Source organism: Polistes dominula, unplaced genomic scaffold (genome assembly GCF_049000335.1).
Source record: "Polistes dominula isolate Pdom_NZ unplaced genomic scaffold, Pdom_raw_medaka contig_18, whole genome shotgun sequence".
In the NCBI taxonomy this organism is placed as follows: Eukaryota; Metazoa; Arthropoda; class Insecta; order Hymenoptera; family Vespidae; genus Polistes; species Polistes dominula.
Genome location: NW_028301164.1, coordinates 673,030 through 745,118, shown reverse-complemented (window position 1 = coordinate 745,118; position 72,089 = coordinate 673,030). Strand labels below are relative to the sequence as shown.

Below are 72,089 nucleotides of genomic sequence, written 5' to 3'. Positions count from 1 at the left end.
GAGAGAGAGAGAGAGAGAGAGAGAGAGGCCGCGAAAAAGAGTCTCGGAGTGGCGTCGACTCGAAACGCAGATCTGATTGGCTCATGAATATTAAGTTCGGCCCGCAATTATTATCTGCGTTATAAATCGGACGACCTGCCTCCTCGCCTTCCAGCCAGCCAGCCAGCTAGCCAGCCAACCGGCCCGGTCCCTCTCTCGAACGTTATTATCCGCGTGCTCGCGCACCCACACGAATATACTTTAAACGCGTGAGCACACCTTCGTCCTATTACCTTATAACACACGCATACAAGTGCACCTCGTAATGCACCTCTTCGCGCAACGTTCACGGTTACCCCCAAGTGTTAATTACTAATCTCGCCTCTGCTAATTATAATTAACGCCTTTCGGTCCCGGCTCTGGCCGCACTCGATCGTGTCCGGTACTTCGCAGAAAGCAAAAGAAACGATTGGTACCGATCGAACTAACTTTGTGACTACATTCTAACTAACTTTCTCTTACTTTCTCTCTCTTTCTCTTTCTCGTTCTCACATCGAAACGAACCCTCCAGGATTTTGTAAATTCGATCGAAACTTTGACTAACTTTCTTCCACGTTGCTTCTTCGTTTTATCCTGTCGTAATTATTCGAATTTTCTTTTCTCATTTTTTTTTCGCGTCGGACACTTCTCGATAATATTCCCTATTTCTCTCTTTCTCTCTCTTTAAAGTTATAACCGACGACGGTGTCGTTATTTGTATAATCTCGTAGATATTCCATTAATAAAAAATACGTAGATATACATATAAATCGTTGGCTACATAACCGGATAAACCATCGTATCAAATTTAGTTTAAAAGCATTACACGAGGCAAACATTTATCGAGAGTACTACTTCGTGAAATGAAAAAATATACTTTATTAGTAATTATTTTCCTAATCACACATGCACAATGTGAAAGATATTAATTCGATCGAATTCCTTATATGTATGAATATACATACTTATACGAAAATATCGTTTCGCATATTCTCGTACTATTAACTTAACTTGGTATTTCTAAAAAAAAAAAAAACCTAATGAACGAACGATCAGTTTTATTCGAAAATCTAACGATAAGTCAATCCTTGGATTATATCCTTATCGGTAAAGATAGGATATTAAAAGAAAGTAGTTTTACCATCAGTTATAAGAAGTCAAAGACATTAGGTAGAAGCTTTGTCACATTATCATCGGCATTTGGAGCTGACGTTGGTTAAGACCTGGGGCTACCTAAGTACCAACCAAGACCAGAAGCAAGCGAAGTTTGCGAAGGAAACTCAAGGTAGGATCGGACAAGCAGGCAGGCAAGTAGCAAGCAAGCAAACAGGCACAGTCACCAGTGTGCCAGCATCGTGCCACACTATACGCCTGCCTGGTGCCTCATTAAAATATGCAAATACGAACTGGGCTCGTCCGTTTCCTTTCGTTCCTTTTCTTTCCCTTCTCCCGAACTACCCCATCTCTCAGTCCTTTTCTATCTCTCTCTCTCTCTCTCTCTCTCTCTCTCTCTCTCTCTCTCTCTCTCTCTCTTCCCTTACGCTCTTTGTTGCGCGCGTGCACGCCGTGCGTGCGTCGAAATGTTTACGATCACGGCGAAATTAAAAGTACCGCTAAAATATTGCCTCTAATACGTATGTGCTGGCTGCTCCTGCTGCTGCTGCTCTTGCTGTTGCTGATGCTGGCCTTCTCCGACTCCAAGCTACTTCTGCCAACTTCTACTAATATTTTTCTTTTTTTTTCTACTCACTCACCTCTTAATACCAACACACACTTTATCTTTGTCGTTCTCTTTCACATTTTTCAGATCCATTTCTGACACCTTCGAAGGACTACTTACGTACAGGAACAAGGAATTTTTCATGTGGATCTAATAAATTTTAGATTAAATTTAATTTCAGTCAAAATGTTGCACCGTTTACTTACCATCGTCAAATATTGTTTTCCTATTCAATAGGAAATTGTACATATCTTAATTGGAATACCCTTAAACTATACGAAATGATATTAAAAGAGACGATATAAGTATCGCGCATACTTGAAACGCGAAAGATTTACCTTAGCTATGGTCAACATTGGTCATTTCTTATTCCTATGAGAAGTCTTTATTTCGATGTTTGCGTTCATAGTTTGAAATTCAATGACCTACGTGTGCGATTGCAAACGTGACTACACTTAGAAATTGCTGTTAGCGTAAAGGTCTCTATATTCAAGGATAAATGATTGTTTTCTTTTGTTGTATCTCTGTTATTCTTACGAGGAAACTGAGTCAGTGTATCTTAGGACTTTGTAAATAACAGTTCGACTAGTCAAAAGTAATCGATGATATTATAATCTATCCAACGTTTAAAATATATTGCAAGGATTGTATTAATTTTTATTGGAGTAATATTATATCGTGTCTTTTAATATCATTTCGTATAGTTTAAGGATATTTCAATTAAAATACATACAATTTGCTCCTAAAATTATTCGAAACTCTCTAATAATATTTTAAACAATTGAATCAAAATTCTCATCTAATTATAGAATAAGATATTATAATTCTTAGGACAAATTTTATTTCATACAAAATTCGATTTAACAGTCAATTTATCTATATGCAGGTACAAATTCAGTACAGCAGGTCAAAATTATTCATAGATTATGGAAAAGAGAGTAGTTTTAATGAATCATATTTGATCTCTAGTAAATTTTAAAAATAGTAAATTTCAAGGAATATGACATAAATTGAGGAAGCAAACACCTGTTAGATTATTATAATTTTTCAATAACTTTCGCATTTATCTCCGCGTTTCTTACAGGATTTTCATAAATTGTCTGCGATTATGTGAAAATTGTTATAGGATCGTCGTTTTAAATGAAAATTTTTGCGATAATCGATAAATTAGGTACCTTTATTCCTGTCTGATTATCAGGCAAACGATATGAGGAGAAGTTTCTACAAATGGGATGGTACGTGGTGCAAATGTGAAAGAGCCTTTAAAACGCCGACGGAAAATGGCGCGAACGTGCGAGACGTGCCACCTACGAGAGTTCACCCCGAGGCACTTACAATACACTCCCCTATTCACTTGCCATCTCGCTTCCACCCTCTTTCTTCTTCTCTTTGCTTTCTCATTCATCGTCCAGTATCCTGCACGCCTCTCTTCGTGTAACTTTATCGCCCTTTCCTTTACTTCCAATAATTCCCTGTATGCCCTTAATCCGTTCTTGCACTGTCTTGCCTTCTTTCAAAAACTTTTATTCTTTTTCTTTTGCTTTCTTTTTTTTTTTTTAAAGAACAAAATGAAAACAAGTATTAAATATCTTTTTTTTTTTATTTCTAACGTTTCCACGTATTCCCTCTTAGACACATTATATTCTGGTCACGAAACTTTTTTCTTTACTTTTTTTTCTTTTCTTTCTTTTACGATTAACCCGTGCCTTTACTCCGTTGTTTATTTCGTTATTGAAATTGTATCGATGTTTTAATTTAATTTGTTTTCCGTTCCTATTCTGTATTTTATATAACGAATGAATATTTCTGATTCTGACAAAATAGCCCGAGGCGAGATGTAAATAAGGTACGAAACAATTTTAATTTTGAAACTCTATACGTATGCTAATGTTATTTGCAGAAACAGATCACACGAGTTAGAAGTGAAGCCTTCAAAAATCGAAATTTCGAGAGAATGAGACGAATGCACAGTTTCAAGAGTAAGATATTTGTAGGATTTATTTATTATAATATTATTACCATATATAATAAAGGTTACCGGTATGGTCTTTGGGTGGAATAGCTGATAAAAAGTACACTTTTCCAAATTCAAGCAATAATAATGGAATGCTGAATGCGATAGTTATAAATAGATACCAAAATCGAAGGATGTTTATCAAAAGAAATATAATTCATTGTTTCAAATTTCAGCCCCGTGGTAAGATCCACCGATTCACGCTGGACGTTCAACATCTTTTCAAAATGTTTTTATTTTATTGAAAAATTAGTATACGTTTATTAAATACGCAAATATTACAATTAATAATATAATTTTCTTATATGCATGGGTCAGTACATGTCTTTGGATATTTTTTATAAAAACATATAAAAATCAAATTTAATAGACATATTTTGTCTTCATGAATCAAATATAATTTATAAAGAAGCAAAATAAAAATGTGACAGTAATTTACTTGCTTTTGAATGGAATTTGTCCAACCTCTCCGTTGCCTAGCCGCAATCACTCCCTATTTTAAAGAAGTTTTCACTTAAAAAAAAAAAAAATTAGTTCATCCTTGGAGTATAACAAAATACTTTATCTATTTCTCATTCTCTTTCTTCTTCTTTATCTTTTTCTTTTTCTTGTTCTTTTTCATTGACCGATGCGACGAGGGATTTAACCCAGCACGAACATCCGTTGCTTTCGCAACAGCATCAGAATGATTTTTACGATCCCGATCCGCTAACGAGTAGTCCCGCGCCTCTATTTCCAACAGCCTTACGCAGCGATAATTCTTCATTATCGTACATTGTTGCTTGCGAGCACGGATGTGCTCTAAGCCGTAAGCAAGCCGATAGTCCTTCGAGAGAATTTTTTACGAGGCGGCATCGAGAAGAGTAATCAGGGACGCCCTTTTAATTGCTACCGTTTTTGCCACGTCGAAATTCGACGTTTACGAGCGTACACAGATGAAATAGGAAGAAAATGAATAAGTGAGAGAGAGAGAGAGAGAGAGAGAGAGAGAGAAAAGAGACAAGGAGAGAGAGATAGCTGAAGAATCTCTTGGAATAATCAGCCACACAAAGTTGCTCGAAATTTGTGTTCAACGATCTTTACTTTCATGAAATTTTTCTTTTTCATTTTTTCTTTTATGTAGCCTTTTTAGATTTTTATTTCTAAAAACCTTAACCTCGAAGAAAATTATTTTGATAGAACAAACTTTAACAACAGGGTTATTTATTCAAGATTTCCATTGAAAATAAGAGACATTTTATTATATCTTTTCGTAATGAGATATTACGTTTGCCTTGTGGAACCTTGATACTTCTCATTAGCATTTGACGGTAAAGAGAAGAAGCTGTGTAGTGTCGAGTGGATGAACAAAGTGGCTTTAGCGTGTCGATGTGCTAATTATGCCGGAGTCAAGGTCTACGATCTTGAAACTCGCTGACACCAACGTCTACCTTGAAAGAAGAAATCCCAATTGCAGGCTATTCAAGTCGAGAGATGATTGATGATAGTTCTTTGTTTTAATACATTATTTTTGTTTGAATTTTTATTATGAATACTGGTCTTATACACCACTTGTCATTAATATATAAAATAAAAATTACACTAATTTCGTTAAAGGATAAAATATAGTATTAGTTATATATATTTATCGAGAAAGACCGTCGTCGAAGTATAGAAATTGAGGAGAAACGATAAATTTCCTGTTGTAGGCCACTCTAGCAGTCTCTGCCGTCGCTCGTCGAATAACATCGAAAGCACTTCATCACGCTTTACCCTTATTAAGCTCGCGGATTTCTCCACGCCCAGTAGCGGATACCGTCGTGGCCGTCGTTCTTCTATCGCGTCGGACCGAACGATTACCCCGTAGAAGGGCTAACGATAAAACGCCAGAAGGCACTTCATTATGCGTTCCTCGTAACGTATTCAAATAACTCGTAATAGCAAGGCAAGTCCTTTTTCCTTTCTCTCTTTACACTCTTATCCTCCTTTCGTTAGGGAGAATTATAGCACTCTCGTTCGAACGAGAGAACCCAACTTCTTCAGCACTTTGAATCTTACCGCCAGAAACTGCAAGAGATCCGGGTGATCTCCTTAAAACAAGAAGAAGAAGAAGAAGAAGAAGAGGGAGTAAGGGAGGAAGGGTTGAAAGTGCTCGAGATAAGAAGCCGATCGATTCGGCGTTAATCGTCAGCTATAAGGTGATTCCCGTTAATGTACGAAACGAATTAACTAAACGTGTCCCTCTTTGCAGGATTGTATCTGGGCTATATAGATTTGGCGCGGACGATAACCTTGGAAAGGCGTGGACGAACGGCGTCGATGGCGATGCCGTTAGTGGTCGGTTCGATTCAATTCCCATTTATAACACCGTCACATCGAAAGTGCCGGCGTAAGTACCTCGGCAGAGCAGCTCCCTGGAACTCTAAATACACACGTGTCCAGCCCCGGAACCCGCGAATACTACACACGACGTACACGGGCACGCGGTAAAATTCAATCAACTTCTTGCTTTTTTTCTCCCCCGGGACAACTCCAGATCCCTCGTCAAATACGCGCGGATACCTGCTCCCTCTTTCTCACCCTCCATCTACCTTTCCTTCTCTTATGCCTTCTTCGTTCGTTGTTCATCAGCCCCACTCTCTGTCTCTTCCTCTCTCTCTCTCTCTCTCTCTCTCATTCTTTTTCTCTCTTTCCCCATTTTATATCTATCCCTTCCTCTCCCGTTCCATCCCCTTTCCGTTTCTTTCCTTTCCTTTCCTTTTCTTTCCTTGTTCAACATGTAGAAAAAACTCACGTCATGCGATCACGCCTCGTCTGCAGCGATGCTTGATAGCTCATTAATATTCCTCGTGTAATTGATACGTATCGATGCTGATCGCATCAACGTGCTGCTGTTACAACGTAGACGTGACAAAAGTCAATAACCATATCCCCGGGGCCTCCTTCTTCTCTGGCTCGTTAATTCGCCCGACTTGTTCACCGTAATGAGCGTACGAGACCCCGTGATTCTCGTGCTTATGGATCCAGAATTCTCTTCCGTATCCGAGAGAGAAACCTACATGTGGAACGATTAGCTGATAAAAATTTGGCAGGTGTCTGCTGCCTATACGAGCTGATTCTTTCTCCATCTTCTACCTACCTATCTCTCTTTATTTTTTTTTTTTTTTACTATCTCGCTATCTTTATTTTTCTTTAGCCGAAATCGACCAGTCACCTTGACGTTATTAATTCTTTTATGATCTCTGGGTGGTATTCGATAATTAGACTCAACATTTCGATTTTATTCGGAGATTAAACCTACCGAAAACACCTTTTAATTTATGGATACCGTTTAAATAAATATATTCATTGAGTAATCCGATGGAAAAATATTGCGAAAAATTATGTTGATTTTTTGTTGTTGTTGTATTTGTTTCTTTGATAATAAACACTTTTAGTTTCTCTTTATTTCTTTCTTTTTTTTTTCGAGTAAGATCCGAAAAAACGTTGTTGAGAAAATTTATCGATATATTTTACATCTTTAAATAGAGAAGAAGAAAAAATTAGACTTATTTAGACATAACCCTTCCTTCCTTCCTTCCTTCCTTCCTTCCTTCATGAGATATAGACACAACTAGTTACAGAATAAATTATACAGCAGACAACTTCTAAATCGACGTAGAAACTTGAACGAATGAATCAAGAACTTCATCTTAACGTTAATAGATATGCGTATTTACAATAGTAATTTGTTTAATTTCTAAACAAACGAACACTCCATTTTTAAACATTTTTCATGGTTTTTGTTTTATTTTAAAGCTTTAAAGATCTTTTTGTAAAGGTACGTTTATCGAGAACTTATCTCACAGTTTTGAGATAAGGGACACGTCTATGTAAATTTGTCGTGTCGACACCCTTTCAAAACTCACACCCCTCGTATACATTCCAAAACAATAGTAAGATCGTTAGAAATGTAGATTTCACTTGGGAACAATCACGATCGCTCAGTGTTGTTATTTCTCCGTCGTAGGATCGAAGGGGAGTTCTCACTTTGCTGCAAGAGGGTGAATCGTTCGTCGTTCATCGGTTGATAAAAAGGAAAATAAAAAAAAAAAAAAGAAAAGAAAAAAAAAGAGGGTGTCGGAGAAAGCAAAAGGAATGACGTATAATCCATTGAAAGAATCCATTAAAATGAGTATGGGGAAATGTTAGTAGGGTAGTATTTGTAGATGATTATCATAGAAAGTGAAAATATTTTGTTAGGATAATCATGAAACGGATGAATTTACAACGACGATTCGAACAAATCGTTGACCTGTGGTGATCCGAGACGTGTCGAAGTAGGTCCAGCGTGCTAACAGCAATGGACATCTGACATGCTGGTGTACTACTTCAAGCCAACGCCTCTGATTGTCACTTAACGAGGTAACAACCCTCCGGGCAAATTGTTAGAACGGATCGTACGAAGCAACCGAACGCGTTTCTTCTTCCTCTTCGTCTTCTTACTTACTTCTCTTTCACCTCCTTCTCCTTTTCCTCATCCTCCTCCAACTTTCCCTTCTTCTCCACGTCTTTACAAATGCCCCTAAGACCGTTCGTACGCGTGGGCTGGACTTACACGAATGTTAATTGTTTACCGATGATATTTTATGATAGTCGTGATTCAGTCGAGTCATACATTGTAAGAGTACGCGTTCGAACAGCGATTGGACATTTTCTAACGAGTACCTACCACGAAGTAAAGTCGATTCGATGCTACCCTCCTGGTCGTGCAAGCCCTTAGGGCAAAAACCGATACTTTGGATGAACGTATCGCTGGTGACAACGGCCGAGAAAATTATTCTCATTGCACATTACGATTTCTACGTCCTTCGCAACATTGATAATATCGATAAGCGTATTTTATTCTTTTCAAATATTCAAGGAATGTATTCTGAGCCACAGAAATTATTCGCACCCCCGTTATCAATTTAAAACAATCAATATTTTAAGATTTTTATATGGAGAAACATATTTTAAAAGTATAATAATTCTAAAATAAGTTTCTATGCATACAAATTTATAGTGGGAAGCTAGTAAGAATACTCCAGTGACTTACTTTACGTACGATCAAAATCGAGGAAGGATGGCTGACGTGTACGATACTTCCCGTTTATACGTTGGATGAAAGATGTATTTATTTCACTTACAAAGTACCACGGAACGGGAAAAAGTCGATTCAAGGGAGCTTTATTTAAATTTATGTCTTTACGTTTTTGTCGTTTGTCAGTCTTTCCGGCGATTCATATGGGGCGTGATAAAAAAAAAACTCGGGATATTCAAAGTTATCTTCTTTGTTTCTTTCACTTTCTTTCTTTCGTTATTTCTCTTTTTATACGGCGAGAAACAATAGCAAAATATAGATGGAAATAATGTTAGTATTTTTATCTGTCTTCTTGTTTCGAAGCTTCTTATTCTATAACGCTTAAATCATATATATTTTTATAGTTTCGTTTATTTAAAACTTGAATTATTAATTAACACATTCGCGACCGCTGACGTGAATTTACGTCTTTTCGAGTTCTATTCCTAATTACCGTTGACGTAAGATTCACGTCATTTTTAATTTTAAAAATTTAATATCAATAAATTGGTATAATATTTAAATATTATATTTTATTATTTAAATATAAATTTAAATAATTCATCATTTTTGCCGGTACTCAGTATTAAAAAAGGAAAAAATATGCCGGTCGCGAATGTGTTAATTGTAGTCGCATTATTATATAATATTTGTTATTTAGAATACTAGAATAGAATAGATATAAATTCGATAGAGTAACGTTGTTTAGAAGTAAGAAGATTTTGCTGAGAAACAGTAAACGGAATATCCTACTAGGACAGAGACTTATCGCGAGACGATTGCAGGAAGGAGAAAGACTCAGTTGTTCGTTGCTAGGAGTATCAGGCGATTTACCGTCGGGCATCACCAAGACATATCGAAGTTCTAAATTTACAATTTGCGCAGAAAGTTCGACACTGTTTGTGCAGCATACGCCACGGTTAGTTTACCGGCGGTCACGTGAGAGCAGGTCTCACGTCTTGTACCGAGCTAGTAGATACTATAGCTCGCATTCTGTTGGCTGGACACTTGGCGACGACCTATCCCTCATCCCTGTCGAGCTAGCTGTCCTGGGCTTTTCCTAGGCGGTACCCAGTCACTGAACTCTCCGACACAACTTCTGTTATTATAAGTTAACCTCAGACCCGAACACCCTAGATCCCCCTTCCACCATTGCCACCTGCATCTCTCTCTCTCTCTCTCTCTCTCTCTCTCTCTCTCTCTTTTGGTCCTTGTCACCGGTACCGTCTCTGCTCAGATTATGGACATCAGCCAGAGAGACCTGAGAGATCTCGCTGACCCCGCGACTTTAACTTCTCTCCGTTTGTGTAAGGAAGTGTCTCAGGCTCATTCGAAGAATAACACGTTCTAGCTCCTCTCTTACCTTCCGACGAATCGACCAATGAGAATCTCACTGTACTCGATCATATAAACGATTCTAGAACATTCGATTAGTATCCATCTAAATATATAAGACTTAATCGTCTTCCATCTACGATTATTCGATTAAATAACTAAATGAAAAGAAATAAATAAATTAAATGAACCGAATAAAATAAGAGTTAATTTCTAATCGTAAGAGAAAAAGAGGATTTTCTGTTAGGGTCAAAGGTTTCATGACTTAGGTTGAAAGTAAAAGAGTAAACATCGACTTGGGGATCCGATTAAAGTCCGTGGAGGTTAAAAACCGCGTACGTATTCGAGTTAAAAGGACGATACTCTTTCGAAGACGACGCGAATGCAAAGAGGAGAATACGAAGGCAAGCAGGCAGGCAGGCAGGCAGGCAGGCAGGAAGGCAAGCAAGCAGGCAGGCAGGCAGGCTTTACGAGAGCGGAAAGTTGCGGTTGGAGAGATATAAAGCAAGCGCGTCGCATATAACTTACAATCAGCCAGCTTCGCTCGGTTGCCTCTCTCCATTTCACTCTCTTCTCATTCCTTCTCTTTATTTTTCTTTCTTTCATTCTCTCTTTCTCTCCATCCTTCCATCTCCGGATGCAAGAGAAAGAAAGAATGAAAGAAAGAAAGAAGGAAAGAGAGCTTGAGCTACCGCTTCTCGAAGCTTACCTTGAACTCAACTGCGACGTTCGATTTAAGGAGAGAAATTTGCGATAATGGCTGCACCATTAACGCTCGACGATCTACTATCGATCGAGGATGCACGCGAAGATCCAACACACCAACCAAAGAGAATTTTTTTTTTCTTAAGCTACGAAATTTTCTCGGATTATTCATTGACATGCGTATTTAATAAAGTATACCTACTCTTACCAGTAACTCCCGATTGTCGTTCGTATATCGTCGACGTAACGCGTTCTCTGTTCATTCAAGATTTATACGAGATGGTATAGGATTGATTGGACATTTACGAGAAATCGTTACCGTGTCTCTACCGCTTTTCAAACTATGAAATTTAACGAGGGGTAGAGGGGACGGAGAAATAATACAAGATCAAACTTACAAATGTTAGTTGTTAGTTGGATGGGAAAATCTCGTAGAATTAAGATAGTTTCTATTTGGATACACATCATTACTATTATTTATACATTGATAATAGTTAATAGGTTAAATTGAGAATCTTAATACTCGATATACACCACTCTGATACTATTATTTTTTTCTTAGCTAAGAAATAAGTACGAACCGGTGAAGTAGGATATCATGGAATATATTGAAGAGGAAAGAGAAAGAAATGAAGAAAGAGAGAGAGAGAGAGAGAGATATCCAAGTTGAACGTGACGAGTCACATTAATGCTTACTTAAGCCAAGTAAAAAAGGGGGTCGGAGAAGTGTTTTACGATGAAGATCGAGGAATTGTGAAGCGTGAAAGGAGGACTTTCGAAGGATATAGAAAATAAATCGATAACTTAATTAAAGCCAGTCGGTCCATCGAGTATCGCGCGACTAATCAATTTATATCGAATCGTCATTTATATATCGTGTACACGTAAGAATCTCGTAACACACCTTTTGCCACACACTCAGAATTTCATTAACTTATCTCTCCTTTTGACCGTATTCGCACGTATGCGTGACTCGAAGAAGTAACGCCGATACCAATTATATATTCCTTTCCCGATGGCAAAAGCATCTTCGACTTATAGCATCCTTTATCTCTCTGTTTCTTTCTTCTTTATTTTTTTCCTTTGTTTCTTCTTCTTTCTCATCCGATTTACTACTCTCACACCTTATATCCAATTTCATTATCAAAGATTTTCCCATCATGAATTAACATTTTCTAAGATATAATTTTCATCAAGTATAAATCTGATTAATAAAATTTGCAATATTTTTACAATTAGTTAAGAAGGATTTAAATTAAAATAATGATTATCTTTTTGTACGAGTTTTCATAACATCGTCTCTATTTGATTCTAACGTGTGTACATGTACGTATGTATCTACAAAAAATGATTTCTACTCTCGATCATGTATGCGCGGTACGTCTGTAAGAATGAAAAAAAAAAAATAAAAAAAAAAGAAAAAAGGGAAGTAAGGAAGAGAATATCTGAAAGAAATTAGACAGAAGCGAGCGGATAACCGTCGGGATATATCCACGACAATAGATATGCGGCGGACAGTACAATGGTCATAGTAAATCAGGGCATTTTAAAAATCTGACAGGATATATGTTGACTCGGCCTCGTATATCGTGTCACACACGGCCCGCAGTGCTGCCCATTAAATACAGCATTATGCTATCCGAACGACGAGCAGGCCAACTTCAGGCACGTAATGGTAATTGCCGGGATATATTCCCAACGCCATTTTCGGCAAGTTGCCATTCAGGGATCGTTCCGTCTCCTCCTACGTTAGTCGTCTTCGTTTACGGTCACCCTTTTTTATTATCTTCTTTTTTTTCCCTTTTATTATTTCAACTTTTTTCTTTTTATTTATTTCCTTCCGTCGGAGGATTGACGATTCGATTAAATTCTCTAGGGAATTGATAAAATCGTATTAGAACTATCAAGGATTATATTACACACTTAACCTTTTTCTAAAATGTTCATTTAATTTGTTTACTATTATATAAATAAGATTTCTGTAAACACAGCTGGTGGTTGTGAAAGAAAATGTCGAAAAAAAGAGGGAGAGTAATTGAGGAAGGTTAGAAAAGGTGTCCAAGAATTGGCCAGAATGAAGATCTTGGTTAGGTCAATGTTGCACGACTAGTATTCGTTTTACTGCTATTAGACACGCGACAGACTCGCACCAAACCAAAGAGGGGAACGTTTTCTTAAGAATATGAAACGCGGAATTGCTTGGTTATAAGTCCGTTAAGAAGAACGGAATACCTTTCAGCGCCTTCGTTTTTCCTTCTCGGTTCGCATACTTCAACCCTTTTCTCGGCCTTTCATCGGCGCACGTTTCTCTTATGGCGTGAATTAAAACGATTCTTAGTCTCCTTTTTCTTCTTACCCTTAAAAGGAAAGAAAACTCCTTTTAAAACGTTACTACTTGACGATTGGTTCTCAGTCGATTTCGATCTATCGAATTATTTTTTCTTTTCAATTATTTATACCACACAAGTTATATATTTTTGTTCTTATTAGTTAAATATACAATGTTTAAGAAATAATATTGTGAGAATGTAATTGAATCGTTATTAAATGAAATTTGAAACCATGGGAAAGTTTGATAGCATGTAGGTCTGCCAAAGGAGGAGGTTTTGATCATAAATGCACGAGAAACCGTAAATTTGTGCGTCGACGGGTCTGATTAACCTATGTCGCGATCATAAGGACGTTAATTAACGGAGGACTAATACATCGATTACTTACTCTGATTGCGATTACCCTCTAATACGAAATTATGGCTTCGCCCTTCGCGGGTTATTCCCTTCTCTAAGGCTAGCGAGGTGATTCGTGCCGATCGAGCGTTAAGATTTATTGACGTTCCTACATCAAGTCTTATCTGGCTGACTTAACGAATCGTTCGATCGAAATTCTATAACAACATGTTTAACCTTTCTTTTTTATTCCATTTTTCATTATTTCATATTTTATTCTTTTTTTTTCTTTTCTTTTCTTTTCTTTTATATCCTTTCGATCAGGGACTATACTCGATTGGAAAAAGTTGTTGAACGTGAGAACCCCTGCGTTCTGCAAGCTAGAAATCCAAACGGTAACAAGAGGTTACGTTTAGGGGTAGTAAGCGGTAATGTATTCCGTCGGAGAGAAGTGAAGCATGCATATTCTAGATATATTATAAATAATTACTCAATTATATCTTTGGAAAGGCAATGAATAAAGATGTCCGAGTAGACGCTAGGGCGAGGAAGGAGGAGAGTGGAAGGGTGGGAGGGAGGTAGGTAGCAAGCTAATAAAAAAAAGGAGCAGGAGGAGGAGGAGGAGGCGGGGAATGAGAGAAGGAGGAGTGTAGGAGGTAGAAGAGAGGGGGCATATAAAAAAGGAGAAAACTTGTTCGCTTGAATATTCAAACGCAACAAACTAGGTGCACGAGTGAGAGAAAGCGAAAGAGAGAAAGAGAGAGAATGAGGTAGGGGTGCTAGAAGACCGGGGGAAAAGCTTATTTCAAATGGAGATCCATATTATACCCCTCCTCTTACCATCTTTACCATCCACCACTCCTCCTATCTCCTCACAACGAACGTACTTTTGTTTCCAGATTTCGTGATCTTCGCTCCTATACTCGAGTACGCTAAACGATGGGAAGACACTTGAATTTTGATACGAAAACTTTCTACCTTTCCACCATCCAACCGTTTCTCCATCGACCTTCGTTGCAAGCGAGAAACGATCTCGGGCTTTTCCGACGATGACTAATTACGTTTCTTCAAACACGCATCGTCTTTCTGTCTCTTTGTAACGTTAAGATCGTTCCAACCAACACGCGCGCTAACTTTTCTTCTTTTCTTTCAAAAGAGAAATCAAATGGATAACTTCACTCTTTATTCAAATGAAGTCCGTTAAAGACTTCAACAACTAATGTAAAATTACATTAATTGTCAGTGACAATAAGTAATTCACAATGATATTTGTGTAATCATCATCGATGATACTTTTAATCGTTTGTTTTCTTTTTTTATTCTAACGTCGGACTTTGTAGGAAAAGTTTGAAATATGTTATTAACACATAAATCCCGAGACATAGGAGTTGACGAGATAACTTATAAAATATTACGGAAATGAAAAGCTTTCGTCGGGATGTAGCAGTCCAAACGCTTGGTGGTACCATCTTTTCCGCGAAAGATAATTCGAGTACGTGGATTTACGGTATACTGTCTCGTTAAGTGTATTTTTCTGGGTACGGTTTAAAGATAGTGGGAATTTAAAGCCAGTTAAGAGTAGTCGTTCCTGTTGGTACCGACATTTCCTGCAAGTATGGGGACTCGTTCAGGATGGAAGGATTCGAAAGAAAAGGAAATGGTGAAAAAAGGTGAAAGAAAAAGGAAGAAAATCTATCAAGAAAAATTGGCCAATATTTTCCTAAGATATCCGTGAACTCTCTCTCTCTCTCTCTCTCTCTCTCTCTCTCTCTCTCTCTCTCTCTCTCTCTCTCTCCTTCTTTCTCTATGAATATATCTACCTTTCTCTCCAACGAATTTCTTCCACAAGGCATACACAAGCAGCGACAACCCTCAGCCGGACGTGATTGGCTTCTGATAGAATTACGAAGGGTGGACACGGGGACAACTCTTGGACGTCGTCGTCAAGTCTCTGTGTATATTGAACGCAGACAGCAAAATCACAAGCAAAGGACAACTCTTCTCCCCCCTTGTCGTTTAAAACAAAGGACCGCATCTTCGTGAGTTTAGGATCACGTTAAGTTTATTTTTGTCCCTTCGTACGGAAAAATAGGGGAGAGGTTGAGTCGTTGGTTGGAACGCGAAGAGGGTTGTTTCCTTTTCTTTTCTTTTTTTCTTTGCAATGAACTTTACGAGCAAAATCTTTTCAATCGTTTATTCATTTAAATTACTCGAAAGAAATGAAAGATCCGGTCATCCACAGATTTGTCAATTAATTTTTTTTAATTTTGATTACGTCAATCTCTATTGAAATGATATTAATCACTATAACGTATTACAATCGATCGCGAAGGAGAATTTCGCGTCCTTCGGAGCTTCTTCCGGATACGCAGGGTAATGCAAAGGGTGCTGCTGCTGCATGAACGAGGGTTCCTCGTGATTGAAAGACACGAACGATATTTGCGTCAATTTCCTGTCGCCCACGATTTCAAAATTTTATTGCCAATTTGTTGCTCCATCTACCGTGTTCTCATCGTTCTCTAGAACAGCTGCCAAATATTCCGAGACAAGAGAAGACGCTAAGAGAAGCAGGTTAGTAGAGAAGAGCTGGCGATCTTTCTCCTTGCGTGTTCATTTCCAAATTAATATTTAGGGTTGCCATTCGAAACGTAATAGAAGCAAATTTAAACGCAGGACGTTACGTCATGTTCTGGTAAGGGCTTGCCGAGGGTTGACTCGCCTGATTAAGCGCCCGAAGCGAGAATGAATTCTCTTTTCGTATCCGGATTATTCTTTGAAAGAGACTACTTGAAAGTGATTTCAAATTTATGTACTGATATGTAATTCCTTCAAACAAAAAGTCTCTCTCAAAAAGATAAAATCAAGAAAATATGTAAGTAATTTTATTCAACGATATTTCTTGCATCCAGCGAATGAATTTTAGATAACTCAGCTAAGTCCCTTAGTCAACTAAGATTATTTTCTATTCCAATGAGTAGTTACCTTTCTAAACTACCACTCACCACGTGGGAGGAGCATAACCTTTGTTTTACAATTACAACATCTCCATAAAATAATTCATTACATATTCTAACCAAAAGAAAGGAGAGAGAGAGAGAGAGAGAGAGAGATTACTCAAAGTTTTATATTATCTTTGGAGAAATATTATCTCTTATCGTGATAAATATTACATTCTCAAGCATTATCCTTTTCTAATGGTGCAATCTCGATAGGGCAAAAGTCCTAAAGTTTCCGCGCGGACTGTACTCGCATGCCAACAGCGTCGGTCGCCTGAAAGTCGAGCACATCATTTTATCTCCATGATAAATACGCTACATTTTATGCGCATTATTTTGCGCCCCCTCCGAAAGAGATGAAGAGAGCAAGCGAGAACAAGAGAAAGAAAAGGGAGAAAGAGAAAGAGAGAAGAGAACTGGCCAAAGCCTCCCTGTCGTCCCGACAGGATCGCGTCCTCCGCCAACCTCCGCCAACCTCCGCCAACCTCCGCCAACCTCAACCCCTACCCCTTAGCTCTCTCGCACGCGTTCTTCACCACGCGTTCCTCACCCTACGCGACACATACATACGTTGCAACGACGCGCTTGTATCTCCGTGCTGTGCCGCTCGTCGTTCGAAACGCGAGCTCCCTCTCTACCGTCGCACATCCCAGTACCTCCTCCTCACAGTCACCATATCTCTGCGTTCTCCTCCTCCACCTCCTCCACCTCTTCCTCTTCCTCTTCCTCTTCCTCTTCCTCTTCCTCTTCCTACGCGACCACTGCCGCCTCTACCTACGTTGCAAGCCTCACTCCACCCTACGTGGTCCTGTCCACCACCACCATCACCACCACCATCACCACCACCATCACCGCCACCGCCACCACCACCATCGGCAGCACCGGCAACGCCACCCACCATACACAGCCCATCTTTTTTAATGTTAGGCAGTTATAGCCGATGCGCAACGCCCGCGCGCAACAACCCTCTCTCTATCTATCTATCTATCTATCTATCTATCTTTCTCTCTCTCTCTCTCTCTCTCTCTTTCTCTTTTACCCCTGCGCGCTTTCGGTTCGAAAAAATAAAAAGAAGAGAACTTAGGTCAATTTTTATCACACAAACCGGCCGACCGAGCGGCGCCCATAAAAAATGCCTCTTTACGTATGGCGATTGGTCCGCAACGGGCTTCGGGGGTAATGCCGACCTCTCTCTCTTTCTTTCTTTTATCTTTTTTTTTCCCCACGTCTCTCTCTCTCTCTCTCTCTCTCTCTCTCTCTCTCTTTGGTCCACTCTTCCTCATCTCTCTCCATCTCTTTTTCTATTCCTCCTCCGCCACCTCCACTTCTATTTTAGCCAGCTTTTTTTTCGGCGCCGGGAAAAAATGCGCGCCGCCCGTCGATTGGTCGAGGGGACAGATGACGTAGTGAGCGACGTGCCACCCCCTTTCGGTGGTAGTGCCGTTGCCGGTGGTGGTGCCGCTAACTCGAGAGGTGGGGATGCATACGAGTTAGACGAAGAAAGATAGATACTGTTGAACGAGCATGAGCGCGAACGCTACGCCAAACGGGGCTCGTCGCGTATTGAAGGGGCGGTTTTTGGGGATGGCAAAGGTGCCGCCGATGCTGCTGTCGTAGTTGCCGACGGAGCACGAAAAAAAGAACTCCAAACCTAACGGAAATATTTCTCCTACTTGTTTTACCCAATGCATACACAACCAAGTACTAACTCTAGATTGTCCTATTGGAAAAAGGAATGCAGGACCTCGGAAGGGGTCACTGTCACATCCTACAAATACTTTATCAAGATTTATCGACACTACAACACAATATTCCTACTCGATTTTTTTCTTTTTTTCTTCTTTCTCCATTCCTCCAAACCACTTACTAAACTCGGTCAAACTCTTCCTGAAATTTCTTTTTTCTTGTACTATTTAAATTTCTTGTTCGAAAATTTTATATTTTTTTTTTTTTTTTTTTTTAATATTCAAGATATATATACGTAATACTTTGTTTTTGAGATTTGTTAGGTCTTGGCTTTTGGGTTTTTTTTGGGTTTTTGGGATTTGGGATTTAGGATTTGGTTTTGTAACAGAATTATGTGCGAGAAAGTGGCACAATATCTAGTAATTCCTGGAAATGAGGTTCCTCTAAAATTCAAAAATCAATGAAAATGAAGTCATTGTGGTTTTGAGAACGAAAATTTTCTAGAATATCCTTGAGTTACCCCCAAATGCAATGGTGCTTGCTATCCATGAGTTACCTTCGATATAATAGTGCATTCTATCCTTGAGTTACACCATATAAGCAATGGTACCTTGTATCCCGGAGTTATATCATACGAGTCATGGTGCCTTCTATCCCTGAGTTAAACAATATAGGCCATGGTACCTTCTATTTTGTAGAAAAAAAAAATAAATGTTTCCTAACATAAGAATAAGACATCCCAGGGGGTGACAAATTATTTTTCGTGGCCTCACCTTTATTCGTACAGTAAGGGTTGATCACTTCATCGTTGCAACTTTTTACGCTCACCCCTTGCACTAGGTTATCTTGCGTCATCCATCGGTAAATTGAATTAAATTAAAATGTATTTTATTTTTCGCGACTGGCAGGATTCAAACTTGCGACACCGCGGTTACGTTCTGTTGACTCAAGCTTCGAGCCACATCTGTTGTTTGCATGTGAATAAAACTTTTATTTATTTTGCAAAATTTAAAAATACTTATAAGATAATATTTCCTACCTTGAGATTGCACAACTCTGCAATTACTGTTTTGTAGGGATGTTGGAATTTTTTGTTTAGAAATTAATAGAATACTCAAGGTTTCTTTTACAATACTTCAATGGTTAGAAAGGATGTAAAAGGAGGGAAAATCTGAGAATCATAAAAGGAAGAGTACGAACGAGGCATTATTAGTTGGCAACTTCGGAAGTTTCGCGATGGTGTCCACGGTGTTGGTGGGGATCGTGCTGCGTTCAGAGAGTGAAAAAGAGAAAGAAAAAGAGAAAAATAGAGAGAGGAAAAAAAAGAAGAAAAAAAAATAGAGGGACGCCCGGTCCAATCTGTATGCTTCTCTTTTTCTCCCTCTTTCTCTCTTTTTCTCTCTTTCTATCGATGCCTCGAACGTGCGCTGAGGCTTCTATCTATGCATGTGTATTGGTTGTGAACGTGTGCACGCAAACACATACGGGACACATAGGGGCAGGGGTCTACGAATCGATAAAAACGCATCCCAGGCAGGCGCCAGGCAGAAGAGGACAGCGCGGATGGAAAAATGCGAGCAGGGTTAATGCGCTGATCATGTCGTCTCGAGGTACCAACGTAAACAAATACTGTTTCGCCACCCTCCGTTCGCGAGAGAACTGCTGGACGTCCTCGGAAACACGTCGACGAGAGACTTTTTTCTCTCTTTCCAACACCATCTCCACCTCACACTCTATATCTCTATCTCTATCACTCCCTTTCCCTATCTCACACTCTTCAAATCTGCTAGCTTGATCGTCGGAAGGGTGGATTTTACAGGACGGCCGACCAGACTTCGCGTTTTGTTTCTTGTCTCCATTTTCTCTCTATTTTTAATCGACCCCCCCCCTCTCTCTCTCTCTTCTTGTCCAACATTTTCTTATCGGACTTTGTTTAATTAACAAGAGTTTTTCCTTTTTTTTTCCTTTTATCTTCTTTTTTACTTTCTCATTTGATTATTTCACGATTTCAAATAGGAGTCGTATTTTTTTTTTAATCTTACTTTCTTTTGTCTCAAATTATAAGGAGATTATTCTTTTCCTTTTTCTTGTTCTTTTTCTTTTCTTTTTTCTATTTTATATCATCGACAAAAGTTTGTTACGCGATATGTAAAAAGAGACCGGTGGCGGAATCTCCATTGGCGCGAATTTTTTAAAAACCAATTTAAATTTACCACCGTGCCGTAAAAGGCGGATAATAAGTTTTATGAGCCATGCCCATCGGCCATCTGCGATCCGTCATAGAGCCGATATCGGAGCGAAGCTTTACGCACGTTTTTGGTTCGGGCCAATGTAACATCCGTTGATACAAAAATCTATGACCGTTACAACATCGTCCTCCCGCTCATTTCTACGTTTCCGTTGATATTTTGCGGAGAATTCAATGTCGTTATGCGTTGCGCGTTATGAACGTCCCGCTAAATTCTATAATCTCCTCGATTTTATTTTTGAAGAAAAACGAACAAAGAAAAGAAATCAAAACGATCCGATAACGACTAAAATAGAAAAAGAAAAAGAACAAGAAAAAACAAACAAACAAAACGAAAAAAGAAAAGATGAAATAAAAAATAAAAAGCAGACCAAAAAAGAGAAGGAAAGGTCAAACATAGGTATAACGTATGTAGGTAAGCATGTGAAAGAAAACAGAAAAAATATATACGAGGAAAAGGTAAATAACGAAAGAGAGAAAGGGTAGAGGGAGAGAGAGAAAGATGAAGGGTTGAAGGGAAAAAGAGAGAGAGAGAAAAGTTCGCAGCAGGATCACTCGTGTCGGACGGCTCGAAAAGACGGGAGAGAAAAGTGGAGGAGAGAAAAAGAGAAAGAGAGAGTGAGTGAGTGAGTGAGTGAGAAAGAGGATGGGAGGGAGGTGGTGGAAGAGCGGTCGAGATGGAGCCCGGGCTTTTATCGCTTACGGAAGTGCCAAACACCTGTGGAATAACGGCGCGTCCCAAGTACATCGTTGCCGAAGGAAAACGAAAGTATTTAACGCCCGAGTACCACAAGATGAAGTTTTATTGCACACTACTCGCATGCGTTGCAGCTGGCCCGTGAAGGAGGTACAGGAGGAATAGGTGGTGGTGGAGGAGAAAGAGCAAGAGGTAGAGGAAAAGGAGGAGGAGGTGGTAGTATAGAATATCTCCCTCTTACTCACTCAATCTCCCTCTTCTTCTTTTTCTCACACATCCACTCTCAGATCGATACGTCTCAATTCATGCGAGTCATCCATACAAAAGCTACGAAAGAATTGACTTTACTTTTACTTTGTTACTTTTTTATTTTACTTTCTTTCTTTTTCTTTTTCTTTTTCTTTTTTTTTCTTTCTATTTTATTATTCTCATCTCCTCTCGTTAATCGGTAGATATCATCAAGAAGAAACGAGCACAATGTGTATTTGAACGTAGAAAGCGTAGGACGCGAGGGAAAAAGCGTGTATTTCTGTAACGACATTAAAAATTAATTTTATATCTGTTCAACGAAAAATTCATAATGAAGATGTATCGTTCGAAAAGGGTAACTTTATTACCGTTGCATTTAATCAAATAAAATCGCGATGATAAACGCTATTACGATATGCCGAAATCCGTATTTTCCAGTAGCCGACACCGCCGTCACTGTCCGATGCTTCGCAGAACGATTCACGATTTCATTTAATTATAACGAATTACTAATTGCACTAAATGGATACGACATTTAATTACTTTATACAAAAGTTCGTTCCCGTATTAAGACAGAAATTATATTGGACTTGAATACGTAACGTTTACGTCGGATTGAATTTTATTATTCGATCGGTTTGTCGTTTTTAAGCCGATGTTTTATTTAAACGTAAAAAAATAAACGAAACAATTAACACAGATAGTTCTTCAGCAATGAATCTATGGTTTTGTTTTTCTTTTTCTTTTTCTCTCTCTCTCTCTCCCACGTATACCGACAAATCATTAAAATTCGTTAAGATAAAGTTATTCGTTATATCCTGAAATTGATCTATTAAAACATGAGGATACGTTGAAAAAATTCGAAGTAGATATTTAAAGAAAAAGAAAGAAAAAAGGAAAAAAGAAATAAAAGAATTAAAGAAAAATTAAGATATAAAAATCTTGAAAATACGGAATAAAAATAACGAAGCATAAGAATCGTTTGAAATCGGTTGTAAAGTCAAATGCTATACTTGCTTGACCGTAACGCATTGAGGCGGTTTTCCCCCTTGGTACTTTCGGATCGGTGGTGGTCGGTTGGTAACCATGGTAACTCAAGCTCATAATGATCTTCTAGCAGGCGGTCCAGAGGTCCGGCACCCTTCTCACTTACCGACACACTCGAAAACCGCCAGCCTAAACCATACTCTCTCTCTCTCCCCCTAGAATACTTGACACGTCCCTCACAGCTCACGTCCCTCATTCAACGACATTGTTAATGTCCTCGCTCGTGTGTTCTTCTCTCCTTCTCTTACCGTTGACGACTCATCTCATTACAATAAAGTTATCGCAAACTTCGTTTTCGTAAAGCTTCCTCATCAGCTCGACGCTTCTCCTTCATATCGTTGATCTAGGTCAGTAAAGTTGTCCCTCCCCTTTGCATCGATTAACCAACAAAATCATTTCCAAACTTGTTCACGATTCATATTTTTCTTTTTTTTTTTTTTAATAAAGAAAGAAAGAGAAAAATTGACTCTTGAATTTGCAACCTTGTGAGAGTTGAAAAGACGTCAATATGATTCTTCTCTCTCTCTTTTTCTCTTTTTCGTTGTTATTTATTAACAACTTTTGAAAAATAAAACATGCTCATAACTTGCTTCGCTACGTTAGGTACGAGCACCAAAAGAAGACATTTCTCTTTAGAAATTCACATTCGGATTAAGGTTAGCTCTAAGCGAGTTATTTTCGTACTACAGTCGCCCTCGCGTAGTAGACTCTTTCGAAAATAATAATAAAAAAGGAAGTAAAGGAAAGGAGATAAACAAGGTAGAAAAATAGAACAAAAAGGGTGGTGAAGCTTAACTCAATCTGTAGCAGAACCGCGGCTCACCGAGCACGCCGAGCCGCGGCTTGGCCCTATCAATTTTTCAACAGCAATTCTCATTTCGTCGAAAAATTTTGTGCCATAAAAAAATAGGAGCTTTCTCACAACAACTCACCCTACTCGTTCTAGCTGCAACCCCCCTGGCCCCTTCACCCCTGCCACCTCTCGCTCTTCTACCAGCAACTACAAGCTCTCGTCGACATTACACATCGGCCTCGTTGCCTACAAGCGAGCTTCCTCGCTGTAATGCAAAACGCATTTCATTTCGACGAAAACTGCATTCGTAATGTCCGCCGGTCCGGTATTTTAATCAGTCTCCTAACTATAAGAGTTACGCGGATCTCACCCAGGAACGCGAGATATTAAATAAGGAGTCCGAGACTTGTATATAAAATCCACTCTCTTTTGGGATAGAATGCGGTCGCGATGTGTATATATGTATTCAAAGATATTTTCATCCCTTTTTCTTTTCCTCTCGATGTTTCGTTAGTTTACTTATATATATATTTACAACTCATTTCTCTTTTAAAACGATGATGATGGTAAATAACGTTTGGAGTGAAAGGATGATAATAATAAATGGATTTTCTACTTTGATTATCGATATCATAAGATTAATGAATTAGGTTGTTGAATTGTAATGATTACAAGCTTTCTCAAAATCATGCTCGATTAGATTGCGAGGTTATAGGATAGGATAGGATAGGAAAATAAAGTATAAGTGATTTAATATAAAAGATGGGAATTATATTTCTTGTTTCCTAGAATCGCGCATGCGTTTGACCCGATGTTGCGATATCTACTAATTAAGACGATATTGCGAGCGATATCTCCAACGGACAATTTTATCTTCTTAATCACTCGACATTCATCGCATGAAAGAGTCTTGATTTTAAGTGAGCCCTATAATAATTTCTAATAACGGTACTGGCTCTTGCTTTTCGCGGTCCTGTTATTATTTCTGATGAGTTGTACTCATCTCTCCTTTAATTCTAATTCAATCGTCTACTTATACTTATGCAAATTATTCCACGATTTAATAAAAGTTTATTAACGCGTTTCAGCGAAGTGGGAGGGCCTCCGTAATCGGGACTAAAGTTAAGAATTTATTGTTTATTATTATTATGTTATTTAAAATGTTAGCTTAAACTTGGTGATTTTATTTTTGAATAAATTTGTCAGAAGGGGTATTAACACTGTTTGACTATGTTTCAAGTTGGTTTGACGCCTGTAAGCTTTTAACCTAACTTCACCCTTATTTCATTTTTGTTTTTGTTTTCGTTTTCGTTAAAAGAGACACACGTTAGAAATGAAACTTTAAAAATTAGCGGCGCTAAACACGCTCTCAAAGCCAAAATTCAATTTAGAGTATGACAGGAGCTATTAGATTTTAAAGTCCATTGTCCCTTTTTTATTTTTCCTTTATAGATTTATAGATATAGATGCTTTGATACAACTGCATTTTTTTAAAGTGAAAATTAATTTACAATGGGGGTGATTATAACAAGCCTCACCTTATAACAAATGACCGTATAACAACGCATAAAGAGGAGACCAAGAATAGGAAAAACTGTTTAGCTATATTCTGTCTCATTCTCTCGCAGGCTCAATCTTATATGTTCCTCTTTTTCTCTTCTTACTTTGTATCGTGGCCATTTCATCTTCGCGTTTTCGTTCACTTTTTTCAAATCACCCGCATTCTAAAGAAGCTTTCACTTCAAAAAAATGCAGTTGTGTCAAAACGTTTTCTACAGAGGAGAAATGAAAAATAAAAAATGGACTTTAAAATCGAATAGCTTCTGTCATATTATAAATTGAATTTTGGCTTTGTGAGCGTGTTCACCACCGCTGATTTTTTTGTCCTCTCCTTTCAGGCACGTTGCATTCTCTTTTCAATCGCCTTCACGCTATTCCCAGGTTGAAGCCCTCTACCTTTGCTTACAGCATCTAGTGTTTTCTGAACGTCGATCGAGATCAACGTCGAATATTTTTGACGAGTTAATAGTAAAAGTTTAACAAAAGTGCACAAATATATTTACACGTATAGATAAAGATAACCGAGTGATTTAACCTACTACTTTTAAGGAAGTTCTAACGAAAAAATGAAACATTATTTTTATCACAGATATTTTTTTCCCCAATCATAATTCTTTGTTTTTTTATTTTCTTTTTTTTTTCCTTATATGTTTTTCATCCATCAATCCGAACGAATCCAATCAATATTTTCCATTTTGCTGAATATTCGAAAATTCTTTCTCTTCTTATAATATGAACAATCTAATTCTTTTCAAATGCAATTACTCACGATTAACTATTTACGTAGAAAGGAGGTTGGATCGGTTCGTGTCTGCAACCAATTCCTCCTTCCCTTTTTACAATCACGTAATCAAATACTTCCATTTCCAGGTCGGCATTATCCGACGTCGTCCGTTCTCATTATGCTAAGCACCAAGAATCGATAGTATTAGAACGGAGAGAACGATAGCGGTTTCCCTCTTGTCTCCCTCGTTACTTCGCTCCCTTTCTATTCTCTCTCTCTCTCTCTCTCTTTTTATTTCACTCATACCAACAAGTAGCGACAACCCCTCTACGTGGCAACGACCTTCACCATCGTCCGATTTGGCGCGCAGTAACCCTTTCTCGTTTCTCCGCAATCACATTGGAATAATCAGTATGCAAAGTCCGGCGGGACGACCGCGACGTTTCGACGATTCGATGGAGTGCCGATCTCGCGAAATCCGTTTTGGAAGCTTCAACCTTCGCTCGATTTCTTCGATTTTTTTGTCCGACGAAATCGATAGCGCAAGAGAAAGATAGTAAAACAAATGAGGAAAAGAGAGAGAGAGAGAGAGAGAGAGAAAGAGAGAAAGAGTATTCGGACATCCTGTAAAACACGATGGAATAACCGAGGAATGACCGATTTATCATTCTCCTGTTTCGCGAGCGTACGAAAAGCGGGGCTGTAACCGATGCGCATAAATTGCGCGAAACGTCGAGCTTTAACAGCATGCACGTCGAGTCAGGACCGGAGCGAAACCGTACGGCTACGGGCAAGGGTACTTCGCCGATACCCACAGACCCGAAGGAAAATGGCTGAATGTGTATATCATAATGGAATTTTAATGGCATTTTTACAATCTTCCATGGCAGAGAAAAAAGGAAATCGTTCCCACGTGAATTTCACTGGCCGTGAACGTTTTCATCTTTTCTATGCTAGTACTTGATATTACTTGAACTTTTGTTAACTCTTACCTGAAAAGAATTTTTTCACTTTAATTCTTCAAAATGCAACCTGTTTTTCTTTGTTAATTGTTTATTTTATTAAGGGCAGATTGAAAATAATAGAAACAAGTTGCAGTTGAGTATGAAAGCATCGATCGTAGAGAAATTTTCTTAGGAAGATTTTCCCCGTTAAAATGTGATAGCCTAGGTGTAGTCAACTTCGGCTGAGAGAACAACGCGTCATTTTAGGAGTCATTTGCATCCAAGTACTGGTCTGTTAGCAATCCTGGCCCAATAATCCCAGTTGCAACGTTCTCGTCCATCGGCAGACGCTATCGACTAATGACAAAACTACAGGCTCCAGACCGTTTCGACGTGGCTAGCAACATCGGGGGGTTGGTGGGTTCGTCGACGGTGCTTGCAATGGTGCTTGCAATGGTGCTTGCGTTGACGGTGGCAAGCATCGCTGGATGTCGGTATCAAGTTGTTGCCGGTCCAGTTCAGTTGGACCCCATTCCTCGTCGACCAAATGATAATTTGCAGACCCTCTCTTCTTCCCTCTTCTTCCCTCTCTCTTCTCTCTCTCTTTATCTCTACACATCCTCCGCACCTACCTCTTATTCGGCTCTTCCTACACCTACACACAAGCTTACCCTACGTACCCTCTCCACTCTCGTGTCCACCCTTTGATTACGTCATACCCCTCACGTCCCCTGCCTCCAATCCTTTAATTATATTCACTCGGCGCTCCGACTCTCCGGCTCCAGGGGGTCCAATTCCGTTCACCTTTCATTACGAACTCGCTACGATTCCAGCGATCGAACCAGCTGCGTTTTTCTCTCTCTCTCTATCCATGTCTCTTTCCTTTCCCTCCTCCTCCTCCTCCTCCTCGTATTCCTCTTCCTCACGTCCTACTCCTCTCATCACCATAGACTTCTCCCTCCCCTTTCACCCTATACTCGATCCTATACGAATCTGTCGATCATACGATCTTTTTATCTTCCTCCTCGTTTTTACTTTACCGTGGTTATGTTAATAAGCTAGCTTTTTTTTTCTTTTTTTCTCGAATAATTGACTACTTTCTTTCTATTCGTTTTTTTTTTTTTTTTCGTTTAAGTTAATCCGTGACATGTGCAGCCTACCAAACGTTATTACCAAATTCTCATTCCTCCGTTTTCCGTTACGGTACCTCAAAATTTCCGCATGCGTGTTGGATGCAACCCACGTAATCTTCTCGGATAGAGGAGGATTAAATGCCATCTCGATTATCGAGACTTCCATGCGAGTTTGACTTAAACGTTCGCTGATCCCGTTTATTATCCTTTTCACTATTACTTTTCTTACTCCTGTCACGTCTTGTTTTATTATTAATTTTCCTTGACATACACGTATAGAATTTGATACATTGAAAAACAAAGAAATGATAAAAGATCAATTATTTCATCCTTATTTGAGAAAGATTATTATTATTATTATTATTATTATTGTAACGATGTGAGAAGACGCATAGCTATCGTAAAAGGGGAAGTTTAAGTGAATCGGTCGAAGAATTTTCAAAGTTCTAAATTATCGACGTCTAAAATCGCTAAGAATTCACGCATAATTTTCGTCGACGAACAGGAGCGAAACTATGTCCGACGGATCGCCATTAATTCATAGCTCGAGATGATTAGATCGGATATCGGAGAACGATTTAAATGCGAAAAGATAATTCACCCTCGTAAATGTCGTTCGTTCGTTCGTTCATACGTTCGTACGTTCATACGTTCGTACGTTCATACGTTCGTTCGTATGTACATTCGCTTGTTCTCGTTCACTCGTTCGATAGAAAACCTTGTCCATGTTACCATGGGAACATCTTCGTCAATTTTTATTTATATTTATTATTACATTTATATATATATATATATATATATTTATTTCTTGTTTAAAATTTTTGTAAAAATATTTTTCACCAACCATTTGCACTCTCGTCGGAGAAATATATATTTTTTTTGTTTTGTTTTGAGGACTAGGGACGCGGAGATAGACGTCAAGTGTACTTTGCGCTAATGCGGCTAGCGATTATCGTTGAATTCGAATAGATATACTATACTATGGAACAACAACAACAACACAACAACAACAACAACGACAACGACAACGACAACGACAACGACAACGACAACGACAACGACAACGACAACACAACAACGGCAACGTTTTATCGCGCGTTATCCGGCGCCCTACCTCCAAAGTACATACGTAGTAGTAGTATCTCGTCAAAAAGTCGATCCCCACGGTAGGTACGCGCGTCATCGTAAAACCGATCGACCAAGCTCGGCTCAACCGTGCGCATTAATGAGTGATTAACAGCGATCGTCGGGACGATTTTAACGAAATTTATGATCGTAAACTGATACAGGTAAATTGCATTCGAGCCGATGGATAAAACGAGATAAATAAATTATTTACGAAGGCCGATCGTTTTAGTTTGGAAAAAATTTACAACCTATCTCTTTACTTTTCTTTTCTTTTCCTTTTCTTTTCTTTTCTTATACTTGTTCTTTCCTTTTACTTATTATCTTTTATTTATTTTTTTTTACTTCTCCTTATATTTATATCTCATTATTTTTATTTTATTTCATTTTATCATATTTCTTCGTACGGATTGTACTTACGTATGTACATTAAGGTTTTTCAAGTAATTTCCATATAAACGTCGCCGTTTTCATAGCAGCGCGATCAAGCCACCAACGTATAACGTGTATTTAATATTCTACGTGCACGCGAGATGGTCAAATATTTTAATTATGGCTAATTGGCGAGTAATAATGGAGTTCCCAACGATGTTGGGATTATAAGCGGGAACGTTGCTTCGAGTTCCTTCGTGGAAACGAGAATTGTTGATGAGAAACCACGAGAAAGACACAACACGGTCATTTTAAATTAGAATTCGACAAGAAAACATTGATCATTATTCGTTTAGTAGTATATGTATAATGTGTCGATTTCTAATCTATTTTGATTCTTCATTGTAATACAATTTTATATTCAACCTCTGACTTTGAAAGATTTTAATAAACATTTATACCAGCGTGTCTATATCGGTTACTGTTTCTTCTCTCTGTCCCCCTTATTTCTTTCCACAATGTTTTCCTTGCCATTCGTAGTTGGATCGCGTGATCGAGCGGAGTTTAACAGGTAACATTTAACATTTCCTTCTGTTTATTTTAGAATATTTTATTCGTATCTATAATCGTACAATTATATACTTATTGTTAGAACAATTTCGTTTCGAATGAAATTAATTCGAGATTACTTTTATATCTAAAACATTTCTGTTAGATAATAGATGAAGTTTTAATGTTTCGTTTTTTAATTTTTATTAAATAGTACAACCCGATCAGTCGTATCTCTTGGCACGAAAGGAAATAAAATAAAAAGAAAAAAGGGATATAAAAAAAAAAAAAAAAAACAAAAAGAAAAAAAGAAAAGAGAAGAAAACAAACGGAGACAGAGATCTAGAATTAAAATGGGCCATCGCATTCGTACGCTAACACTGTATACAACACGAAACTCGAATAGGGTTTAGCCGTCCATGCGTGTTCAACGTCCGAAAGCTCTTATGCATAAAGTGGCTTACACGGCACCCGGTATTCCTCCTAAATCTTCGCGGAGATAACACGGCTAACCTTTCTTACGCGAGAGCAGACAGCCGCTTCCTTCCTTAATAATTTTCGCAAAATTACCAAGTAATAACCACCCGCCGTGGCGTATAATATCTCTATATTTCAAAGTCCATTAGTTTATAATCAACGCGTCTTATCCATTCTATGTCTTTTACTTTTCTTACTTTCTTTCCTTTCTTTTTTTCTCCATTCTTTCTCTTTGTGATTTTAAACTTCTCTGATAGGCACAAGTACGTTTATAATAGATAAAATAGGTAATAGTCATAGATAATTAATAATTGAAAAGATTCTTCCCACTTTGTTTTGTTTACTTTGATAAATAATTTTAAACTGGTCAAATTTGATTTCTTAATTTTCAAAAGTTTATCTTCATTTCGTGGAATAATTTCGCGTTGTCAAATATTTACTTTTGCTTCGCCACAAGGTCAATATATTCGTGTATATTTGTGTATATATACATATATGTGTCCATACGTGAGATGTATAAACGCACGGATAATTTAAATTTTGTTGAAAAAGATAAGCAAAAAATGGTGAACGACGGGAGTAAAGCAAGGAAAATACTTCGCTTTTCGACGTATTCATGCAATTTTAATCATGAGCTTAATGAACGTTATAATTCCATGTTGCGTTTATACATCTCACCGACGATAAATCGGCATTGAATGCCAAAATCCTGTCGTCTATAAACGTTCAAAGAAAACAACAAATCTCCGAGTTTTGTAATCCGACATATGGACTGCCATATAGCAGGTTCATTAGAAATAATCCTACGGTTTTCAAAAGCTAATCATTTACCGACTACCCTCCTTAATTGCACAAAATATTGAAAAATATTAAATACATGTGCATTTAGTATTAAACAGACATTAAATCTCTTTTTAATATTAAATATACATGTATTTAATATTTTTCAATATTTTGTGCTACTAATGTTTATTCTTTCTTTTACATAATTTTTATTTAAAAAATAATTCACATATAGTAAGATTATAAATATCAATCGACGAATGGAAACACATATTTAACAATTTGTGTGTGCACGTTTCTTTTCCTTTACCCTTGGTAAAAATATTTACAATTTATTTATTTCTAAGATTTTAATAAGATTTCGATTAAATTACATCTATCCTTTGAGAGATCCTTTTAAGCAAAGGTTGAGGAAAATAAGACGATGGAGAAGAATTGGTATCTCCGAAATAACGGTTTTACCTTACGCAATAGTATCATGTTCGCGGTCCGAGGTCAAGTCCGATGTTTGTAATGGAAGTTCAGTGGTCGAATTTAATGCGAATGCGCTATAGCGAGGAGAATGACGTGGGGCCTGGCCAGGAATAGGACCAGAAGAGGGTTGCTAAATATTCAGGCATTACGGCTCTGCATAAATTCATTTCATTATGGCGCCACCAAACATTGCTTTTGATGCTTTCCGCTTCTATCTCTCTCTCTCTCTCTCTCTCTCTCTCTCTTCCCCACTCCATCAACCCTTTTCAACCCCCGCTTCTTCCCTTCTACAACTAAGCCACTCGCACTACCAGTCCCATAGTCCCGTACGCAATTGCCAACGCTACTCTCTCTCTCTCTCTTTTTCTCTTTATGTGCACTATGTTTCGCTCTTACCCTATCTCATTTTCTCATTCTATCTCTTTTACACTCTATTTTTTTTTCTCATCCCTCAGTTATTCCGATGTCCTTTTATCTTCCGACAGATACGACCACACGATCGTCATCCTCCTGGCTGAGGCCAGCTTAGCTCTTCGTGATATTTCAAAAGTTATTTTTCCTTTTGATATTTCATCTATATTCACAGTTTACATATCGTTAAATAATAATCATTTATTTATTCAAGTAAAATCATTAATTTTATTAAAATGTTCGAGATTTGAGAAGAACTAATTATTTGATTTTTTTTAGATTCATCTTATTTTGAAGATGTTTGAATGGTAATGGTTTATGGAAACTCATCAATATTATTGGAAGATCGATTTGGTCTCATTCAAGTCGCGATACGTCAGTCGTAATACATAGAAACGTCTCGGAGATAGAAAGAGAAAGGGAGAGATATAGAGAGAGAGAAAGAGAGAGAGAGAGAGAGAGAGAGAGAGAGAGAAAGAAAGGAAGAGAGACAGCGCGTCAGATCGGGTTCTCTCATGCATATGGAGAGAGTTTCATTATATTAAACCCTTTCAATGTATAATTTACTTTTGCATGAGTCATTTTAGGTCCGAAGCTTCTGCGCAAGTGGCCCCGACGAACAAAGGACAACTTCACGTTAGTCTCGAGCTTCGGCTCGCGAAATCAAAGATTTTCAATACGTCAGTCGAGTGCATCGATTTCGTAATTAAGTTCGACGATGGAAAACTTCAGCTTTGTTTTGTTGTTGCGTTTTATATTTTTTTTCCTCTCTACCCCTTTCTTTCCCTTTTTACTACTTCTTCTTCTTCTTCTTCTTGTTTTTCTTTCTTTTCCTTCGCGTTATTTTTTATTTTTTTTTTTTTTATTTTTTCATTACTTTTGTGTTCTTCTTCGTCTTTACTTAAAGTTTTACAAAAAAAAAGAAAAGAAAAGAAAAGGAAAAAAAAAACAACAACTCTTTCTAGACACTTTGCTACAAGAGACAGAGAAACGACGTTATTCGACGAGTGTTCTCGTTATTCGCGTAATGACTGTCGCAAAATGTTTCCCAGTGAAAATTCTACATTGTAGGTTTTACCTTAATGAAATGCGACGTCCGGTTGTATACTCGACGCATAGAAGAGCGTTGAGAGTTAATTATTTGATAAACGCTTTGCTTTAATAGGCAGAAAACGCAGCACCGTTTGCGCGAGAGAGCTTGCTCCGCTTATACACAGATTTTAATTATTAATTATGTTAATGACTCCGAACGAAATCGATGTTGTCATTTTGATATATATATATATACATCTACGTGTATACAAAACATCGATGGTATACATACCGGTAAGTGGTTAAACTGTATCATTTTATAATAAAACCGTAGTTTCGTAACGTGAGAAATTTAATGCGTATAAAATACATTTTTTCCCCCTAAATTCATAGTTAAGAGTGAACGAAATTATTTAATAAATATTATTCAAAGATTAGTCGTTCGCGTTCTATGATATTCCTATTGCAAGATTATAGCAATAATTAACGAAAGCCTTCATTCATTATACTAATGGACATAATAACGCATGAGCACACGCATAATTCTCGACACGAAGCACTTAAAATGCAATATAACAAAGTAAAGCACAATTAGCAGAGAAGCAAAGGTATTGTTAATTAGCAAAGCGACTACCTGCTGCTTTATTATTTAACTGCGTATCCAGTTGCTTTGCACTCACAAAGGAACAAATAGGCGGACCACCACCCTCTATTTTCTTTCTTTCTCTAGTTCTTTCAGCCTTTTTTATCCTACTTTGTCTCACACGCTCTTACCCCTTTCCTTTTCGTTACACCGTTTTCCCTTTCGGCCACCAACTTTTGTCTTACAAAACGTAATAGTTCTCTCTCTCTCTCTCTCTCTCTCTCTTTCTCTCGCCCTTTATTTTAACGAAAGTTAACGGGAAAAATGAAATGTTAAATGGGATATATTTTTAAGTTTATCCAAATGTTATTAGGAATTAAATATAACATTGTTCATAACGTACATAAATTTTTGTCAACGCGTGATAATGTTTTTCCCGCGTTTATTTTTTATTTTTTATTTTTTTTCGTATTTTTCTTGTTTTTTATATTCGCAAAAATCTTTTCCTCTACTCACCGAAAAATACGAGATGTTTGTATCAGAAAAATGTTGGAAGCAGTTTGGTAGTGCCGTAGGAAGCCCTTCTATTTGACGGTTAAAAGTTACATTAATTTTCAGAATGTTTCGTCGACGTTAAAAAATATGCAAACCACCCTTTTTACCCGTCAGAGAACGGCAGTCGTATTTCGGTTCTTCTCTGAGCGGCATTGGGGTCCGTTGGGTGAATCGGACATTCACAGTAACACAATTAGACCAACAATCGATAGAAGCAGCTAGTGATGAATATAAACCTCCTTTACTTCAAACGGCGTGATATGTTTTGAACAAAGAACCAAAGATTTAATGCCACTAATTTGAAATTAAAACGTATTACTTTAGTTTCCTACTGTTTAAGGATTTATAAACGAAGTTTAGTTATGGTTCAGGATGTCTCGTAAAACTTTCATTGATTTTCCTCTAATTTATAAATTTTCGTTTAACACAATAAAAATCGTAAATATTTTTATTAGTTTTATTATTATTATTATTATTATTATTATTATTATTATTATTATTATTATTATTGTTATTATTTAAACGTAAATATAATGTTGGTAATAAAATTTGAAGCGGAAGGGGGGGAAATGTTGAAAATAATATGACGTGTCATCAAAGTTTGTCCTCTTTTCGAATACGAGACTCGTTTGAACTTTTCACTAGAAGCCATCCTGACCACCTACACTTTATCCACCCTTCCCCTCGTCCAGTATAGGATTTCAAGCTCACCCCCTATCCTTGTGCAGTTCCACACCCTTCCTTCCCAACGAACCATCCCCTATCTCATTTGGCCTCATTGTGCCTTAGCATCCATTGTTTTTTAAATTACGAACCCCACTTCTGTCAGGCAGAAACTCGATTTCATTTTTTCCCCGGTGCTGTCACTCGCTTGAAACGCTTCTCGCGAATACGGGAACGTATCCACGTCCGGAACGATTAGGAGGAATAATAATAAAACCTAGAAGGAATAATGTGCAAACGTTGATCTCCTGAGTACGATCGTTTTAATTTCACCGAACGAGAAATCAAATTGTTTTCATCAAAAGTTTTTTTTTTTCCTACAAATAAATTCTATTATTTCCATTGAAGGGATAACATTATGAAAGTTGCTCGTTAAGAAATAAGAACTGTCTAGGAAGACAATAATCAACGTATGACAATTAAAACAAAACTGTCTTATCGTAGAAAAAAAATGATTCTAATCAATCATCATCATTGATCCTTGCAAAATCATCTTATGATAAGAGTAAGTAAAAAAGTCATTGGTTCTCGGAAACGTCGAAATGCATTCTCGAGAGAACATCGATGCAGAGCATCGATAGCCGTCATCGATAACGTTGAGCATGACACTTTCACGCTCGCGCGACCCATTTGCCCGCATAAATCATTGGAAACGAAAACATATCCCCGCGGCCACGCAAATTTGCCAACACCCGACCGCAGAGCGTGCGAGAGAGCAAGAGAGAGAGAGAGAGAGAGAGGTGGAGGGAGGAAGATAGAGTGAATGAGTGAGAGAGAGTGAGGGTGTAAACAAACGCGAAATCATGACACGGTCGCGACAGATACGCTCTCTTCGCCTATGCACTCGAAAGCGTGCACGTAGTACGAGCGAGAGAAATATACCAAGCGAGGTATTCTGTGCGAGCGAGAGGTGGACAGTCAGCAAGCGAGATGGAATATGCGTGGCCGCAGAGAGCGAGAGTGAGAGAGAGAGAGAAAAGAGGATGAGGATGAGAGGGAGCGAGTGCCACGAGAGAAACGAGGTGTTCTAGCGTGGATGACTCGTCGTCATTGCTGTGGGCCGCGCGTGCCACGCACACATTCTCGAGCGTGCATACACGCGCGTGCGAGCAAACGTGAAAGCGAGAGATCGAGAGAAAGAGAGAGTGACCGGCTGCTGGCTGACCGACCACGTTAACCCTCTCTCCACGTGACTCGTCTATGTGGAGGTACTCTCTGTGAACGGTTCACCCTCGATGATACGGAAACACATTGATATCAATGTATATACCTACATTCCAATACACATATAAAATCTATAGATATAGACGGATATGCAAAGAGTGTGAGAGAGAGAGATAAAGAGAGAGTGAGATACATACACGAATGCGCATCGGCAACAGTCATCGCCCACACCAGCACCACTCAATTATTCGCGGCACGCTGTGGAATCATTTACCCAATCATTTAGTTACATCAACGCAATGCAACGCAACGCGCGGACCACCCGCACGGTCAGTTTCGCGGGTTCCACCACTACTACTACTACCACCATCACTACCACCATCGACATTGGCATCACCCTTTTCCTTTTACTAACTGCTACTGCTACTACTACTACTCTACTACTACTACTGCTGCTGCTACTACTATTACTACCCTCTACCACCGACCTAACTCTCTCCGCCTGACTGACTGTGTTTTCGGTGAAGCGCGAGGAGGACAGCGGGAATTACAGAGAAAGAGAGAAAGAGATAGACGACTACGAAGAGGGTACGTGGCTTTGTCGGGATTGAAGAGGGGGTTGAGGTCGCATACCGAGGCTATTGTATTTCGCCACGTGGGACCCGTTCTTTGTCAGAGTATGTGTACCTCTCTCTTTTTCGCTCTCTCTCAATTTTCATCTTTCTCTCTCTCAGGAATTGGCTCGGCTTTGGGTGTATCGTTACCCTGTTGATTTTCCGATGTATCGTTGTGATGACGATATAATAGCGCTAGCCGATGCTCCACGAACGGATTTACTTTGTTGATATCTCCCCACCGATGTCATCCTGTCGCTTTTTCCCATGCTGATCGAGATCAGTCAAACGGGACCGGGCGGGAGTTCTTTAAAAAGTCCAATGATTTTTCATTTATCATCTTGGAGATTTCGTCATTAGACATTTCACGTACTTAAGTACTGTCATATAGGACATTATTATATCGTTTCTTCAATTTTGTACTCGTGATATTTCCAATAGAAAGATAACTCTTTTACTTTTAGCCAAAAATATGATGAACTATAGTTACAACGAGCAGCAAAGAAAAGAATTTTGTTGAGATTTTAGTTGTAGAAACAAATTTCTAACTCTATCATTTGGTAAAAATTCAAGATGATCTATGGTAAACCATAGGATGATACTACCGTTGATCTCATATAATCGCGGGAAAACATTAACGAACAATAAATCTCGATCTACATCGAAAGCTTTAATAGCAGGCACGAAATTCGATCGGCGAAGAAAAGCAATTGAACGGCATTCGATGGCGGAACGACAAAGTCGTTTTGCAAAGTGTAGCATCAGCGATTCCTCCATCATAGGGGCCAATCGTAGCGGACTTCCATCCCCACGGCGGATCCGGATACATCCTGGAAAAGAGGAAAAAAAATCCATCGGCGTGGGTGGTACCGGGCGGGTGGTATATTGCAGATCAATACAATTGCACGTTAGTGCTAATAAATAATAGGCGGTGGGAGCAGAAAAAAGCGCGCAATGCAGCAACGAACGCAACACACAAATAATACGCAATACATCAACCAAGCCGTGTATGTAGGTACGTACGTGCATCCTCTCTTTCTCTCTATTCACATCCACCTCTTTCTCTCTCTCTTTCGTTTCCTCTCGTTTTTTTCCCTCTCTGCCGATCTTTTTTTCTCTCCGTTTCTCTCTCTCTCTCTCTCTCTCTCCTTCTCTCTCTTTCTCTCACTTTTTCTGTCTCCACCCTCCTCTCCACCATCTACGCCAGTCCCCTTTTTTCTACCCCGCACCTATAACCGTGCAAGCACCACCCCCGGGGCACCGCCATTTCCGGACAAATAAACTCTAGTCGACGTAATTTTTACGCCAGCCGCCAAACGCGACGAAAAGCGAGGACCACGAACGATATTCCCTGCGACACAAACCCTCCACATTTTTTTCCTATCGTACTTCTTTATGTTTCATAGAGAACTTTCTTATTTTACTCAAATAATCAAGGTTGTAAATATTAAAAAATTTAACATATTATTTTTCTTTCACATATGATCGCGAGATTTAAAATAAATTTGTATAATCGTCGAAACAATACTACTTAAAAAACATTTTACGAAAACTAAAACAACAGCATCATATACATTAAATATATTTTTAATTAAAATAATCGATTTTCTTTTTTTTTCATGAAATCGAAGGGACAAGAGAGGTTAGGGGGAAACAAATGCAGGCAGACCTGTCGAACATTAGTTAATTTGGAAAAATTCCCTTAAACACTGTGCCCTGCGAATTGGCTTCGCGAGACACTTGGGCTACGACGAAGAGGATGTCAAAGGGTTAAAGGGGGAAGGCAGAGGGTGGTTGGCGGTGGTTATGGCAGGCCAATCGAGAGGAGACATGTACGTAGAGGTGTCCATTCCTCCCCCGACCCCGTAACCACCCTTCTCTCTGGCTTGGTACGTGGTAACCAGGGGCTGGACACCAGAGTTCTACTCTCTCACTCTCTCTCCTCTCTCTCTCTCTCTCTCCTCTCTCTCCCTTTCTCGCTTTTTTTCGCATTTTTTTCTCTACACTCCTCTCCCGCCAAAAGCCCTTCCCCTTGTCCACCAAATCGTCGCTCTCTCTCCACCTCTCCTCTTCCTATTTCGCCCAGCAACGACCCCGACCCACCCACGCACACGTTAATGCCTGAAAAATGTACGGCAATTTTTTATTTTTTAATACGCTCCTCTCTGTCTCACTTCCTCTCATGTGCACTCTCCCTCTCTCTCTCTCTCTCTCTCTCTCTCTCTCTCTCTCTCGATAGCGTACTCCTGTTGTATCCACCCTTCTCACTCTTTCATCCTCACTTTTTTCTCCCTCTCTATCCCTCTCTCTCTCTCTCTCTCTCTCTCTCATCCACTCGCACCAACCGTCTATGCGTGATGTAGCGCCTCGTACGGTTCGTTCGGTTGGTCGGGGCTCGGCTTTTTTCGCTCTATCGATAATTTGTTTGGATAATTTCCAATGCTATTGATCTAGATGTACATCCTGCAGGATGTACACAATGCATATACCATCGCGCACAAAGCCTCTCTCGTTCTCTTTCCCTTTCCCTCGCTCTTTTACTCACTCTCTTTCTCTCTTTCTCTTTCTCTTTCTCTTTCTCGTTCGTTCGTTCGTTCGTACGTTCGTTCGTTCATTCTTCTCTGTCTCTGTCTTTCTACCGTTTCTCGTTTCGGAGAGGTAGAGTTTGAAATAAACAAAAAAAAAAAAAAAAAAGAAATGAAGAAAAAAATGAGGATGTAAAGAGCGAGAGAGGGACCAGGACTGGACCGAACAGGATCCAGAGAAGGAGAGATGAAGAGAAAAGAGGGTGCAAGCGCACACGATCGTGAGTTACTGACGTTTTAACGTTTATCCATCTACGAGGCCGCACTTCGTTTTCCGCGTATCCGCTTAGAAGGTGGACACGCGTGTGATTTTACGCAGCTCACTTGTGTTTGTATCGTATTTACACATATGTATTATATACATATATATATATAGATAGATAGATAGATAGATAAATTCAAATATTTTATACATATATGTATTGTATATATATAATGTATATATGCATATGGTATACGTGTACATATAAATATAAATATGTATAGAGATACGAACGGTATAAAAGAAAAGGATCGCTATATAAATATATATATATACATAGGTGTAGGTAAGCGAGAGAGCCCATGCTTCTCACGAAAGGTGCTGCGTAATATTTCGTTATCCGGCCGCTAAAGCGGAGGGAAAGCGGGAAAAGCTTTTGATGAATCGCTTTCCATGCGGATACCGCAGATCGGACGGATACCGCGAACGATGCATATCGTTGTCCCCTCTTTTTCATCTCTTTTCTCTCTTCGTTTTCTTTTTCTTCCTCGTCGACCTTGCTAATTCCATCAACCGTAGGAAAGAGAAGAGTTGTAATAGAGTAAGGCAGATTTGGATAACTAACAAAACGTATAAATCGTTTCTTTCTTTTTCTTTTCTAAATTTTTTTTTTTTTAATTTTTTTATATTATTCTCTTCTTCTTTTTTCTTTCTTATTCATATAGTATTTTCATCGTCTCTTTTGTTCATGCAAATAAATAAATGATCGTTGCAATATTTTCTATTTTTCTATCGAAATTAATTTCATTAATTTTATTAAAGTAATTTGATCGTTTTTTTTTTCAATTTTTAAAATGTTTCCAAAAAGAAGAAGAATGAACTGAGAGAATGAAGAAAGATATAAAGAGAAAGCAATAAAGATAGTATCACTTTATCTGCAACTTGTTACGATTACGAGGGAGAAATTCTATCTTATTAACTTCGAAGTAAGATATCTAAAATTCAGAAAAGGTAAGAAAGAAGGAGGAAAGGAAGATAAAATTCGGGGAAGATCGTCTAACAATTAATTCAATTCGGAATATGCAGAGGTGGTAAGATAGTAAAATGCAAGAGAAAGAGAGAAAAAGAAAGAAAGACAGAAAGAAAGAAAGAAAATATTTGCTATCGCGAAGACAATCGAAGAAGGGACTCAACTTGGATAGTAAAAATAGCGGAAAAGGATCACAGAGGGTCGAGAGATGTAATGAGCTGGTTCTCTCGCTCTTTGGGCTTGGTTTTCATCTCAGTTAACTTCTCGACGGTGGTTGTCTCGGTTACCGAGGTAAAGACTCTGCTTCGTCGAATGGAAGAAAAAGTAAGAGAACAAGAACAAGAATAAGAAGAAAAAGAAGAAATAAAAGAATAAGAAAGGGATGAAGAAATAAAAGTAAAAGTAAAAGTAAAAGTAAAGGAAAAAGAAGAAGAAGAAGAGGAAGAAGAGGAAAAAGAAAAAGGAGAAAGAGGAAAGGAGTTAGTAGAAGAGATAAAAAGAAGAGGAACGAGTAGAAGAGATGCGCGAGGCTGGAAGAGGGGTGAGGTGGGTAGTGGGGGTGAGGGTTCTCTTCTACCTGCGAGAGTTAAGTTTTAATTAGCTTTCCCGAATTACCGATGTAGCCAAGCACGACTTGCTGCTTCAGAGTCTCACCCTCTTTCTCTATTTCTCTCCTTTGCCTTTAGGGTATAAAAAGAGGGATGGAAAGAAAAAAAAAGGAAAGAGAAAGATGGCTTAACCAGAACCGACCTTCCCAGCCTGGAATCACCGAAAACTCTTCCTCCTTTTCCATCCTACGTTCACCCTCTTATCCTCTTCTTTTGCAGAGTCGTCGTTCCATCTTGGACAATGGCCAAGCTCCTGATTACCGTGATCCTTAATGGAAATGTCCAATCTAAAGGGTGAAAGATCGTAGGCGCCGAAAGTTCGCTTTCAATTTTTCCACAAGCACAGGACTTCCCTTTTCGCTAAAGGGACGGACACTAGTTTTTCTTCGACGAGATGTTACTTTCGGAGACAAAAAATTGAAGAAGAAGAAGAAGGTAAAGGATTCATTTTTGTATGTAAGTTGACGTTGCTAAGGGTCAAAGGTAAGAAATTGTATGTAATAATTTTGTACAAAAAATAATTTTGCAAGTAATTACATTGGTCTTTTTGACTGATTAAACAAACGTAAATGAAATAATTTTCTAATAATCGTGTCCTTCTACGAGGGATTATAAATTCATTTGGTAAAAATTTTTCCAGCGTATCTTTTAAAAATCACTGATTGAATAAAAGCAGAAGCTTCGTGCTGTTTATTATTTCTGATGGAGAATAGAGAAAGTATCGACGAGTCACTCATTCATTTGACATCACAGATATCATACGGAAATGATGCATATTATTATTATTATTATTATTATTATTATTATTATTTTATTAATAACATATCTCTTGTAAAAGGGAAAAAGAGAAAGACGTACTTGTGTGTATCTAATATAATATCTATTCACGTTATTTATTATATCAATATTTCGAAGGGGAATTCTCGACAGCGAAACGTCAAAAGAAAAAGAAGGAAATAAACTCATTTGTTTGCGTTAATTCAACGGATCGAAGTCATTAATTGGATTTAAAAAAAAAATATATATAAAACATTATTTATATATAAATCGAAATAGGAGAAATCTTTAATGTTTACCTATGAAAATGTTTTTAACAGAGAGACCATGTGGTTTGGCCAATGGAATCCGATGATTAAAATAGGAATTTTCTAAATAATATCGGAACGCGTTAATTACTTCGCTTTGCGTATCGAGTAACCGATATGCTACCAACGGTCTTCCGTATCTCTTCTCTACTTCTCTTCGTCTCTTGTTTCACCCTTTTTCCGTTTTCCTCATTCCTCTATCATCTACTCCCATTGTCGGAGGAACCGGCAACCCGCTCTTTCCCACGTCAAAGACTGCCGTTTGATAATGATATCCACACATTGACGGGAACAAAGACAAGTTTATGATGTTCAATAAGAGTCCAGGAAAGGGTTGGGAAATCAAATGGAATCAATTAACATCGTAATTGACAGTCAGTAATCGAGAATCCTGGTTCTATCGTTGTAGATGACAAACGTCGTGTTCTGATTCCGAGAATTCATCCTGAAGATAAGCCGAAGCTTTCGTAGATTCTGAATGTTTAATGGACAAGACTGTCCTAAAGGACAATAATCGTATACATGACATGCATATACGCATTTAATGTTACATTTTTTTCTATCTAACGGATAAAAAAATTATTCGATTAACTGTTTACAAATAAATAAGAGACAAATTAGATACAATTCATTTCATCTACAAATTTGATTGGCAATAAATTGACCTATTTCTTGTTCTAAAGATCTTTAAACGGAATCCGTCGGTTGTAGTTACTCTCTGGGATAGGTAAAAAAAAAAAGAAAAAAAAAGATAAAAAAAAGATAAAAAAGAGGTAAGCGAAATATCTCGACGGTACCTGGCGAGCAGGCGGACGGACTACCGGGCCCTCTCATTCCCAATTTCGCGAAAGCCGTCGAATTCGTTTAACGAGTACGAACGAGTAACGAAATCCCGTCGTTGAAAAAATTGTCGCCACACCCAGTACCCTCCAGCCCACTAGGAGGAGTACGAAAAGGGGTTGCAGGAGGGAGGGTCCGTTCCTCCTACTATTTCGACGCACGCCACCGGTCGTGGCCATCAAGGTGCTCGATAGTCCGCGCATTTTGCTATTTCCCAATTAATAGAAAATCGCTCCCCTTTTTGTCTCGGCACCCCTCTAGGCCCCCTAGTCCTACCACCCCCCGAAAAAGCAACCCACCATCAATTCGGGCACCGTTGGTCGCTGGGAATATTTACGCTCTCGCGTACGAGTCGTACACAAGGGCGCAGGCGTAGCCGGACAAAGCTTCTAACGCTAACGGAAAAAAAAAGGAGGAAAAAGAATTCGCAGTATCGAACGGGGGGGACGGGGTTGGGGAGGAGGTTGTCGGGGGTGGCAGCGGGGGAGTAGCTTCGGTTGGAGTAGCGAGTGGTAAAAGGGGATAGAAAAGAGAACGATTGGATAGAATCAGCAGTCTGCGAGTAACAATGGAGGGTTCAATTGAAAAAATAATTTAATGTGTCCTTTTAATTAAACAGAGAGTAAGAGAGCGTGCCGGAGCGAGTGAGAGAGAGACTGTACGGAAGAGAGCAAGAGAGAGCGCGAGAGAATAAGAGAGAGAAAGAGAGTGAAGATCGGGCGATACGATTGCTACGTTGTAGTAGTGGTAGATGTAGAAAAGTGTTGGTATTGGTGATAGTGATGGTGATGGTGATGGTGATGGTGATGCTGGTAGTAGTAGTAGTAGTAGTAGTAGTGGAGATGGAGGTGGAGTTGGAGGTAGAGGTGTATGGACGACGAGAGACGCACGAGGCGGAAGAAGAGAGGTTGATCGGTGGGTAGATGGGTGGTTTGGGTGGAGGCGATGGTGAGACTAGGAAGAGGAGTAGGAGGAGGAGGAAACGTAGAAGGTGGTGGAGGAGCAGGCGCGGCTCGGATGGACGCGGAAATTTAAAACCTGATCAATTGATAGGACGGAATGAAAAAAGTAGGGTTGTGGAGTTGCGCGGCTCTGTGCGGTAGTGGTGCAGGCGGGGAATAGCTACGGTCGCGCATCGAGTTATGGGTGCAAGCGAGATGGAGATCCAGGAGAGAGACGTCCAACGAATTTGAGAGAAACGAAGAGAGAGAAAGAGAGAGATGGACGACGACTCGCTTGGACAGCGGCGAGGGGCTTGCGGCCACCGAGTACGAAGTGTACGAGTTAGAAAGAGAGAGAGAGAGAGAGAGAGAGAAAGGGAAAGAGTTAGAGAGGACAGTGAGAGGAACGAGGAGGAGGAGGAGGAGGAGGTGAGGGGACAGGGGGCAGGTGGATAGTAGAGAGGCGGGTAGATGGGATTGCCGGGCATTATTCTGAAACGCGAATTTGTTCATTTGTTTCTTCCCTCTGTATGCGCCGCGGCGTGTGTGCATCCTTTTATCGACTGAAATCCAGGCTTCGAATTACCGTGCAAATGATTTTTTTTTCGGGTGCGCACTGCCGCCCGTCCGTCCGTCCGTCCATCCATCCATTCGACAAGCGAGCGCGCGCCGGCGCGTCCCCATGACTAACAACACCAAAGGAATTTTTACAACGATGGACTATCCGACGGCAACGTATTACTTAGGTGTCAACCTTAAATGATCCTTCGTCTTTAAACAAGAAGAAAATTGCAAACTTGTAGATCTTGAAGGATCCGTTTTGCTGTCTTTGGAATGTTTTCATTCTTTCTTGTTTGCTATTGTCTATTTGGTTTATCGTACACGAAATCTTTTTAAAATTTATTATTTCATTTAAACCAATAATTCCTCTTCGTAATTATCTAGAAAATCTTGTACAAATGTAACTAAATAAGATGAAATAAAGAGATAAAATAATCTACACCCTTATTTCTTAAAACATTTTGAAAGGAACCTTGAAACATCATTTTCTAACTTTCGATTGGGAAAAATCGAAAAATGTTGCACCATTCATAGAGATAAGTCGTAAGATTTTCTTTGCAGAATACTTTTACAGAAAACGACGTGCCAGTGACCCAGATAGATTCTTGGAATCGGCTTGAGGCCACGCTTGCGGCCTTGCCCGGAATGCGGACAAAAAACTGTCGCCTGGGGCCACTTTAGAGGCAGGTCAGTTTTCTTCGGTGCGCCTGCACCGAAGTACCGACCCGTTCGTTCTTTACTCGTGTCTACCTTTGAAAGGGGAGATCGTTGAAACGTCGATTGAAGTTAAGTACTTTTACGAATGCTCGGATTAACGCGAATGGCTACAAAAGTATCTTTTTTCAAAGTTACAATAATGTTACAAGGCGATATTTTTACAATGTTTCATCATTATTAGAAAAGAATATTTATAGATTAAATTATATTCAATCAAAATAATTGCTAAGTAATTTGTAATTTATAAGAATAGATAAAAATGAATCATATTCATTGACTAGATCTTATTTAACAAAACGTTGCTTGTGAGTTGTTTAATAGGATACGTACAATAAATTTACAGGGTATAGAAAATATTGACAGGATCTTTCCTCTTATTCTATTGGAAGGTCCTAACTAACTCCTATCAATGTCTCCATTTATAAATCCATTCTTCCTGGTGGCAAAATCGATGTGTCCGAAGCATAGCAGATAGTTGTTTATCGAAAGGAAGAAGCATTGTAATTCGAAGAGAGTAGGGAGGAGACAGACAGAGAGAGAGAGAGAGAGAGAGAGAGAGGGTGTAGAATTGAAGGGTCTTACTGTTTGCAGGTTTGGGACGAGGAACTTCTTCACAATCGACGTCATTAATGTCTACGTTCTAAAGACGAAAGGACGATGAAGGTAGTGTAGGAGGATGGACGGTCAAGGAAGATTGGGAGGTTTGATAGGTAGAAGGGGAGAAAGGAAGAAGAAGAAGAAGAAGAAGAAGAAGAAGAAGAAGAAGAAGAAGAAAGGTAAAGTCCTGTAGGGCGACTAGGACGACTAGGACGAAGAAGAAGACGACGACGATGGTGGTGGTGGTAGCAGTGACTATTCTCGTCTCCAATGAACATTATTACGAGACGAGCTGAACCATAGATAAACTCCTAGTCGACGAAATCTCGAGTTCACTGTGAAGCAATATGAAACTCCTCGATCTAATATGGCTTGAGGCGGCGACGAAGCATGACGTCACATCCGTCCCGTCCGATGGTCATCTTGAATATTGAGTCAACCGCCGTCGGACCGGAAGTTATGAGATTCGGATTTCGATCCCACGTTCTCCCTATTCGCATGCGATAACCTTTGCGTACATACATATATAGATATCTATATTATATAAAATACATATATAATATACTCGTATATATATGTATGTATGTGTGTTTATACATCGATGACTTCGTTTCAGTTCATGAACGAAGAAATCTCCTTTCCGTCTTGCCTTCCATATATAGGAAATATGTTTGCTCGAATTTGTCTTAAATATTAACTTTAGATTTAGGATCGAATTTGTTCGTCTTGTTACACGTTTGAGTATCTTAAATATTTTTTAGTTTATTTTGTTTAACATAAAAAAAAAAGAAAAAATCACAAAACTTATAATTCATTTGAGAGATTTCTTTTGTTCGTTATCATTGAAAATAATTCTAGCGTTTTGAGACAAGATTGAATAAATTCTTTGTAATGGTGTAGATCGTTTTGACTCATAGACGAACAGATCGAAACTGTACCGTCGCGTGATATCAAATGAATCTTTCAGTACCTTAAATCTACCTCGACGGTGCACTGTGACGCGTAATAATTCAGATCGATGAAACGGTATTAAAATATTTGCCAAATTTGGCCGCGCCAAATTGTGTGTACATGTCCGATGAAAACTCTCTGCTGATATTGTGAAAGATGTACATTAATAGAAGTGATATCAATCCATAATACGCAGTAGTATGTGAAAGTCAAATGTGTATGAAAATTCGTTCGTCAATCGATACGAATGCTATATATATATATCGTATCTTTATCCATTAAAAAAAATTGTTCCACGATCATTTTTCGTATTGGTAATCATGCAAAAAGCACTTAACAGTGATCGAGATTCTCGTCATTATTCTAATTTATTGAAGTGAAAACTTCTATAGAATGGGAGTGATCTGAAAAGTAAATAAACGGAAACGGAGCTATGTAACGAAGCTATGAAACGGCTGCCATACTACATAATGAGAGAAAAAGAGACAAACATAGGATGTAGACTGCGAGGGAATAAGACGGAATATAGCTATACAGTTTTTCCTATTCTAGGTCTCCTCTTTATGCTATGCTTCGTAGTTATCGCTCCTAGTTGTATATGTGTGTGTTTGTGTGCGACTGCATACTACAAAGCGCGTACACACATATTCCTTCGATACTCGAAATGTTTGAAGGAAGGAGCGATAGAAGGGTAAAAGAATAAACAGAGATAAGCACGTAGGTATGCGACAAAAGTATAACGTCCAAACGAAACGACGGTCAACATAAACAAGGAAGGAGCGTGGTATGTTTTTTTTTCTACCAAACGTGTCATTTCTTTTCTATTTAAAAATGTTTCTATTTTATTTAAAAATTATTATTAAATTATTTATTTCGTAGATATTATTCTTATTAATGATTATGAAATATATAGAATAAAATAATTGTATTGTCTGCAAAATATTACAAAAAAAAAATTGATTATAAGATACATGAGAGAAAAAGAATTAGACAACATTGTTTCATTTATATACTTTTTTTATAAATATCCAAAAACATGTTTTTTAATTAAAATGTTTGCGTATTTAGGAAATTTATACTAATTTTTCAATAAAATAGAAAGGTTTGTAAATACAAGAAACTCGATTACGAGGCTTTTTAACAAGGCTTGTTTACGAGACTCTTCTACGAGGCCTAATTAAACACACCCTACAGATTTATCGGAAAGACCCTACGGACTTATCGGAAAGAAGGTTTTTCCGAAAAGTAGTGAGGTTTTTTTCGAAAAGTTGTGAGGTTTTTACTAGACTAACAGAGGTGTCTTGTTTCCATGCATTTTTAAGTTACCAGAAGCAACTCGTGTCATTTCTTTGAATTGAGAACTTGCTTACTGTTTAATATGTTATCTATTTATATATGTTTTTAATAAAACCTATAATAATTTTTTAATGTGATAACAATAATATAATAATAATAATATTATAACAAATAAACCCAACAATTATCCTACTCCTTATATTCTGCAGTCGTTTCTTTCTCTCGAAACTTCGTTTTTCGAAGGTTTCACTTCTAACACGTGTGATGTGCCCACATGATATTTTATATATATATATATATATATATATATCGTTTATGAGTGATGGACAATATTTTTTTGTATTATTTCTCTTTTTTATTTTCACGAAGAAACCAAAATAAAAATTTGTAGATTTGATCGAAATTACTGGTCAACGGTTGCGTTATCGATATACTTGTGTAGTATATATTTAAAAAATATATAAAATATTTGGTCAGTAAGTATGTGATCAATAAATATCCTATTTCAAAGTGAAAATAATCGGATTAATCGAATTTTTCATTCTTAATTACATAATAATTTATATATTTCTAATCGGGTTGAATGTATAATAAATAATTACATGAATATTTTGTACATTTCCTTGTAACATTGAACGAATAGAAAGAAAGATGCCGTTAAATCTTCTTGATTATTTGCAATTTTATACGTTCACAGTCGTGGAATGTTCTCTCCCTATTTACGCGAAAGTTCTCGTGGAAAAAGGGAAGTTTTATACGTTTGGACGTGCACGCGGAGTTCGAGAGACTGTAACCAACCTAATCAAACCTGGCTGATTGCAAACATCGTGTCGATTGGAAAGGTAATCAACTGAGTAGCGTTAACTAAGTGTAACTTTGCTCGTTATCCAGACTAGGGAAAGCCAAACCTAGCCTTTCCTTCTCGTCGCGAAGGTATCTAAAAATCTTGACATACTCGCTTGAAAAGTCCTAGCCTAATCGAGCTTGATCACGAATAGCACCGTGGTACTTAAAGTCAATAAGTACCTATACATACCTTTATCGTTTTTGGTATTTCGATTAAAAAAAAGAATATATATATATAACATATAAGAGAAGAAAAAAAGGAAAAGGAAACGTTGATCTTCATCGAAGGAGATCGATGCTCGATAAAAGAAAAAAGAAAAAAGATACTTTTTACGTCCCTCGGACGTATTTCTTCGATTCTCTCCGGAAATTTGTTTCGATGCAACGAGAGAACTCGTTCGGGTCGCATTAGTAATAAACCCAGCGCTTCCAGCCACGGTTAAGAGCGAAACAATCGATAATTCATTTATGGCGTTAATTAAAAATGTAATTTAAAAATATATTAAAGAGGCAGAGAAGGTACACGCAGCGTAGAGAAGAAGAGAGAGAGAGAGAGAGAGAGAGAGAGAGAAGGGATGGTGGGGGGTTAGAAAGAGAGCGAAGTCCACGGAGAAGCGTGGCGAATCGGAGGAGGAGATGTTGGTGGTGATAGGAGGAAAGGGGTGAAGGGATGTAGAGACACCAAGGGGGTGGAACGATGGTATGCGCGCGGTCGAATGCAAATGAATTATTAAAAATTTAATCAATCGAATCGGCCCAGTGCCTTGCCTCCTATCTCTCTACGACGTAATGATTATTCATGCTGAGGTGGTTTTGCGCGGGCGAATATTTATAATTTGTTTATTTAAATTGCTCGATGCCGACAGCGCCGCGTGTCCTCCGCGAAATTGCGTTATTAAGTTTACCGTTTCGTATAAATCGCGTTTTGCTGCGGAGATTATTGGAAAAGCGCCGACCCTTTTCCTCCACGGCTTTCGTCCTTGCTCCCTCGACCATGTCTCCTTTATCTATCTTTCTCTCTTTTTCTCCCTTTTTTCCTTTCTTCTTTTTTCTTTTCTCTTTTTTCCTCCTGTTTTTTTTTCTTTTCTCTTTTCTTTTTCAGTCTTTTCCCACTTCTTATTGTCACTTTTGATCTGTTTTCTTCTTTTTCACCTCGTTTAATCTTCGCATACATTCGTTATTTACCAACATCCTACACATGTACGCACGTTTAAATCTTGGATAATAATTTACTTTCTCTTAATCCATTTTTCTGTTTAGTTATTTTAACGGAAAATAAATTTGTCTTACATTTGACAAAATCTTATTTTTATTACAAATACGATACATATATATATTCTTTTTTTTACGTATATTCAATGCATACACATATTATTACGGTATAATGTATATTTTTATAAAATATTATCATTATCCTTTATTTATAAAAATGAAAACGAAGGGCTGAAAATGGTTAGGCAGAGGTAGAGACGGAAGAGGTGAATTTGTGCTTTAAAGGCCGGAATGAATGACGCGTATGATGTTTCGATCGTGCATACCCATCCATACACGCTGCTGATTCTTCGAAAAATCTGTTCAAAGCCGAAGTGAATAAAAGGGACCAAAAGCCGGACATCTCGCTGATTACCAAAAAAGTTCAATTTTTCTATACGTATCCAGGTCTTTATTTTCGAGTGAATAAATCAAAATTATATTTCATGACAACGAATCGTAATATATTATTTATTTAATTATTTTTTTTTTGTAATAAAAAGTATCTTGAAATAAATAATTTAATATTTTGTATTATAATATAAAGATTATCTAAAAACGATGACGAAATACTTTTTTGAAAAGGGAAGAATTAAACATCGAAAGTTGCGAGGGGTACTACCAAGCCGAATGTTCATTTGACGAAGTCACCCTTGGTAAATTCGCGAACATCTCATTTTCAAGTTACCCTCTTGATAAGATTTCATCCCTTGGATATTCGGTGAAAGCAGAAAAAGCCAGGAAGGCAGTTTCGACCAGATCGATCGATAGCTCGGCCATCTCATTTAAATGTTGACCGTTTCGAAGGAAATATAAAATTCAAAGTATCTTTTATGGGATATTTTTATACTTTAGAATCTCTCCCTTTTTCCTCCAACCATCTCTCTCTCTCTCTCTCTCTCTCTCTCTCTTCCTTTTTTCCTTCCTCGTTTCTATATTTTTGAATCTACCATGTAGATCGAATACGAGCCTATACTTATGCAGAAATACACATGCATGCTGATATATTTTTACCCATACGTGGAACGTTCCGTTAGATTCTCGCTATCTTTCTTACACCGACTGTGTTCATTTTATGCGCATCTATGTATATCGAATTATGTACGTATGAATGAATTTCTTGAACCGTGGTGGTCCCTTTTTCCTCTTTCGAAAACGGACAGATCTAACCTTCTTAATCCTACCCACACACACAATTCACACTTTCTATATTTTTCCTATTGAAATATAAATTATAAAGTATAATTTATATATATTCGCGATAGAGAAAAACACATATCAAATTCTATCGAAATTGTATAAATCAACAAATTTATATCTATATTTTATTAAATATCGTATTTCTCAGATAAATCTGAAATTCGACTTAAGTACGTGGACGTAAGAGCATGAATTTTTCATCTTCTTTTTTTTGCCCTCCTTCTCCAAAGGCTCGCCAATGGTTAGTAAAACATAAATAGTAGGACAGTAGCGTTTTTTAATCATCTCCTTCTCGCAAAGTTGAATACTCGCGCGAATGAACGAACCAACGAATCAACTAACGAACGAACGAACGAATGAACGAACGAACGAACGAACGAATGAGAGGCCGCGGGTTCATGTTGCTCGAAGGGAACAAAAACATTGCAGTCGTCAGGGGGTACCAACGTTGTCAAAATATACCTCCTGTCCCGCAGGGTCCACATTACGTGTACGTTAAATATTATTTTTAGAGGCGACCGAGGCAGCCACGGAACGTGGGAATGCTCGGAGACGGGGTGAGGAGAGAACTGGGCTCCGGGGATAGCAGAAGGGGCGGGAGGAGCGGCAAAGGGGACTACACATTTATTTGCGAATAAAAAATAGAGTTGTCTCGCGAATAAAGTGGAAGCTCCGCGAAAAGCGTATTTTCGCATGAAGCGCCTGTTGCTAAATATCCGCTTGACTTCTCTTTCCATCTCTCTCTTTCACGGTTTTCTCTTTTTTTCTCTCTACATTTCTCGCTCTCCGTTTCTCCGTGTCTCTGCTTTTACGCCGGTACGCCATAATTACTCGGTAAACACTAATTATTTTTGCGAATATAGAGAAAAACAAGCTTTTGACGTTAAACCGTCGTGGCATGAAAAACTATACGATAAAGGTACGCCGTTAGATTTAACGTACAATGTCATTAAGCCGACGCAACAACCATAGGTGGGATGGATAAAAGTTTTCACGGACTCGTCGCGTGCGTAACGATTTAAGTACGACAATGAGAGCGAATGTTTCTACGTGCGAATGTAACAAACGAAACCACCCACAGTTCTCTCTCATCCTCTATTTCTCTTACTCACTTTCCTTGAATATATTGTTCGTAAAATCGGATTTGCGTGTGAAATATAATGAACAATTTAACGCCAACATTTATTTCGCTCGATTTCAACTACAGAAAAATAAAACCTCTGTATATATTATTATGAAATATGTAAGATTATTCGGTTGTCGTTTTTTAAAAGAACTTTCAATTGATAAAATATTAAAAGATATTCGAGAGCGTTTGATAAAAGAAGAAATTCATTGTGAAGCTCAACGAAAATCGACGAAATTCAGTCGGAGGAATACCGAATGGCCGACTTTGGTTCAATCCGCGAAGTTGCATTTACAGATACGCCGGATAAACGCGAAACACATTGAAAGAGAGAGAGAGAGAGAGAGAGTGCGATAGATAGATAGATAGATGGATAGATAGATAGATAGATAGTAAGAGAGAGAGAGAGAGAGAGAGAGGAAAGAGAGAGAGAGAGAGAGAGAGAAAGAGAGAGAGAGATAGAAACACGGGAACGGCATACGTATTCGCATCGAGGTCTACGTAACTGCGTTAGCGGAGAGAATCTGGCCGCGGGATGCTTTTTAAAAATTCGTGATTTTAAAATTCTCGTTGGCAAACAACCCCCTCTCGTCTCCGCATCCAACCAAGCTCTGCTTGCACCCTCGCCAGCCACGCGGCCGCGGAACGCGTCCAGAACTCTTCCTCTCTCTCTCTCTCTCTCTCTCTCTCTTTCCCTCTTTTTTCCTTCCCTTTTTTCCTCTTTCTCTCTTTCTCTCTTTAGTCTCTGGAAATTCTCCTGTTTCGGCACCACCGCCCTCGTAACACCGACGCGTCGTCCACCCTCTTTCTCTTTTTCTCTTTTCTTCTCTCTTTCACTTGCTCGTCATCGTTTCCTCTCTTTTAGCTTGCACTCTCACCCGTCGACGGCGCCAATGGATGACAAAATATAAGCTTCGAGCCTGGATTCAATCAGAAATGGCAACGCTCGTCCCACCATCACCACCACCACCGCCACCGCCACCGCCACCACCAACACCAACTCTCTACTCTTCCACCGCCATCGCCACATATGCGAACTCCTTTTTCATTTTTTCCTCTTTTTTATTTCGATTCTTCTATCTCATTCTCTCCCACTCTCTCTTTCTCTCTTTTTGTTTCCTTTGTCGGCCTGCCGCTTCCACCACGAGGGCCAGCCTTTTTTCACCCTCCCCGTTGAACGTGGCTCTCTTCGAGGGTCGACGGCCCGATAAATAACCATAAGAACGCGGCCACTCACTTTGTATGCGAATAAAGCGATCATATGTACGCCTTTCCGCAGTTTTCGGGATAATGAAGCGTCCGGTTGGGTCGTACCGAGTTTTTGAGGTTTCCCTTACTCTCTTTATCTCTCTATCTATATCTCTATCTCTCTTTTTCTCTCTCTCTCTCTTTCTCTCTCTGTCTCTCTCTCTCTCTCTCCCTCTGTGCTGCTCTATCATCCGATGGGTTTTGAATAAAAACTGTGACATGACTTTTCGGATGGATGGCTTCGACGACGACGACGACGACGACGCGTTTTATGAAAACGTATTCCTATGGTCTGACTAAATAATATATAAAAATAAAAAAAGAACAAAAAAAAAACAAAAACAAAAAAAAGAAAAGAGAAAAATTAGAATCTTTTCCTAAAACTTGGAAATTTTATTAACGAGAAAAATAATAATTATATCGAATAGAATAGTATAGATACTTTCGAATTATCTTTCAATTGAATATCTTACGAAACGAATGAGAAAAATAATATACAATTGTCGAGGACATTGAGGGAAAAAAACTTGTAAAATATTATTGGTCTCTCTCTCTCTCTCTCTCTCTCTCTCTCTCTCTCTGAAAATGTGCCGAGAGAGTTTCACGAAGTTAGAAGCTCCTCCCAACGAGTGGTTGGAGAAGGTCTCGTTTGTATGTATTTTAAACACGTGTAGTGTATGTGTGTATGCTCACGCTCTCTTTCCCTCTCTCTCTCTCTCTCTCTCTCTCTCTCTCTCGGTGCGCTTCGGACGATAGCAAATAATAGAATCTATTTTATCGGTTTATTAAATCCGAGCGCAGAATAAAAATGTTCCTCGGATTATCGAGTTATTCTCTCTCCTCTCGAATGTACGCGAAGCTGACTGTGGACAGACACGAAGAACGATATAGGGAACATTCGTCCACGAGATGAAGCGAGAAAAAGAATACAAAAAATTTTCCGAAAGTTGCTACTCCCTCTCTTTCTCTTTCTTTTTCTCTTTTTTACCTACTCTCTATCGTTTAAGGATAGTCTCCACAGATTTCTATTTGATACGTACAGTGTTCGACAAATTATTCCGTTCTTCCCTTCTTTCTTTTTTCTCTCTTGTTTTTCTTTTCTTCTCTTTTTTTCCCCTCTCTTTTCTATTTCATTTAATATTTTATCTCATCTATATCATTTTTCTTCTTTCTTTTTTACCTTTTTGTTTTGTTTCCTTTGCCCTTTTAAAAAAGTAATTTTAACGTACCATCACCGATTCGAAGTCACATACAAAAATTGTTTTCAAATATAAATTTTGTTGCTATCAGTAAACGATGTAAAGCAATATCATAAGTTTCACGTTGTATTATTTCTTTTTTTAGGGATGATTTAAATTACGATTTTTAAGTAAATTATCGTCAGAAATGACATACGCGCGAACATACGTGCGTGTAATAGAAAAGTTGCGTATTTAATTGGAGGAATATCGAAGGTAAGAATAAATCAACGATCATTGACATAAGTCGAGAAACTTTTTACGGTTTATTTGAAGTCAAATCCGTGAACGCATGCGTAGAAACTTTCACAACAGCCTATTAGCTCGGTCACTTTCAATGTACTTGCATTGTGTACATGCGCGGCCACGATATTACGTTGGTATTTAATTATTTCCGTGGTAATTCAATAATTCATTCGCCCGCGAGAGATCATATTTGGCTTAATATCCAGCAAAACGTTTACATTATATACGCAAGATCGATGGGGACGTCATATCATGCTTGGGATATTAGCGATATAAAATTATCGTTTCATATGGTGTAAAAGTTAAATATAGAACAGCGTAAACTGATTGTTTGCTATACGATATACTCGATTCCAATATGAAAATTATTATTACATATTTTATTGTATCGTCACGAAGATCATCGTAGATAGTGGAACATATACACATATCATGTACACGTGCGTATAACCAAGTGCAAATCGAAAAAATTTTATCGTAGTCCAAGTATCGTCAGATGCGTTAGGCGAAAATATAAATAATAAGAGATTAGAAAAAGAAATTAAAAAAAAAAAGAAAAAAAGGAAACGGAACGACGGCAAAAGTCATTTCGTCGTTCAGGCTGTCGTTTATTTATATTTCACAAATCGCTTTCAAAAAGAGCGCAATACTTTGGGCTTAGCGATCGTGCACAAAAAATGTCACAGAGAATCGCCTATGACTCGTGGTGGCGAACAGCAGCCTGGGGGGGGGGGAGGATTGAAAAAAGAGAGAACCATAGGACAGAAAAAGAGAAAGAGAGGAAGGAAAAAAGGATCGGAAATATTATTAAAAGCCGCCGGATCATCGAAAGCCCCGCGCTAGAATTCTGCGGTTCAACAAAGTGTTAGTAGTGGTTGCTATACGTGAACTACAATCCAACTTGGTATTGGTGAGTTAGTTTCTGTGAGAGTTGGTAGACTAGGTTGGTGGTTATCTTTGCTGGACAGGCAATATACAAATACGTGCACCTCCTGTGCTTAGAGTCAATTCCCTTCCTCCTCCTCTTCCTCCTATTTTCTATTTTTCTTTTTTTTTCAGTTTCTTTATTGAGCTCTCCGATAGATGGATCGACATAAAATATGTATTATATATTTAGATATCTGAACGAGAAGACACACAAATATCGTGATAACCGTAGAAACGTAGGATGAAGGAAAAAATGAGTTCTTTTCAACGTATACAACGCGACAGGAAGATATATATAAAAAAACGCAGCGCGGATTTTTCGGTCACGTTTGGTTGATTGCAATCAAGCTTCTCTCGTCGTCGATCTTGCAAATGAAAGTTGTATAGGGTCTGTTTGTGCAGAATTACCGACACGTGTTTTGTAGCCCAAAGTATCGGCTCGCCTTTTTCTATTCGTGTTTTGCTCTCTTTTTCTCGGTCGAATGTTTTTTTTTCCAATATCTAACAATTCTCGCGATTTGTTCTCACATTTTCTTCGATTATGGATCATTGTTTTTTCCCTAGTATTTCAAACAAACAAGACGAAAATAGTAAATACTATTTTAACTGAACCAAACAAAAAATATGAAACTGTTTTTCTTTTCTAGGGTAATCTCATTAAAAGAAAGAGAGAGAGAGAGAGAGAGAGAGAGAGAGAGACTTAGGATGATGAAAAACGTTTAGAAATCTGTTAATATTGTTACAAGAATTGTTGATTATTCGGTTAGCGTAGTAAATCGCGCGTAAAGCTTTCACATTGGGTTAGCATTTGTAGCAAATAGAAGGAGCTTTGCTAGTAGTCGTCGTGTTCGGCGAGGGTTGTAGCGGACCAAAAGTAGATCGAGAACTGGTTCTGACATCTTTGGCGGTTCATTACGGCGTGGTAACGTTCGCTTAAACAAAAACCCAAGCGTCCGACTACTTGTCGCTTGCCCATGCCCTCGTTATTATCATTAATTATATGAGCATTACGCTTGGTAAAGAGAAAGAGAGAGAGAGAGAGAGAATCAAGCAAACACAGTGTTCTGGTAGTTAGTATAACATTCAACAAAAGTTAGTATAACATTCAACAAAAGAAATGAGATAAATAAAGGTTTTGATATCGAGTAAGAAATGAGAAGAGAAATAAAGTAAGAAGAAAAAAAGATAAAGAGAGCGAGAGAGAGAGAGAGAGAGAGAGAGAGAGAGAGGGACGAGAAATCACTGCATCAAATGAATCTTTTGATTTTTTCGAAGGTAGTGGCAAGCCTGTCGCGATATGCCAAGTTTAATGTAATGCTATAAAACCGGCATAATTTAGTAATGAACGGCCACTTTGAGCAAATGGCTTCGTGCATCACCGGGGCCAAAGCAAAGAAGCGAGCGTAAGTCCCTTTGGCCTGCTCGGAGTCGCGTGATAGGATAATAGTAATGTGCTTAATGGTAAATGGAGGCATTCAAGAGGCCGAGATTCAGATGGCACTCATAATGGCCGCACGGGGTCCGTACGTATCACCCCTAATAAGTACAAGTGGCACAAAATAGCTGTAATCACTTGACATCATGGATCGTAAGATTATCCTCGATCCACTCCTTCTTCGACATCTTCACGTTTATCTCCGTCTTTCTTTTCTTCGTTATATACTATCTTCCTTTCTTAAAGTAACATTGACATCTCTCGATCAACAAGAACTCTATCTCCCAAGACTTTCAAGTAACTTTTATTTCAATCTTTATCAAATCATTTTCTATCACCATATAGAAAGAATTAAAATCATAATTCGATAATATGAATACATATATATATATATATATATATATATGCATTACTGTTTCTTTTTCTTTTCTATTTAGTTTATAACATTTATTACGAAGTCAATATATCGTTTTGCATCGAATTCGTTATTCTATTGAAAGGATTATTTGAAAATTATTCCCCATTTGGTAGGTTATCACCGAGAGTTAATAAAATATCGTTATATTATATCCAACGTTGAAAATGAACAAGCGTTGAAAAACTTAAAAAAAAAAGGAAAAAAGAGATATAGTATAACGACTAGGGGCAAAAAAGAGAGAGAGAGAGAGAAAGAGTCGAAAAATATTTCAAACTCTACATACTGTGCTCTCTCGCGAGTTTATTTACAAAGTCCGGACGAGAAGCTTTCGTATGTTTATCTCAGCAACCGTTCGTTCTTCCAAGTAAATACAGAGTAGTACAATTCTAGTGGTCATACGAGATACACACGTGTCGACGACTACACTAAGGCAGGTAACATCGTTTATTTTAATCTTAACATTGTAAAATATTTTTCTTATTTATTTTATCGTCCCGTTACTATTTTATTGTTTATATATAATTATTATCGCATTATTTTTCTTTATACTTTCGATCTCAAATATTTTCTGATTAAAATTTAATCTTTAACTCGTAAAGTTGGATCACATGGACCAAAACTAAAATAATTTAACTTCAAATTTTATTTTTTAATGATTTTTAACAATTTATTAATACTCCTAAATCTTCTAAATTATATATTTATTATTTTATTAGATACATCATTAATGAAAAGATTAATTACAATTTTATTTATATAAAAACCAAATATATAATTGTAATCAATCGTTTCAAATTAAACAAATTAGCTTATAATTAGTTGCAGTCGAGAATAAATCGTTGTAATGTTCATCTTTTAAAATGATCCAACGATTGAACTAAAAGATTTGGAATTCTCGTCAATGATTATAGTCGCTTAATCAAATTAAAGAATTTCGAAAGAAGATAGAAATAAAGGAATGGTAAAGAGAAGTATAATAACGTGGATCGTTCACTTGCACGACTATCGACGAACGATAATTCAAAGTAAATTTAACGCGAAGCGTATCGCAATTGCAGACAAACATATATGCTATATACATATACATATATGGATATAATACGCGTATATATATTTCTGACTATATATATATAAATAGCTGTAGATATGTAGTATCTATAGATATAGGGAAACATAACTCACCGAGGGTTTGTTTGCATTATCTGCTGCGTTCAAATACCCATATTTATCTCATCTCTTGTGACACCTGATGGGGTTAGGTGGGTGGCGGGTTCAGGGGGGAAGATCGTTATTTTATTGACACCTCACGAACGATAGATATCCCATCAAAAGTGAGACTCAAACTTTCTCTCCGATTTGCTTGATCTTTATAAACTAATCGATGAAATAAATTACTGTTTATACGATCGTTAGTAAAATTTCATTTGAAGTAGGAAAATGTGATCTCGTTAAATATTACTCTTGTTCAATTATTTATTTATATATATATATATAGCTTTTTGTGGTGGTCCGATGTGTATTAAACGTCTACCAACTAAATCAAGAGAAATGATCGACATATGTAGTAATTTCGGTAATAGCTTAATAAACTGTTATTATTATTAATATGATTATAATTAATAGAAGGATAAAAAAATTTGCTGGAATGATTGTATTATTCGTTAAGGTTTGTTTCTCATTTTATTTTCATATCATTCAAAAAATCTTTTACATTTATCTCACGATTTTGAAAAGAATATAAATTTGTTCCTTTTGTTTCTATTATCTGCAATAAGTTATGACAAATATTTGTATAAACAATTAAACAGTCGTTTTGCTAAACCATTAAGAATTATTGTTTAAAACTCAAAATGAATTTCTCTACTCTCGATTCTTTCTTCTTCCTCTCTTTTCAGTTTCTCTTGGAGAACGATAAAAGGGCCAAAGGTTATCTATGATCGATGAAACGATTTCAATTAACAAAATGCGCTAGAGTTTCTCTCATTTCGACGGATGAATCGAACGGACGGTAGAAAAAAAAGTTCACCGTAAACGTAACCGACGCCCACGCACGCCGTTTTTTGGTATTCGTTTCGAAAAATATGCGCGACCGCTCAAGGTTAATGGACCGAAAGAATGATGTCGTCCTGTACGTCGGAAAATTACACGCAGAAAAATACCATTGTCCGTGTATGGGCACCATTGGCCTAGCAGCCTATAAGCGTTTATTTTATTACGATTTGAACGGCAAATTAGCTGAATAAATATCAAGATTGAACGTGCTTGTAAATGATTACAATAATTATTGGTTAATTGTTATTAGAGTCAACGCGAAATACTTGTTTTAACTTTAAAATCAAATAAAAAATTTAATAATAAAAAATTTAATATATATATATATATATATATATATAAGATGTTTAATTTGTATCCAACCATAATGTAGAAAAATATTGGATTAATGTAAATATTGGAAATCGTTATTACTTTATAATATATTAATAAAGTAAGTTCTAGATGAAATTAATTGTTAATAGTATATCCGACATCGGTTTTGCATTATTAATCGATAAAATTTGTAAGTTGCTCGGTTCGTTTCGTAAAATCCAGTAACCGGGTAAAAGGGAAATATCATGGATTATTATTTATCCAGTTTATCGCACAAATTAGTCGCGCGAATAGGGATTCATTAGAGTACTCGCTTAATTATCGCAGCTATTCGATGTTACAGAGAACGTGAATGAAAGAGAAAAAGAGAGAAAAAAAGAGAGAGAAAGGGAGAGAGAGAGAGAGAGAGAGAGAGAGAGAGAGAGTATTCACGAGAAATAGAGAAATAGGAAGATATTGGGAGGATGAGGGGGAAAGGGTGTAGTACAGTAAAAGCAAAATTATAAGTCTAACGTTTAGAGTTTCGTTTGAGCAACATTCGGATATACGTTCTCGATATCGAACATTTCGAATAAACGTTAATTAATTTCTCTCTTTAAAGATGGTCTTACTTCGAGATTAGAATATCAAGCTTGAGGCAAAAGCTCGACCTCGAAGAGGGAAAGAAGTAGAAGAAAAAAAGAAAAGAGAGAAAGGAGGAATAAGGGTAGAGATTCGCTAATGATTCAACACCGGCTGCCGAGATCTTGGAAAAAGTTTTCTACATTAAGGACCTACAAGAAAATGGAAACTGGAAAGGGTTTTTGAAAGTAAAGGGTAAGGGCTACCTCTACCACCGATGCCAGTGGTCCCCGTGGTTCTGCATTAGCCGGAATCGAGATAGTTTCGAGGCGTCGAGAGATGGCGCGAGATCTCATTTGCATGGAAAAGGCGAATGAAAAGTTTTTCAAGCCGGACTTCAACTTTAATTCTTAATGAAAATGAGACCCTCGTGAAAGTCACTAGGCTTGGGTCGCGTGGAAACCGAGAAAGAGAGATAGAAATAGAGACAGAGGGATTTAAGAGAGAAAAAGAGAGATGAAAAGAGAGATATAGCTGACTGTGTGCAACCTTTCTCTTACCACTACTACTACTACTACTGACACTGCTACTGCTACTGCTACTGCTACTGCTACTGCTGCTGCTACTGCTGCTGCTACTGCAGAGAAGGGAAGCCGCTTGGATGACGACGAAGGGATAGAATACGAACAATGAAGACGAGAAGAGGGCCGTTCTACCGCCTTTGGCCACGCGCCTCCCGGTCGTGTACTTAACGCTGTAGTTTCGGAATTGTCGTACTACTTTCCTCGACACGCCGTGAATCTTACAGTTTCCGCTAACTCCTTACTACATTTTTTCTTTTTCCTTTTTTCCTTTCTTTTTTTCTCTACTTCTCATCGTTTGACCTTTTCAAAAAGAGTAGTAACAAAAGAAAAAAGGAATATTAACTCGATTCTCAGATATTATCTCAAAACGATATATTTAACTTAGAATATTACTATTATTATTAATAATTAATTCAATTGCTTCTTCACATTTTGAATTTTGGAACAAAACGATGACAACGACAACGATCTTATTAGGGCTCGGACAAAATTGTAGCTTCGCGTTAAGGAGGAAAAAATAGAAAAAAAAGGGTAAAAGAGAAAAAAGAAAACTAAGGGGGAAAAAGCCTACGTACTCAGTAAGTATATGCAAGCCTTTATCTTAGAGAAGGGTCCTTGAGAACCTTACCGCGGGCGTCATACCGGGCGAGTAGGTTCTCTCTTTCGAATGCAATATTGCTTTACTCGGTAGGAAGTCGAGACGCTTGACTGTCAGACTCGAGACAATAGTAATCGCACTTCACGTCATACTTAACCGAACGCGGGCTGTGGCGATGCCAGTGGGTAGAAATCCGCGACGCATTTCTCTTCTTTTCTCCTTTCTTCTCTTTCTTGTCTCGATCGTCTCAACAATCTTATATTAGACATATAATCATTTTTTCTATTCATTTAATTAACAAACATCACAATGATATAAATATCTGATAAAGATGGTTTTCCTGTTTATGCAGTAACGATGAAAACAACATTTATCATGCAAGCCACAATGAATTTATTTTATTACAAAAAATAAACGAGAGATTCACGATGAACTCAATCGAAACACATCACATATTTATAAACACGTGCATACGAACACGCGTCATTTAATCATTGATACCATCGTATGAAACTTTATAATATTAATGCTGATAATACACGTGAACCTTCTTTATTAATTGCTTACACGACAAAAGATTGTAAAAGAATGATATATATATTTATTTATATTCTTTGTCTTTACGTTTCATCTTCTTTTAAACATTGTTTAAAATATTAACGATTAACGAGTATCTTTAGGTAATAATCGATGATCGAACGGAAGGATATAAAAAAATGTTCGGTCACGTTTTGTATCGATGCAAAGTAGCATTAAGAAAAAATACAAAAAAAAAAAAAAAAAGATCTTAGCAAAGAAAATCCCTTGCGTTAGATTCTACTTTCAGTTATAGTAGGAACAGCCCTCGTCGTCGTTGTTGCCTACACCACCTCCACCACCTCCACCATCGTCATCGTTGCCGCCGCCGTCGTCGCTACGGCTTCTCCTCCTGAGCTTTAACAATGGGAGAACCGAGGCTCACGTGCACGTAGGAATCAAGTGTTCTTACACACTGGCGCAGTCCACTAGACCGTGGGCGCATGCATAATACAATGACCCTGCTAAGTACTATTTTAAAACAATGCTGAAATTGCTTTAGGGGATAAAAATGAACGAGGTAGCTAGGTGTATTTTTCTCCCCTTTTTCCTCCTCCCTTCCCCCCCTCTACCCCACCACCTTCTTTGACGAGGGTTGCACGTACGCGCTAGTCCATACATGCGAAGAGGATAGAGAGAAAGAGAGAAAAGGGTTGCTTGTGGTGATGGTAGTGGTAGTAATAGTGAAATAGTAGTAGTAGTAGTTAGTAGTTGTAGTAGTCAGCACTCTTCTATCTTTCTCTCTCTCTCTCTCTCTCTCTCTCTCATCCTCTTTTTTACTCACCTATTCTCTCTCATTCTTTCTCTATCTCTTTCTCTCTTTCTTCCTCATTCACAGCAGTCGCTTGGATTTTAGCGTCTCTTTCTCGAGCATTGCTGCGCCTGCACATAGGCATAGACTTCTACGTACAAAGCCGCTAAGCCTTTGAGTCTCGGTCTCATCGCCGTACAATAAGGCGTCCTACTTTTTTGTTTTTACATTCACTTTGAGATAGACTATAGATGTGTGTATGTGCAAGCGCTTAGTAGTGGTACCAGTAGCAGTATTAGTAGTATTAGTAGTAGTTGTAGTAGAAAGAGGATTTTTTAGAAAGGGTGGATACGTCCGTAACATCGTTTCTGACATCCCAACGATTTTCTTTATTCATTAATATAAGAAGATACCACTTTAATTAACGTTATTTTGAATTATAATTACTCGTTTCCTACGAGATGTAATCGTTGTTTACAAATGTAATCTATTGTTTCACGTTTCTTATCTTTCGGTAAGTAACATCTTTTAATTGTAGAGTATTTCTTTTTGTTTCTATTTTTTCTTTTATACAGACAAGTTATAAGTTTTACATTTGAAATTTGTTACGCGTTCTTTTTTGTTCTACAAAGAAATTCTAAGTTCATTTAGTTCTAAGATTCCAAGGTGGGCCCATTCTTTTCACTTTGACATATTTAATTATGGCTTCTTCATTCCAACCAGTTCCTATGCGAACCACAAAAGCCTCTGCTCGACTGACTGCTCGTCCGATCTTAAAGAGGCAAACTTTCGCTGGTATAAGATACTGAAAGAAAAAGAGAAAGAAAAAGTGAGAAAGAGAGAGAGAGAGAAAAGCACCGAACGCTGGACCATAAAGTCGATCTTAAATTAGTAATTAACCGAGGTAAACTCTAGAATAGAATTCGTACAAACTCGCTTCTTCCCATCATCGAGGTTTCTTCAACTTTCCATGACTTACAATCGAGTTATTATTATTAGCGTCTTGAATTATGCATCTGGATATCGACTCGTTTCAAAAGAAGAAGAAGTAGAAGGAGTAGAAAAAGAAAAAGAAAGAAAGAAAAAAGAATACTTAAATAATTCGTCGTCGGTTAATTAAGGCCGAAAAAAGGCCTTGTAGTATCGATTAAAACAACGCATCGAGACAACTTTGTTATCTTTGCGATTAAATCTTTGTCGAGAGAAAAAGATAGGTAGTAAAAATGAAAAAAATTAAATTTCCATACAAAGAAAGGGGGATGGAACGAGCGAGAAAGAGTGAGTGAGAGAATGAGTGGTTTGGATCCGTTTACACGCGGTGCTCAGATAATAATGTTATTTTTATTGTAATTGACAAGCGGCCATCCATTGGACGCAGGCAAAAGAACTTTGTCCTGGGTCCTACCCTTTCATCGTTCCTAACGCAATTGTTCAATGTTATTACCTGTTGTATTTGAGAGTAAATAGAAGCTTTTAGTGCGAAATAATATTTTGATATATTTTCTATTGCACCGACGTAAACGCATTGTTTTACATTTACGTGGAAAAGTGGTGGGACGAAGGGATGCTGCCGCCAGTGGTGGTAGTGACAGTGGTGGTAGTGACAGTGGTGGTAGTATCGTTTGCCATTCGCAAGCCTTTTTCCGATCGTTTCAACGCACTTATGGACTGCAACGATGCTCGTTAATAAGTTGGAAAAGAACGTCCCCATCGATGCGTAGGGAAACATAAAATTGTCCTTGTTGTGTTGTTTTCTTTTTGGTCTCTATATTTCATTTCTCTTCTACTCCTTTTACGCGTAACCTGTTTAAATTATTAACGTTAGTTGAAACTTTATCGTTATTAGCTTATGATATCGTCAGGCAATTTTCCGAAGTTATATGCTCGAGTATATAATATTATTTTATAACTCTTTGTTTTCTTCTTTGCTTTTAAATTAATTGTTTTTACGTACAACGTGTCTTTTAAAGTCCATTTAAACTAAAAGTTACGTGCTATACAAGTTTTGTATTATTTTTGTTCGTTTTATAATTACGAAGAACAATTCAATTTCAAGAAGTTAATTCTCTATCGTCAAAGTACATATTCGCTCAGAACAATATAGATTTTAATTCCATTTTCTTTAATTTACTTTGATATTTTTAATCGGCCTTTACTTACCTATCGTGTCATTTTCCTTCGTTCTTACACATGCAGACTCATTGTGCAACTTCACCGTCTGCCTAACTACCTTAGGACTTTCCATCGTATTATTAACGTCTAACGAGCTGACGAAGATGGCAAACGCGACGTTCAACGCTACGATGATTCACCGAAACCACTTCACCGAAAGATTTCATTAATTTTCTTAAAATCATGAAGCTGTTTACTTAATAGCACCGAACGCACCTTTTCAATACACATTTGAAAAAAATCCTTGATTTAGATATCGAAAGATAAAACACGATTTGAATAAGTTCGTGTCATTTTTCAAGGTGAACAAATGTTCGTATACTCGACGTTGACAGATATAGTAATTAACGAGAGAACCGACATAATTAATTATGACATTTGTCCCGTCGATTATCTTACTTCCTGTATATTATTTATTTTTTTCCTTTTTTTTTCTTGTTTCATTTTTCTTGTTTAAAATCGTTTCATATTAAAATATGAATGAAAAATATATAAGAAAAAGGAATACGACAAGGAATAGAATAGAATCGAATGAATTGAAATGGGAAACATTGAAATTTAGAAAATTAGCATCACCCTGTAGATACAACGCAGGTAGTTGCCCTCGCGTGAAACCAATAATCGCGTGGTACGATGTTGGATATAGATTAGAAGGGGTGAGTCGGCATAGCTAATACGCGCGTTAATAAGAGCCCCCAGTTCCACGCTTCGAGCTCTGTATATAAGCGTCAGGCATGTAATTTCTAACCGCATTTCGCCGTATTCGCTTCAAATGTACGTACACGTACGTACGAAGGTGACTGAAAATTATGAACCCGTATACCCAGTGTCTCAATTTCCCCAAGAACTATACCTAACCATTGTTAACAATTACTTTTTTAATTTTTATTTTATTTTTTATTTTCTTTTATTTTTTTTTCTTCTTTTTCCTTTTTACTTATATTATGTAGTATACATTTTCTTTTTTTCTAATATGAGAACTATTACTCGTAAGAAAGAATTTTGAACGTCAAACTTTCGATATTCGAATTCTAATTTAAAAGAAACTTGATTGACGGAAAAGTGAATCTTAATTCATTTTACAAATTAGATATCAAATAATCAGTTCCATTAGTTTCTAAATCCTATGTAATATGTAACTCTAATTTAAAATTTAAACCATATATATATTTCAGGTGTGAATGATTATAATTATAATTAGATGCTAATAACTTTGAAAATGTGTCATTCATATACGACGGATCAAAAACGAAAATAAGAAATGGGATATAAAGGATTGAAAAGCCAATTTCTCGTCAACGGTTAAAACTCAGAATCCAAAGACGGGTCTCAGCATTTCCGGACTTCCAAGAAAGACGTTCCGCTTTTTAACTGGCACCGACAGCGTATCACCCGTTACAATACGAGACTAGACGATTACTTATATGCCCGTAGCACAGCGGTGCTAACAGCAATGGTGGTGGTGTTGGCGGAGACGATGGTGGTGGTGTTGGTGGTGGTGGTGAAGGAGGAGAATGTGGAGGTGGTGGTAGCCATGCACATTCGCAGGAGGTTGAGGGTGGCGGCTGTCCCTAGCCCGCAGCCTGTAGTCACGTAATTAGGTGATTAAAATTAGATCTCGCATCAGCCAGAAACTCAATTAGCAATTAAACGTGGCATTTTCTCTAATTACGATACGTTCTCACTAATTACAGTAGCTAACCTCTCCCCTACGTCCTGCGTCTCTTCTCTCACTCTATCTCTCTCTCTCTTTCTCTTTCTATATACATATATTTCTCTCTCTCTCTCTCTCTCTCTCTCTCATTCTATTTCTCTTTCTCACCGTTTCTCTGTTCATACGTCTTTCTCTTTCCCATTCTCATCTTGTCTCTCTTTCTATCTATATATCCACTTCTCTCTCGTTTACTCTTCTCCCGCCTACGTCGAATCGTAACGACGTAGAACACTCGGAGAAACGAACCGAATCTGACTGGATCCACGCATCGACCCGTCGAAAGTATCGATGCCAATTGCTAACCCTCTTCTACCCTTTTCCTAATTCCCACCTCCGATAGCCAGCCTTCTGGCCTCATTCCGATGTCCGCCCATCGACGCACTCGTTTATCGAGTTACGAAGGATAGTAGCACGTTTCCCCATCTTCCGCATTTTCCTTCTTCCTCACTCCCCAAACCCATTACACACTCTCCTTCTGTCCTTTTCTTTCCTTTTATTTGCCTTATCGAATGTTACATTTTTACTAACATCTCTTTACACAACTTTCTTTATTATACCGTATTTTGTAATTATTTTTTCATTTCTTTTTTTCAACCATTGAAATTTTAATGTAGAAATAATTATAAACGTTGAATTTCTTGCATGATTTTCATGAATTTGTTGTAGATAACATGTTCTAGTCGATCGATAAAACTCCTTTAATTAATCATTGGTAGTACTAAGATGCCACGTAATTAAGCTGGTAGAACTCAAGATGAGCGGGTTGCATTCGATAATGAGTGGTAATGCTAAGCAGCCATTAACACGATCCGCCTCGCCGAAATAGTAAATTGTTTCTCACAAAAAAACATTACCAAGCTGTATTGTGTAAAGTTTTGTATTATTTTTGTTATTATTTCTCTTCGGTACCACGCGATACCGAAACCAAATTTCGTGTACAGGATGTACGACGAATGAAATTAGAGACACAGGATGAATTTAATAATAATTAATATAATAACACACAACGTTCTCCTTCTTTGTCTTTTCATTCGGGTTGCTTTTATTATACTTATGATCATATATATATATATATATATATATATATATATATTCTGAAGGTTTCGCGAATAAATACAAGATGATGATTAAGTTAATTCGTGCTTGAAGTACAATCGAGAACTCATTATTGTCAACACAACGATATTACTTTATACATAAGACAGAAGAAACATAATGCACAGCTGTTTCTATCCGTCGACTCGACTTGAAACGATTATTTTAATAACCAAGCAATTAGCGTCGCATTCACCTGCCTGCTCGATGAATAATCATATCGAATTACACGCGAAAGGACTCTCAGTCGTAGATACGATTATTATACGCGCGAGTTAACTTACGTAACGCAGAGACGTGACAGCGTCAACTTAATTATCGAACGAGACCGAGTGCTTGATGTGATTCTCTCACTCTCTTTCTCTTTATCATATCATACAAATACACATATATACACATTATATCTTTCTCTCTCTCTCTCTCCCTCTCTCTCTCTCTCTCTCTCTCTCTCTCTCTCTCTCGAATACTTTCTCTTATTATATTTCTATACCGTGTAGCATTTCCAATTGCATTCGAAATTTTTAATTATATTGTTTTTACAACGTAAACTAATTTCATAGGCCATTAGCTTAATGCAATTAAATTTCTTCTTCTCATAGTAATAACCTCTTTATAAGTTTTCAATAATTATCCCTTACTCTCGTTAAGGGATTATTCAATGAAAAATACTTTAGATAAGTTGATCTAAGATTTCAACTTTTTTTTTGTTTTTCAATTAAAGAAAAAAAAAAAAGTTAAAGAAGAATGGAAATAAAAATTCACTTTCTACTGGAGCTTCCTACGAGGCAAACTTTTCATCTTGATGTTTATTTTTTATTTTTCTACTAGAAAAACAAAGTTAAATATATCGTTATATCGTAGATTTTATTAAGAAGGTGAGGAAATATAAAGAGAAAGAGAGTGAAATAGAGAATGTGAGAGTGAGAAAGGGAGAACGAAGTGGCTCATTCACGTCGGTGAAACGATCAAGGTATTACATTCGAACACGTCAATTATCGTTCAACAAGCTGATACGTATCTCGTTCCTTAATTCAGAAGCCAACGAAGTGTGCAATTTATTCGTCTTATGTGTTTTTCATTTTTTTATTTTTTTTATTTTTTTTTATTTCTTTCTTTTCTTCCTGCTCATTACTAATATTATTTTTGTTATTGTTTTATTTTTTATTACATACAGTTTATTCATCAATCATATCGAGCAACAATGAATATATAATTATCGTTTTTATTTATTAAAATTAAAAAGTTATCCTTCATTTCCTTATTACACATCATGATCAATAAAATATATCAAGATTATTATGTTTAAAAAAAGAAAAAAGAAAATATTGCGGCGATTAATCATTCCTTAATTTTATTGTTTTTCTTCAAAGCTTATCTCCATACGGTAGAACTTAATGAGATTAGGGATGTTCATTAAGAAAGCGAAGGATAATCAAGGCAAGGATATTAAGGGAGGTGAAAAATTAGTCTGACCGAATTCAGGAAGGTTCTTTAACGACACGGAAAAGGACAATTGACGAGAAGCCAACTCATCGAAAAACTTACTAAGGTCGATGGGCCTATGATACTCAAGGTAAACGCGTAATTAAAATAATATTTTTCTTCGCGTAATTATCGTTGATTATCGTTGATTATCGTGTGACGTTTTCAGTTATAATTTTTCAAATACGCACGTTCTGTTAACATTAGGTATGTTATGTCGTCGAATTGCCTCGTCTTGGCTTTCATTAACCAAGTTAGAAAGAAGTTGATCGATCGATAAAAAAAAGTAAACCTTAAAGGGAAAACAGTGTGTTACAAAAGTTGAAAGAAACAAAAGAGAAACTTGTTTCGTTGAGTTTTATATTCATTTTCTTTCTTTTTTTGATTCCTTCTATTTAATTCATTTAATTTAATTTAATTCATTTGAATTCTTTTCCCAAATTTTTGCGATTGATGATTCGTGATATTGTTTTACAATAATATTGATATCTTCCATCCTTTTTGGTTCAAACGAAATCGACACGAATTCTTTCCCTTGGAGGTAAAATTATCGTACTTCGACCCGTGGTGGGTTTCGGTAACTAAAATTCCGTATTACTTACGGGGTGAACATGAAATTTATGAAAGTTTAAATTGATAGACTGCCGCATCGCCACCAAGCGAAATAATCTGGAAAGTTATGGACCTCGTAATTTACCTCGGCCTTACTTAAATTCATAATGAGACGCATTTAAAGCAGCTGCCGGTAATCACGGCGATTAAAACGTATTTAAGGGTGAGGTCGACGAAACAAGTTACCCTTTAGCTACGTATTAAACCTACCTTTCGAAAAAAAAAAGAAGAAAAAAGAAAGGAAAGTTTACAAAGAGGAACAACATATTTTCTAATTTTCAAATTCATTTTTTTAATACTTGAACGGAAAAATCTACGATTTTGACAATGCGTAATCCATAATTTATAACCTATAGGAGTACACGTATAGATTTAGTAAAGTTTACTTTTTTGCAAACGTAGAAAACCGTAGACGTTGACCAATCCGTTGAACGCAACCCTTTGGTGGAAGAGGTGGTAAGGGGCATGGGAAAAGGCAGAGGGGGTTGAACTCAACGCGGAGAACGATACACATGAGCTACTCGGTTTCGCTCGGAAAAAAAGCATTTTTTTCGGCGTACGAACGACGAAAATTCCTTACGCCGATAAATCACGATTATTTGACCGAAACGTTCCCGCCTAGCTCACTCCCATCTCCACCAGTCCCTGCCCCCCTCTTGCCCTCTCTGGCAGCCCTCTATATCCCTCTGTCCCTCTACGGCCGGCCGCGCCGCTTGGCAGTATATTTTACTTACAAAGTCACACGTTGGATCACGCGTACACTTTTTGCCCAGGACTGCCGGGTATTACATTTTTAAATGGTTTTTACGTTTTGAATAGCAATGGGGGTTTTCCCAACCGACGTACCTTTACCTACAGTTACAGTAGTAGTCGCTCTTCCCCCCTTCCTCTCGCCCACCTCTCGTCACCCCTTTTCCTCGAATCTCTTCAACGGTAGGACGACATACTCGTTTCACCGAAAGGGTAAAACTCTCTCTCTCTCTCTCTCTCTCTCTCTCTTTCTTTCTTTTTCTTCTCTATCTTCTCCGGAGGTGTCAGCAAGCAGGGTTTTTTCGCGGTGTTCACCACGATATCGTCGTGTCAGACAGGCGCCAGCCTCATTTGCGAGGCTTTCGCTAGGAACTTTTCCCGGTGAAGAATTATAATTAAGATCCCTCTTTTCCTCTCTTTCTCTTTCTCTTTCTCTTCTTTCTTTCTTTCTTTCTCCATACAACCCCTACCCTTATCTTTCTTGCACCCCTCTCTCTTTCTGTCTATTTGTCGGTCTTTCTTCTTCTTCTTCTCAGACCGCCCACTTTCCGTGATATTACATTCCATTTCAAGCTGGATCAATTCTCTAATGGCCGGAACTTTAATTTGCGCCGTTGCTGCTACAAAATGATCGCGAATAGTGCCTCGAGTTGTGGCCACGAATTATTTCAGGAAATCAAAAGGTTTATTATTGCTCATCGGTTTTCTTTCCGACTAGGTCAAACGTATCATTGCCCTGCTTTTTTATTTTTGATCATTCACTTCTTAAGAATTCTTATAAATAGAGTTTGTTTCTACGTAATTAAAGATCTCATGCTCGAGAAAATATAATATAGAAAATAATTACAAGAATTTGATTGATATCGATAAGAACGAAAAAGAAATATTAACAAAGCTCCATGCACGAGCTATGGGTATTCGAATAAAACTTTCTAACGAAAATTTGTACCCATTTCTTCGATAGTTTAGATACGCTATTTTTCTGCAACGATTAGCCCGCTG

General features: G+C 37.8%; 3 long non-coding RNA genes across 5 annotated transcripts; 1 reads left to right on the top strand and 2 right to left on the bottom strand.

Annotated features, from left to right (window-relative positions):
• Window positions 1–10,860: 10,860 nt before the first annotated feature.
• Window positions 10,861–13,941, bottom strand: LOC149030478 (uncharacterized). Its single transcript, XR_016178682.1, has 3 exons — window positions 13,591–13,941; window positions 13,105–13,229; window positions 10,861–12,744 (listed from the first exon to the last, which is right to left on the bottom strand). It is a non-coding gene; the product is annotated as an uncharacterized LOC149030478 (long non-coding RNA).
• Window positions 13,942–35,073: 21,132 nt separating this feature from the next.
• Window positions 35,074–48,148, top strand: LOC149030477 (uncharacterized). Of its 3 annotated transcripts, none has more exons than XR_016178676.1 (4): window positions 35,074–36,540; window positions 37,260–37,492; window positions 38,109–38,366; window positions 41,122–48,148. It is a non-coding gene; the product is annotated as an uncharacterized LOC149030477 (long non-coding RNA). The 3 variants fall into 3 exon arrangements; XR_016178677.1 differs by having other exon boundaries at window positions 35,074–37,492; window positions 41,122–45,016; window positions 45,638–48,146; XR_016178675.1 differs by having other exon boundaries at window positions 35,074–37,492.
• Window positions 48,149–63,106: 14,958 nt separating this feature from the next.
• On the bottom strand, window positions 63,107–67,725 carry LOC149030476 (uncharacterized). Its single transcript, XR_016178681.1, has 3 exons — window positions 67,257–67,725; window positions 65,423–67,017; window positions 63,107–65,065 (listed from the first exon to the last, which is right to left on the bottom strand). It is a non-coding gene; the product is annotated as an uncharacterized LOC149030476 (long non-coding RNA).
• Between the last annotated feature and the right edge of the window lie 4,364 nt (window positions 67,726–72,089).